Source organism: Lemur catta, chromosome 22 (genome assembly GCF_020740605.2).
Source record: "Lemur catta isolate mLemCat1 chromosome 22, mLemCat1.pri, whole genome shotgun sequence".
Taxonomy (NCBI): Eukaryota; Metazoa; Chordata; class Mammalia; order Primates; family Lemuridae; genus Lemur; species Lemur catta.
This window is the reverse complement of record NC_059149.1, coordinates 27,895,354-27,964,085: the sequence shown is the minus strand read 5'-3', so window position 1 is coordinate 27,964,085 and position 68,732 is coordinate 27,895,354. Positions and strand designations below refer to the sequence as shown.

The 68,732-nt window shown below is 44.7% G+C and overlaps 6 protein-coding genes and 1 long non-coding RNA gene across 20 annotated transcripts; 3 read left to right on the top strand and 4 right to left on the bottom strand.

Annotated features, from left to right (window-relative positions):
• Positions 1-133: 133 nt before the first annotated feature.
• LOC123626561 (beta-defensin 103A) lies at positions 134-1,538 on the bottom strand. The gene is made up of 2 exons (XM_045535635.1): positions 1,158-1,538; positions 134-453 (listed from the first exon to the last, which is right to left on the bottom strand). The coding sequence occupies exons 1-2, from the start codon at positions 1,213-1,215 to the stop codon at positions 308-310; spliced, it is 204 nt and encodes a 67-aa protein (XP_045391591.1). The 5' UTR covers positions 1,216-1,538; the 3' UTR covers positions 134-307.
• A 16,173-nt stretch (positions 1,539-17,711) lies between these two features.
• On the bottom strand, positions 17,712-19,526 carry LOC123626557 (sperm-associated antigen 11-like). Its single transcript, XM_045535632.1, has 2 exons — positions 19,298-19,526; positions 17,712-18,006 (listed from the first exon to the last, which is right to left on the bottom strand). The coding sequence occupies exons 1-2, from the start codon at positions 19,428-19,430 to the stop codon at positions 17,831-17,833; spliced, it is 309 nt and encodes a 102-aa protein (XP_045391588.1). The 5' UTR covers positions 19,431-19,526; the 3' UTR covers positions 17,712-17,830.
• Positions 19,527-22,468: 2,942 nt separating this feature from the next.
• Positions 22,469-24,671, bottom strand: LOC123626555 (sperm-associated antigen 11B-like). The gene is made up of 3 exons (XM_045535630.1): positions 24,562-24,671; positions 23,935-24,069; positions 22,469-22,853 (listed from the first exon to the last, which is right to left on the bottom strand). The coding sequence occupies exons 1-3, from the start codon at positions 24,620-24,622 to the stop codon at positions 22,720-22,722; spliced, it is 330 nt and encodes a 109-aa protein (XP_045391586.1). The 5' UTR covers positions 24,623-24,671; the 3' UTR covers positions 22,469-22,719.
• A 96-nt stretch (positions 24,672-24,767) lies between these two features.
• On the top strand, positions 24,768-33,634 carry LOC123626560. 6 transcript variants are annotated; one of them, XR_006730900.1, is made up of 7 exons: positions 24,768-25,072; positions 25,672-26,059; positions 26,149-26,407; positions 27,405-27,839; positions 28,857-28,967; positions 29,630-30,032; positions 31,390-33,634. It is a non-coding gene; the product is annotated as an uncharacterized LOC123626560 (long non-coding RNA). The 6 variants fall into 6 exon arrangements; XR_006730903.1 differs by lacking the exon at positions 24,768-25,072 and having other exon boundaries at positions 25,223-26,059; positions 31,390-32,531; positions 32,913-33,634; XR_006730899.1 differs by lacking the exon at positions 24,768-25,072 and having other exon boundaries at positions 25,229-26,059; positions 31,390-31,769; positions 31,887-33,634.
• Positions 33,635-34,298: 664 nt separating this feature from the next.
• On the bottom strand, positions 34,299-36,916 carry DEFB106B (defensin beta 106B). Its single transcript, XM_045535631.1, has 2 exons — positions 36,812-36,916; positions 34,299-34,537 (listed from the first exon to the last, which is right to left on the bottom strand). Exons 1-2 carry the CDS (start codon positions 36,858-36,860, stop codon positions 34,383-34,385), a joined length of 204 nt encoding a protein of 67 aa, XP_045391587.1. The 5' UTR covers positions 36,861-36,916; the 3' UTR covers positions 34,299-34,382.
• A 1,017-nt stretch (positions 36,917-37,933) lies between these two features.
• On the top strand, positions 37,934-41,855 carry DEFB105B (defensin beta 105B). Of its 9 annotated transcripts, none has more exons than XM_045535620.1 (5): positions 38,082-38,226; positions 38,428-38,469; positions 39,949-40,009; positions 40,989-41,212; positions 41,582-41,855. In XM_045535620.1, exons 1-5 carry the CDS (start codon positions 38,101-38,103, stop codon positions 41,822-41,824), a joined length of 696 nt encoding a protein of 231 aa, XP_045391576.1. In that variant the 5' UTR covers positions 38,082-38,100; the 3' UTR covers positions 41,825-41,855. The 9 variants fall into 9 exon arrangements, with proteins under 9 accessions (XP_045391577.1, XP_045391582.1, XP_045391584.1 ...); XM_045535623.1 differs by having other exon boundaries at positions 41,346-41,855; XM_045535621.1 differs by lacking the exons at positions 38,082-38,226; positions 39,949-40,009 and adding an exon at positions 37,934-38,075.
• A 4,024-nt stretch (positions 41,856-45,879) lies between these two features.
• Positions 45,880-49,196, top strand: DEFB107B (defensin beta 107B). The gene is made up of 2 exons (XM_045535633.1): positions 45,880-45,973; positions 48,773-49,196. Exons 1-2 carry the CDS (start codon positions 45,916-45,918, stop codon positions 48,916-48,918), a joined length of 204 nt encoding a protein of 67 aa, XP_045391589.1. The 5' UTR covers positions 45,880-45,915; the 3' UTR covers positions 48,919-49,196.
• Positions 49,197-68,732: the final 19,536 nt, after the last annotated feature.

The window sequence follows — 68,732 nt, the reverse complement described above, 5'->3', positions numbered from 1 at the left end:
ATGAGAAGTTCAGTTTCACTGTGGCATAACATGTACAAAAGAGGAATAGAGCCGACGACACTTGGAAAATAAGTTTAGGCCCCTTGTAGATTCCCCGAGAATATTCTACTGTACTTGAATAAAAGGTCAGTCATTAAGGTTTTCTTCGTTGTTTATTTGGTAACAACTCCCACAATAGCCATATTCTTTTTTAAAAAACTCAAGCTTCTATTTTATTTAAAAAACCCATTTACTTCGATTTTACTTTTATAAGCTTTACAAAGGCATTCTCCCCCTTTACAACATTTTCTTCACGTTTCTGGAACTGTCATTTCTTTCTCCGGCAGCATTTTCGGCCGCCGGAAGAGCAGCGGCCTATCTGCTCCTCCCTGGGCAGGCAGCTCAGCACGGCACAGCGGCCCCCGCGGATCCTGCAGTAGTACCTCTGCAGCGTGTTTATGAGGCCTCCGTCCCCTGCAGCGGGAAACAGCACACGGGGGTGGCTTAGGAAGGCTTAGATACAAGTCAAGGCTTCTGGAATGCCTCAAATAACTCCCCTGTTGCCTCTCTTTTATTCTTTTGTTTCTTTCTTCTTTGTCTTTTTTTTTTTTTAATATAAAATCAAGAGGAAAGTAAAGGTAGAACTAAGCCACCAATAGACAATGTTTCCATGGGCCACGCTTAGCTGGCCCAAGCCACAGTGGCATTGGGGACATGGCATGGTCCCCGTGCCCGCCGCAGGAATGGGGAGGGCTGGGGGCTGCGGGGCCTCGGGCCCCTGCCACACTCAGACTCCCCCACTGCGCTTAGGAAAATGGGCGTCTGTGCTTCTGTCCTCAGACAAAATCAATCTTCCCTGTTGGTGTTAAATTTTTTTTATCTCTTTCTTCATGTTTCATTAACAGATACATCAGTCTTCCCATGGAGAAGAGAGCGAGAGGCAGGTTTGGGGAGCTATTTAGTCTCTTAAGAGTGGATCAGAAAAGACCAGGAATTTGGTAGTTTTCAGACCAGCCTTAAGGTTCTTGGTGATTCTTGTTGGGAAAAATCCACGGGGCGGCCCCGTTCCCACGGGAGGGACCCGCGAGGTCTCAGGCTGCCTGGAGAGCGCAGAGTCGGACTCTGGTTGTGTTACTGAGCTCTCCCTGCTCTTGCCCTCCCGGCTCCCAGCCCCCTACCTGGAACGGGCATCAGAAACAGGACGAGCAGCGCGTACAGGAGGTAGTGGATCCTCATGGCCAACAGGCTTCTCTGCGAGCTGAGACTGGATGGGAATGTGCTTGTTCACCTTATAAAGGTCCCAGCCACAGGTGGAAGGAAGCTACGGCTGCAATTCTTGCAATAGTACAGTGATGACAATATGACATATTTCCTGATGTGTCATGCCAGGGCCACTCACCACGCAGAACACACCTACTCGCCTGGAGTCAGTAAGAACCCGATGGACGAAGCAAGGGCTGTGGAAGCGTGGCTGTCCTGCCGTCCTCTGGGCCCCACAGCTTGCTCCTGTCTGGCCCAGATCTGGTCGTGGGTTTGGATAGGGTTCGGGTGGGCAAGACTGGCCTCCTTTTAGGGATGGTCTCGGGGCATGTGGCGAGGGGCCAATTTGCCTGCGCTGTGGTACTGTGAAGCTTTCTGCCTTGTGCTACAACACTGGGAGAATGAGACCCTGCTGGGACCCAAATTGGTCCAACCCTGGACATATTCAGTGTCTGGAAATAGGACTGGCTTTCAGGTAGTCAGGGCAGGAGGACAAATGAACTGTCCTCAAGAGCCCCCGACCCCAGGGCCCTTGGCCTACGATGCAGTGCTACAGTTTGAGTGAAACATGTCTTACTTTTCATTACTGGAAAACTACCGAATTTATGAATCAAGAAGCTGTTTAATTTTACTTCGTTAGAAAAGGAGGATGCGGGGCGGATATATCCAGTGGACTGGCATCTCCCCCAGCTGCTGACACTCCCTACCAGGGCTTCAGATGTACAGTTGAGACCTCAAGTTCCTTTTGGCGCATGGGCATCTGAGGCAGCCCAGGGATCAGGGGAATTTCACTGGATATAGACTCAATGTTCAGAGGGCAAGCTGCTTCAAAAAAAAAAAAAAAACCCAAATTATTAGATTTAAAGGTTAAGGCGTCCAATCAGTGGGTTAATATTTGCTGACAGACTATTTAATTGGGAGCTGAAGTCACCATGACGTTGGCTGGCTGTTGCATCGTGTGGGTGCAATTATAACGGGTCCACCAGGGATGCAAAGTGCTTTAGTTCCAGGAATGCGTGTTCGGGATGCTGGTGTGCCCATCACCTGCAGCGAGCAAACTCCTCCTATAGGTAAGGGCAAGGCCCACGTGCTCAGTGTCGGCGGGGGTGGGGGAGTGAGATACAAAGAGCGACCCATTCTGGCTCTTTCTCTCGAGAAGCTCCAGGTGGGTTCAGGCAGGTGGGCAAACGGTCAAAGAATAAATACAGCGTGGGCTCTGATAAGTGTCGTTGTAACGGTTCGAGCCCAGGGCCGTGGAAATGTAAACGAAAGGTAATTTCTGCTAAGGGTGGGTTTCGATAAGCAGATATAAGAAAACTTAGGAGTTGTAGATGCTTGTTTCAAAATCTAACTTTCCTCTTAAGCCGAAGATTTGAGACAGAGTGCTTGGAGACATTTGTAAATGGAGGAAGGAGGTGAGTGCAGCCGGGGTGGGTGTTAACTTTGGAGTCTTTACTGTGTCTCACACAGAAGAAGAACACAAGGGTGGGGTGGGGTGTTGCAGAGGATTAGGACCAGCTCTCAGCCGGGGTGCAGGGCTGGAGTCATCAGACCGTGAGCTCGCTGGGGATGACTTGCCCTTCCACAGGCAGGGCACACCTCTGCAGGTGAACCCTTGGTCCAACCTGTTCCTTCAAGACTGGGAGGCATTTCTAAAACATTACCATGATTTCATAAGAGACTCCTTGCCAGCTAATTTGGACGCTGGGAATTGGGGATTGGGTGGTGACAGCCAACCTTTTCACATCAGGGCACCCTCCTCACTCACAGAACCCATTTTGAGGGGTATTACTGTGTTTTAAGAAAATTATAAAAGTAATGCATGTTTCTGGCAAAGCTTCAAACCACAGAAGAGAGAAAATGTCCTTCACTTCTCCTTTGCCTCAGGGGACCACTAGTAACTGGGTTGTCCCCTTTTTGGCTCATTATAACCCTTTTTTCATGTCAAACATGTTTGTGGCCTCTGAAGCGATACAGTTACACGTGTTGAGTGAACCAATACGAGCATGTGGAGTCTCAGCACTAACAAGAGCCCTGTCCTGCCACTGTCTGCCCCCGGGGGGCTTGAGTCACAGGGCTCAGAAACGCAGACCCTGCAAACTGTTGTACCGGACACGCTCGGTTTTCTGGTTGCCCTGTTGGTCAACGGGAAATGTTGATTAGGTTGAGAGAGGAGAAACTTAGTTATTTGTCTTTTTTATGTTGGACTTTTTCTAATCATTTTTTAAAATTCTGTTTTTAAAACACGGAACAGAGATTTGATTGATCCAAGCGTTTTGCTGAGGGCAGGAGCTATGTGGAAGACAAACACCAGGTTTGGAGCGCAATGCCTGGCCCTGTCGTTTATTAAGTGGTTTACCGGAGTAAATTATCTAAGCTCGGCAGTAAAGCACAGAGAACAATATACGTGCTGTTTAGCCCACAGAGAAAGCCCTGTGAGTTGGCGATGTGAAATGGACTCGTAAACTGCTAATGACCACACACGTCACCCGGTGTGTCACCCACGTGACCCTCACGGAGGCGTAGGTAATGATATCAAGGTGGCTTAATGACTGTGGCGTGGGCTCCCAGTGCGGAATCCAGGATGTCAACTCTTCCCTTTGTGTTGACATAGTCCTTACAGAAGAGACTCCTTGGGAATAAAAGCCACTTTTCCTTGCCAGCTAATTTGGGAGCTGGGGATTGGGGACTGGGCTGCAGCAGTCCCCACCTCCTTTGCTGCCATGTTAATCTTGCCATGACCACGGTTATATACGTTATAAGGGTAAAGGCAGGCACTGTCCCAATTTTACAGACGAGGAACCCGAGGCTCAGAGAGGTTGCGTGGGACACCTTAGTAACTGGCCAGGGGTTCCTGCGCCTGCCCCCAGATCCTGCCCGTGCCTGCTTCTGCTGTGCTGTGTAGGCAATGGGCACCCCCAGCCCCCCTGCCCCCTGGGTGCCAGCAGACTGGCCAGGGGAGGCGCTGGCAGAAGACGGGAGGGCAGGAGCTGGGGAGAAAGAAGCAAGGTGCTTCCCTTCCTGCACTTCAGCAGCTGCCTCCGCTGCGGCTCAGTTCCAGCCAGAAATCGTCCTCTCCCACGGTCCCAGTCCCCACAGCACGGCTGCAGCTTCTCCTGGGTGGTCGCATGCAAGTGGTGGGAATATCAATATCACCTCCTTCCCGCCTTTGTCCCGCCAGCCCTAGGAATGGCAGTGTCTTTCTGCTGCTGTGAATCTGAGGTGACTCACCATACATTTTGTCTTCTCCCCTCTCCTGTCACCTCCTTAACCAGTTTCCTACGTTCACTTCCCCCCCCATTTGAGATCACTACATTCATTTGTTTCCCCTCTGGGGCTCTGACTATCTGCAGAGTCTGGCTCTAAATCATCACACGCCTAAAGTTCTGTTCATTTTCCCCCCTATGGTGACATGGCTGTGTTGTCATCGGCAAGAGTAATGCTTTGCTGCCCGCTGCCTTCTTGTGTTCTTGACCAATATCTCAGGATCTAGCATAAATCGGGGTCTCGGGCATGTCGTGGAGTTGCCAGTCGCTAGGGCTTGCCTGCGGCTCCCTGTTTGCACGGTCTCATGACTGTGTGTGCTTGCGTGGTGGCCACGCGTGTGAGGCAACTCCTCGCATTCTGACCTTCTCTTTATCCTGTTATTTTTGCTTAATTACCTCTAAAAGAACATAAACAGGGAAACAGAAAAAACAATTCTCCTCGACTGTGGAACCATAGACTACCTTTCCTTCCAGAAAGTTAACAAACTGTCAGCCTTTGGTCTGAAACCCTCCCTGGGAGTGTTACCTGTGGCCATTGTATCAGGTCTCCGCGGAGGTTTAAAATTCAACTCAGCGCCTTGCTTCACTTGCCCTGCTTTCGGCATATTTCTTGACAACATCTGAGCTGTGACTCCAGCTGTAGAAGATACTGTCTTCCCTTTAAACCCAGGTGAGATCAAGCTACTATACAACAGGCGGACGTGGGCCAGGGATGCGTAGGTTTTATTCCACGCTGGGTAACGGAGTTGTCCGTCTCCACCGAATCTTGTGGGCGGGGCTGACACTTTACGTTAACCGCAGGCAGCAAACTTTCTTGGCATTTTTGCATCTTGCAGGCAGGTACACGCATTGTAGGCCCTTTGGCTTCCTGCAAACACCTTTAAATTGTGAGCAGCCTATTTGATATTGTGGTTCAACTGCTGTACAAAGAAAGGGAGAGAGCAAATGTCAACATCAAGGCAAGAAGAGGGTGTGTGAAGAGAGGAGAAGGGGGCGGGAGGGATACAGAGGCTGGGGGCTCAGGACGCGGCAGGTCTGGTGGGGCAGGCGGGGACGAGTGCTCTCTCAGGGGCAAGAGCGCAGACGGGCAGAAGCGCAGGGCCAGTTTGGGGAACAGTGAATAGTCTAGTCTGGCCAAAGCCTGGTGGACAAGTGTGTGGACAAGTTTGCACTTGATTTAGCAGATACATGGGGGCCATGACACGAATGCATGAAAAACTAGGCCTAGCATTTATTTATTTATTTTTGAGAAAGGATCTCGCTCTGGCACCCAGGCTAGAGTGCAGCAGCATCATCACAGCTCACTGTAACCTCAAACTCCTGGGCTCAAGCGACCCTCCAGCCTCAGCCTCCTGAGTAGCTGGCAGAGAAAGTTGTGCGTACCATTAAACCAACGAACCTAGTGGTTACCCTTTCAAAATTCTGTGTGTTTTATGGACCATTTACATAATCTACTTGCACGTAATGCCAGTCAGTGACTCTGGGAGCTTGGCCACTGTGGGACAGGCTAGCAAAGCCCAGGGAGAGTCACCGGGTCCCAGCCATTCTGCCCCACAGCCGTTCTCAGAGCAACTCCACATAGTCCAGAGGGAAGAGGCTTCTGCCAAGGCGTTGCCTGTTTTCTCTGCCCAGGGACTGTGCCAAAATCCAGCCCGACTTCTCAGTGGTCTCATACTGACAGTCCCTGAGACTCTGTGTTGGCCAAATACTAACAGCCCCCCACCCCTAGATTTCTAGTCTTCTTTTCTAAATAGGAAAGATAAATTAATTTGAAGAGACGGTGTTTGAGGTGTCCTTTGGCTAAATCTACAAGGCTGCTTTTCAAGGCTTCCAGGCCCACTGTGTCCTGCTTTGGGGCAGTCACTCCCCAGTGTTGTGCAACTGGCCCCCCTAGTCCAGGGAGACTCAGTGTTGCCCCACCAGCACTTCCGATGATGGGCCACCCCACGGTACCCCACTCACAGGGCCAGAGACACTGCTTAGCTTCGGGAAAAAGCAGCACAGACTGGCAAAGTGATTCCACGTCTGTGTTCCGCACCAACTCTCCAGAGACCACCCAGTTACGCTCTTCGACTTCCGTTCACGGAGCACCGTGCTTACCCCGTGTGGCCTGGGACAGTGCCACAAGAAGAGCAAGAAAAATGGAGAGAAACTGCATGGTGCGATGGAACCTCTGAGGACCCCAGGAGAGTGGACTGAGAAGACATGTTGTCTCCGGCGCTGGGCCCTCAGGCGGCACCTACGGTGTGCAGAGCTGGAAGAAAAGCAAACAGATCACTGACGCAGGAAGGGAATAGGTCGCTGGGTTTGCAGAATGAGCATTCATATTACAGTCAGGCCAGAGCTCGGAGGGTAGACTCTTTCCCTTGTGGATACAATCAAGTGCACGCCTGCCAAAAAAAACAAAAAAAAGTTTCCTGAATTAATACAGCTTTTTTCTAATTTTTTTTTTTTTTTTGGTCTATTACCTGTTTTTCTTTGGGGACTTAGAGGATCTTGAAGGTATCCCTGTCAAGTAAGGAAACACTTGGATAGTTTAGAAAGCATAATTTAAAGATGAAAAAGATATACAGCCGGCTCTAAAAATCAATCCTTGGTTTCACTGACAGACGGCATGTGCACCAGAGCTGCTGCCTTTACTCACAGCCAGAGAAGAGGGAGAGTGCCAAGAGCCAGCCCCTTGCAGTGCATTCGTCCCCCGGGGCCAGCGGTCCCCTCCGTGGCCGAGGCTGGCGACGTTATTGCGAGCACCCACTTCCTGCTGCGGTGGAAGGGGCAGAGCCCTCCGGGGCGGTTGGGGTCTGCAGTGCAGGAAGCTGGGGGCAGGCTGAGGGCTCGCAGAGGAGCACACGCCGACTCTGAACAGAGACAGGTGTTCCCCACCTAGGAGGCGTGCCCTGCCCCGGCCACGTGGCTCCCAGCCCCGCAGGGAAGCCGCGGGCCCCAGGCCCACGAGGAGCAGCGCAGTCACCTGCCTTTCCGGCACTTCCCTCGCCACGTGCTTCACCTTAATGGGAGTGGAAACAGCTGGACCAGCTCTCTCCCAATTGTGCTTCCACGTTCCGTCTCTCCCTCAGGTTTTTGTATTTCCACCTGTTCTTTGCTTTTCCCTTCTTGTTTCAGAGGGAGCTCTCCTTTCCCTGCCCCTTTCCCCGTGCGCGGGAGCGCAGCGCTGCTCACCGCGGGGCGCTGCTGCCCCCTGGTCCTCGCAGGGCTCTCGCGCTCACGAGTGTAACATTGTCATCACAGTGACAGTGATGATGGTGATGGTTATCTTGCCCCTCACCCTCACTGTCATCACAGCTGACATTTGTTGGGCACACACTATGCTCTGGACACTGTGCTGAGCAATTTATATGCATTTATTTCATTCGAACCATGCAATAATCCAATCATGTTGATGCAGTTTTCTGCACTTCACAGACTGAGAGGCGGGATAAGGCACCCAGGCTCCTACCTTCACGTTAAGTTCTTACTCCTGGGTCTCTTCTTGTGCCACGCGACCCTCTGCGCGGTTATCTGTGCCTCTGTGCAGATCGCTTCCATCTTCCTCTCTGGTCTCCACCACTCGCCCCATTTTCCTGACTGATCTGTGTGTCCACTTGAAGACAGGATCATCTCGGTAACACCTTGCACCTCACCCTCACCCCAGCTTGTATGCAAGTCTTCCCCACTTCTGTAAATATCACTTCCACTTCCCACACCGCTTGGCAACAGAGGCTGGAAACCAGCTTCCCTCTCACCCTTCTCTTTTCCTAATTGCTCAGATCCGGTCACTCACTGCGTCCAGCCAGTTATCTCTACACAGCGGTTTGCACGGTCGGCAGCCCACACACCAGCTCCTCCTGGTCCCGAGCCCCCACCCCGTGGAAAGTGGCCCCTCCGAACGCAGCATCTGTGCAGAGTGTGTTCGCTCCATGCTCGGAGCATTTGCCAAATTCCATGACGAATGCCGTGTACCTTCTGTGTGCGTCTCTCACCATCTTTAATAGATGTGTCTTTTCATTTGTGTCTTTTTGTTAACGAGAAAGTAGACACTCAAGCCCTGTGTTGCTTTTTACCCTCTGAATAATAGGAAATATTTTAAAACTAAGATGTTCAGGACAAATATCACAGAGAAGAAATCATTCCAGAAGATCAAGGAAGTAGAGAGAACATCGGCAGGTAAAGCAAAGACAACAGAGGGTTTACAGCAGGAGGTCAATGTGAATGAATTTATGGTTTAACCAAAAATTCACAGCAGATACTATATAGGGGATGGATTAGAGGCTCAGGAGACCAAAGGCCGATAGACTAAGAAGGCAGGGCTGCTGTACTTCCGGCGCCGTAAGAGGCAAAGTCGGACTGGAGCGTGAGAGCCACCAAGAGGGAACTAGGGGAGGACACAGGCCGGGGAGCCACCCATGTTCCGCTCAGAGGCCAGGCAGACGGTGGTCTCACTAATGAGGATAATAAAAGCGGTGATGCCAGTGGGAGCTCAGGGAGACCCGATCCAGGGAGAGGGAGGAACAGGCTTAAGATATGACACTTTTTTAACTGCTCAAACTAGTTCAGGAATTTGAAGGCTTAGCGGCCGTGGGGAGCTGCACGCCTTTCCTGAACTTTCTAGAATCACACTCAAAAAGGTGGGCGCTGACTCTCCTGACTCCAAAGGGCAAAATCAAGAAGGGGATAAGTATGTAGAAAATCATATAAGGCTGCCTAAAGACATTTTCCTACCCACTTGTCAGCGATATTTTCACTCCAAGTAGAATGAAGCCCACAGCGGTGCCTTCCCTTCTGTTCACACTGTGAGGCTCTAATTGGATCCTACAGTTCCACACCTCGTCCCCCGTCCGGGTGAAAACTCACCATGCAGAACTCTTGCCACCAGCCCGTACAGTCTGCTGGCTGCATCTGTGGGCAGGGCTTTCAGGCTACAGGTGGTTCTTACAAAACAATCGTGAGGTCAGCTCATCAATGGGCAGGGAGCTGGGCTGGGGAGGTGATGTATCCAAGGGCAAGAGCTGAGACCCCAGGGAAACTTTTTTTTCTTTTTTTAACAGGCTTCTGCCACTATCATTTAATCAGAACCTGTCACTGAAATGAACCTGTTGGCTGATGCTGCCATAGGCAATGGGGAATTTTACACATAATGGCTGGCATCTATGGAGATATTATTACATACCCAGCACTGTAGTTGTTGTTTTAATGCATTTTTTTCTGACAAAAATAACATGAGATTCGTATTAGAATTTGCATTTTAAGAATAAGGAAAATGAAGCAAAGAGAAGTGAAATAACTTTCAAAAATTCAAATTTGGAGCCCAGGACAATCAGGCTCATGGATTATGCTAAGAAGCTAGTCTGTCATCTCAGGTTATTATAAATACGAACATGTGTTATATCCACCTGTTTGTCAAAGGTTTGGGGAGTGGGTTTCCCAGTGGAAAGCGACGACTGTATGTGGTGGAGAATGAATGGGAAGGGACTTGGAATGGAAGCCACTGGTCACCCACCCGACCCAGGCCACAGAGCTCCTTCTGTTTTGGGAATTTCCAGACAACTGCCTCATGGGTGTTCATACAGTGGTGTTTACAGCGCCAGAGCACAGAGAGAAATTCAATCAAATGATGATTTGAGCATCCCTCTATCCCCTCTTCTGGATCTTTCCAAAGAGTTTGTGATTGCATGCATCAGTGACCAGCAAACCTCTTCTGTCAAGGGCTAGATATTTGCAGGCTTTGCTGACCATATGGTTTCTGTTGCAACTACTCAACTCTGCAAGTGTAGTGCAAAAGCTGCTCTTGAATGGGATGTCAGTATGTATCTATTAGGTCCATTTGGTCTATAGTGTTGTTCAAGTTCACTATTTCCTTATTGATTTTCTTTCTGTGTGATCTACCCAAGGTTGAAAGTGGGGTATTGAATTCTCTCATTGTTATTGAACTGTTATCTATTTCTTCCTCCAGTTCTGCTAATATTTGCTTTACAGATTTACAATTGTTTTATTCTCTTGATGAATTGACTCCTTTTTTCATTATATAATAAGCTTATTTGTCTCTTGTTGCAGTTTTTGACTGAATATCTGTTTTGTCTGCTCTCTCTGGTTACCATCTTCATGGGGTGTCTTTTCCCACACCTTCACGTTCAGCCTGTGTGAATCCTCCTACCTAAAGTGAGTCTCATGTGGGCAGCGTATAGTTGGATCCTGCTTTTTTAAAAATCCATTCGGCTGTTCTACATTTTTTGATTGGAAAATTTAATCCATTTACATTCATGGTAATTTTTGATAGATAAGGACTTACTATTGCCCTGCTGTTGTTTTCTTACTGTTTGTAGCTCTTTTGTTTATAAAGTCAATGTACTATTTTTTCCTCTTTCTAAAGTTCATATCTCAGGGTATATTTAAGAATATCACACCATTGACTAGTTGCTTGCTAATTCAGTCTCAAAACTGTCTGTCTCCTTTAAGTCAGGCTGTGTGCGTTTCACGCCATCCTGTGTGACAGCAAGCCAAAAATGTGTCAGTTTTCCAAAAGGTATTGGAATCTCCTCTCCTATTTTGTGGAGGCAGAAAGGTCTGGGAGTGGAAACCATTCCCCCCAGCCCCCCCTTCTCAGGCTCTGTCCTCTCTCACACAAGCAGGGGCACGTTGGAATTCCCTGGGATTTCTCCATATTTAAGGGACAACATCTTCCAAAGGGAAAAGAATTTTTCACTAAGAGATCTATGTTTATTTCTATACGCGCTCTTCAGCCAAATAAACAAGAGAGCTGTTTCTTTCCCTAAGCTGCATTTTCTTTGTTCTTGTCTGAAGGTCCCGACTTCTGCTCACCTTTCCTCACCTTTTGCAGGAAGACAAAGCCATTTAATTGGCTCTACCTGGAAGAATCCAGCTTCAGCGCCAGGTACAGAGAGAGGGTGACGGTGCGCCTGAATTATCCCAGCAGGCACGAGGCGGAGCAGGAAGAAACCAAATGCAAACTTCGCCGGACAATGAGTTTCTAACTCTTGGGTAAGTGAGAAGCTTCTTAGTAACCAGGGAAATATTTCCTTCCTTGCTTTGGGTTAGGACTGTACAGTCCTCAAAACCCAACACCAGTCCTGGGGAGCGGCACGGATGTTCCACTCACAGGTGCCTGAGCCGATGAAACAGGCTCGTCTGGACTTAACCCTGGCGAGTGTGCGTGGGGGACAGCCTGGGGGTGCCCTCGAGCCCCCCCTGGACAAGGGGCCTCTCGGGGAGCCCAGCCCCTCCAGCCTGGTGTTCTCCGGAGCTCGGGCATCACCAGACACCAGGACTGTCCTGCCAGGGCTCCAGCCCATTCAGCTAAATAGAAAGAGGAGCTGGACTGATACAGCGGCGTCCTCACTGCGGGGTGGGGGGCCCAAGAGTGGAGGGGAGACAGAGGGTGGATGAGGAAGGACAACCCAGAACACACACGAGGCCACTGGGAAAAGACTGGCTTTTTAAACAGCCTCAGCAAAGAGACTTTCCTTCTGGAATCCAGAGACAGCATACATTTGCTGGGATTTAAATTTTTGCCCTTCTCCCATGGTCTCTCCAGAAACTTCAGTAGAATGTGCTGCTGGTCCTGGGCAGGACTGTGTAGGTGTGTGAGGGAGTTTGAGGGAGCTGTGGCCGGGCAAGGGTCACTGTGGCCCCGGGGAGGGGACACCGCCTGTGGCACGGAGGTGACCACAGCAGAGCCCCAGTGCGGGGGAAAGCGTGGGACCCTTGGGAGGCCGCAGAAGCCACAACTCTGCCCCCTGGGTGACAGGTCTCAGCTCTGGGTGTGTGGAAGTTGTGATCAGGCATCTTAGCAAAAACAGCCAAGGATCCACCCGCACAGGGAGGCCAGATGCCTGTAGGAGGCACCTTGGCATTAAAGGTAGGTTTTGAAAGCTGCAAGGATGGGACTGAGCCACAGGAGTGGAGGGACGCGATGCCTGCAGGGTGAGGGCACTCCTCTGGCTCCCAGACGCAAACCCTGCCTGGTGGCCGGTCACCCTCTGTCTCTGCACCCCGAGCTCCTCCCTGCAACCCCACGGTGACACCAGCAAAGTGAAATGTGAAGCTTTTCCAGTTCCTTTGGCTGCGCTCCCCGGTGACGTGGGCCACACCCCGCATCAGACACTCGGTCCTGTGAGTCACCCTGACGCTGCGGTCGGCTGCTCCCACAGGCGGGATTCCAGGGAGCCCAGTGGCTTCCGAGTGCCGGGAAAGGACCCGGCCCCTGCTGTCTCATGGCGGGAATTTGCATTCCTGGTGCCTCGATTGCCCTCCCCGTAATCCCAGTCACGCTGGAGTCTGCGGGGCTTTCCTCCCCTGCGGGGAGGACACGTGAGTCTTGTGGAAGGATCGGATCGGGTAGGGAGATGCCACCTCTGGAGAGGAAGAGGATGGAGAAGCCCAGTGAGGCAGAAATGCTCCCTTTTCCCTGTTGCCAGGGACTGGCTGACACCCTGGCCCCCCCGTGGGGAATCTGAGGGTCCCGTTGCTCGCTGGCTGCTAGCCAGAGCCCCCTTTGCTGCCCACCTCCCGGCCTCACAGCCCACGCTTCCCTCCACGGGTGTCCCCACCCCTGCTCTGGGCGCTGAGCCAACCACCGTGGGGCAGTGAGGACAGAGACCCTTTGGCCCTCCCCACATTTGGGGGATCTGGACTAGGTCACCCTCCCCGATGCAGCCACCGGGCTAGTTCTTAACTTCCCTCCTTCCTGTCTTCCTCCCTCCCCCTTCTTCCTTCTTGCCACAAATATGAAGTAGAGTCAGAGCTAAACGTCCAAGGAAAGTTGGTGCCCAGGGTGCAGGCTTTGGGTGGTGCTAGAGTTCGAGGACAGCAGACAGGCTAGGCAGCCACAGGGTGACAGATGCCAGCTCCAGGTGGGGCCGTCTGCGAAGGAGGTACAGGAAGGCCAGAGCCACCTGCCGGCCTCAGGGTCACTTCCCGGAGAAAGTGCGGCCAACGCTGAGGCTGGGAGGGAGAGGAGGGGAAACGTGGACAACAGGAAGGTACAAAATCTGGGAAACAGATGAGCAGGTGAGTTCAGGAATTTAACGCTCTTTGGCCGGTTGGAGATTAACAAGGTAACAGTTTTGCTGGGGAGTTCAGCAGGGGCTTCCCTGCGAGGGTCTTGGAGGCGCTGTCGGGGTGTCTGGGGCAGTGAGGTGGTCAGACCGGGCTCCAGGACGCTCAGCCCGGCTGCTGGGGAGGGTGGAGCCCCAGGCCCAGCGTCAGGGACACTCCTGCCTCTCAGTGTCACCCGGCCTTGGTTTTGCTCTTAGGCCAAAGCTGGCTGCTGAATCCCTGCCCAGGGGCTGGGGCTTGGGTCTGCACTCCAGGACCCCCACGTCCCACCTGCTTTGGGAGCCAGCACTGACCCCATGGAGCCGAGCCGGCCTCATCAAGTGAGCGGGTCCCTCCTGCTTTTCCGCGCTGTGCGGCGGGGGAGCCCGCGGCTCACACCTGAGCCCACACCTGTCCACCCTGTGGCCCGCGTCGGGGAGACCTTTGACTCAGGAGTCCCGAGATCTGAGAAGGCGGCAATTCAAGGCCTCAATCACGGGCTTAACCCAGAATGTCTGTGCCTCCAGCTCCTTCAAGGTTTTCAGTAAAGAAATATGAACGACAGGTTCAAACTTGTCCTTGGAATGCCACACAGCAGCAGGAGAAGCCTACTCGTGCCAACGTGGAACCAAGGGGTGGAGACGTTTGAGGGTACAGTCATTCCTCAGCTGCTCCCGGGCCCAGCTCTGACACAGCGAACGTCCCAGCTTCCGGGACCGTCTCATCAGACCCCCGTCTGCCTCCTTTCCCGCAGGACTGGCAGGGGTCCCGCACCTTAGTCTTAGGGCAGCTCTTAAATGTCTTCAGGTGGCTTTCCGGGGCTGTAGCAGCAAAAAGCCCATAACTCATTTCCTGCCTTGCCCCAGTCCAGGAATATGTGAGACTTGGCAGAAACTCCAAATTCCTTTCACGTATTTCCAGCGAAAGGAGGAGAAGAACAGGCGGGTTCCAGCCCCTTTCTGCCACTCTGCTAGCTGCCTGGGGCAGGTTTCTCGCTTGGGTACGTTTCCACTTCCCTGCCTCCACAATGTAGACAGCGACACACTCCTCACGGCAGACCACGGGTACAACGTGAAAAGCAATTTGTAATGTGTGGTCTTCTGACCTTGTGAACACCGTGACCCTCACAATCACTGTTTATTAGGAAACAGGGAGCTAGCAGGGACATTGTGAGTGGACACCTCACCTCCGATATTTCACGGAGCAGGGAAAGTGGGCCAGGCTGGGCCGTCTGGGTCCACCGTTGACCTGCCACGTGACCGCAGCCAAGCCTCTTGAGCCTTAAGAAAGACGTAGTAAAAGTCTGACTCCCTGGCAGACGTGAGCAGAGCTTCCTTACGTAGAAGCTGTGTGGCTCTGGGTGAGTGACCTCACGTCTCTGAGCCTGAGGTGTCCACCTGTGTTCTGGGCGTCTTCATGCCATTCCACAGATCAGCTGAGACACATGCGTGGGGAATGCTGAGCACATGTGCTGGAGTGGAGACGGCACTCAGTCGGCACCCGGCAGCTGGTAGAGCTGGTGTTGCTGGCATAGCTTCAGAGCATGCCAGGCCCCTGGGAGTTCAGTGCCTGGATTCATCTGCACCCGGGCGCTGGGCGGGCCTAGTCCCAGCTCTGCCGCCCCTGGCCCTGTGCTGTGCCGATGATCTTAGAGCATCCCAGGGCCCCCCTGGGGTAGCCACAGGGACCACCGAGCCCTCTGTGACCCGTCTGTGGGGCAGGTGACTCCTCTGCGTGCATCCTCAGACCACCCCGCTGGCATGGGCACGTGTTTCCCTGCAGGTGAGATGGGTGACCGAGCCTCCAGTGGAGTCCCCTGCAGAGCAGCCTGTGGGTGACCTGGCTGCACACTCAGCGCCCCCCGGGGAGGAGCCCTGGCAGCAGCGCGTTGTCCTGGCCTCCGGCCACCCTGAGGACTCTCTGCCTGCGGCAGAAGCCGCTTCCCTACAGTGAGGGAGGCAGCGAGGCCCATGAGTGGGGCTCTGAGTGTCCGGGGTCTCCGTGTCCTCGGGTGACAGTACATGATCATGGTAAACCAGGCTCCTTCCAAGAAAAGGACATTATTTGTGTTACAGGGAGGCGGTTCTGAAGGCAATTCCAATGGAGGAATTTTAATATTTTGAGCTACTGCAGCATTATCTTTAAAGCACGTGGGCTGTGGTCCCCCAAGAGGAACACTTCAAAGGCTCTGTCTGGGCTGCTGGCCCGGCCCTGCTCTCACATGAGGGATGCACGGTGACGCTTTAATAAACGTCCTCATCAGTTCAGTCTGAACTGAATTCAATTCGTTTCCACAAACCTATAGTGAATGGTTACTCTGTGCAGGGCAGGAAGGGATGGGACAGCGTGTCAGTGCCGAGGAATCCAGGCCAGAAGTGGTAATTCAGGCTCGGCTCTGGCACCAGCGGCCACTTTCCTTGGCCACTTGGACCGGCTTCCAACCCGCTTCCAACCCGCTTGCAACCGGCTCCTAACCGGCTTCCCACCGGGTGGCCGGAGCCAGCCGCGGGCATTGGCGGTGGCGGCGCGCCCTCTCGTGGTCAGCGTTGGTATCGACGGGCGGCCCGCTCGGTCGAGGGAGTTTCAGGCTTTGAAAAATAAATAGCATTTCAGAGAAATTTCACATTAGAGGAAGATAACGTTTCTCACAATGGAGGCCATGCCAGACCCAGTTTCCACCTTAAAGATGTTAAACAACCCAGCTTAAGGCCCTGTGAAAATGCCCTGCTGGCAGTCCTGGGCTCTGCCACGGGTTCCTTAAGAGATGCTCACGTGACAAGGGCCTGGACAGGCTCCGCCCCCGCCTCACCTGGCGGACTCAGGTGCAGCGCTGCTTCCGCGCACGGGCTCTCTGAGATGATTTCTGAGGAGCGGGAGGCCAGGGGGAGAGGCCGCTGCCAGTGGCTCCTGCTCCGAGGAGAGGGAAGCAGCCTGTGGCCCCCTGTGCTTTGGGCACGGCCACCCCTTCCTGTTATTTTCTGCCCCTGGTGGACAGATCTGTGGCTGGAGTGGTGGCACTCCCGCTGAGAACCTCCGCCCACCCTACTCCAGCCGGGTTTGGAGCAGGCCTCTACCCCTGGGGGCACGAGAGCGGGCTCTACAGCCATGCCTGTGCTGAAGAGAGGTCCCCTCTGTGCTATCCCAGGGGTCTGTCTGATTATATCTAGAAAATAAAAAAACTAGAGTGGGTTTAGAAGAGGCTGGGGAGAGGCCAAAGGCGTCATACCAAATATTCACTGCAACCTCAGCCGGGAATAGAAGACAGCGAACCCAGATGTGCATATCCTGGGTGACTGTTATCAGCTTATTCATGAGCAAACTGGATTCAGGCAGTCAACAGGAATACGAAAACAAAGTATCTCATCAAGCCGTCAGTCTAGAAATAGCTTGGCACAGGATCTCTTGTATGTCGGCACATTTACTTTTATTATTTTTTTACATTCCTTATTTGTAATTAATATTCGTTATGCTTGGAATGACTGGCTCAACAAACTCGAGCAAGATCCCGAGAAAAGTAAGGAGCAAAGGGTGTTGAGCACTAAGGAATCTTCACGTACCAAGGGCCCTCCCTACCTTGCTTCAGTTGCTCAGAAATATGCTCTTTAGAAGTAACATGGAAGAGTGAACCCTCGATTGATTAGGTGTGCCAGGATCCCACGTAGGAATTATGTGCTTAACCTTATGATTTTCATTTCCCTTCCATCCCCCAAACAGACCCGTTCACACCTTATTACACACTCCCTAAGACTGTGTTATTAATCAGCTGAGATAATCTAAGAGCAAATGTTTGATAAGAATACAATCCTATCAAAATGCGACCTGTTGGTGTTATTCCTTGAGGAGGCTATGGAAAAGGGATAAGGATCGTCACAGTCTGGGTCAATAAGCAGCAGAAGGTGAGTGCCGGGTGTGACAAGATGTCACTAGATGAAAAAGAGACTCGCAGATCGGTTGCACTTCTGTCCCTCTGAAACTAAGTTTATAGCTCAGTTTCTGGTCTGTCACCATCTCTGGATAGGTAAGAGATACTCCCTGGAATAGGAAAAGAAAGTGGAATATTACAAAATTCTGGGAAGCCTTAAAAAAGAGAAAACCAGAAAATGGCAAGGAAGGGAAGCTTTTAAGAAAATTCTTTCATCAGACCTTCACCTTTGGTGCTAGATTCATTCAACAAACATTTATTGAGCACCGTCGACAAGCCAGCCGTTTCCTTAAGCCAGCCCTTGGAATACTTCACATCTCGCCTTCCAGGAGCTTACGTTTTAGATCCCACGTCAGTCAGCCTTCTCTGGTGTCTCCTTTTGTCCTTCCTCTTTATTTGGTATGCAACACCTATTCCAAGGATCGGAGCAAATGTCACCCTTTTTCTCACCAGAATGGCAGAAAAAAAGCCTGCAGGTCCCGTGTTGCATAAGGCAGATAGTATTTCTAATTCCAGGTGGAATGTCCCCTACGGATACAACAGAACAGAGTTGATCATTAATTCACAGAGTGCAGAAAATAAAGAACGACCCCAGCCTACAGCCAGACTCCAAATGTTTATTATCTTCTTACAAAGCTAAATATCTCTGGACAAGTCCCAACTTAACCGAGCTTTAGTTTCTTAGCTTTAAAATACAAACAATCATTTCTATGTCACAACATTGCCAGGAGGACCCCTGGCGTGCTGCACAGGAGATCACCTGGCCGTGCGGGCCCTGTGCGTTGAGGGAAAGCAGTGGGAGTTTTGGAAACCAAAGTGGAATGACAGGGACGGGTCTTGGTCTCTAGGAAAATTGGAAATAGCTCTGATTCTCAGCTTATGGCCCGATCTTTAATTTTATGCCCTACAATTAAAAGGAGACAATAAAAGCCCTCTCCCCACCGGGACGCGTGTGCTTGTGAATCAGATATGACCAGAACCACCTGAAGTTCCCATAAGGAAAGCACTTTGCACATGAGATGCTTGAAAGAAAGGTCTTACTTATGCCAGGTCTGCAAATGCCACGTATCGCAACTTCAAAAATAACACAGTGTTGGTCTTGCATGATTATAAAAACAGCCTTGCACAATAGCCCAGCTCCAAAAGGGGCCCACGCTATTATCCTGTGTCATTTCATCCCTGCCACGGCTCAGCAGGGTCGGCTAAATGAACAGGTGGGTCTGCCTTTGCTTTAGTAAAGATCAAGGAGCCACCAGCCTAGAAGTTTGGAGATCTGGATTCTAGCCTTACTTCTTCGAATAACTCAGTTTCTCTCCTTGGATAATTTAACTGGTTATGCCTCAGTTTTCTCATCTGTGAAATGGGTTATCTGTGCAAGGTGGGAAAATATTTAAAGTGTGGAGATCTACTGTGACCATAACTATCCATTGCCTAGCAGTGAATTAGCACTTTCTCTGGGCTGCGGTTTTCCCCTGGTGGAGTGTGGGCTGCTGTGGAAGATCTCTGATTCCCATCCAGCTCTGACACTCGTGTGACTGTAACTTCCTTCTGGGGACCTTTCCCAGACTGCAGATTGCAGCGAATACTTCTGGTTTGCAACAAAGACGCCCCTTTGACTTATGTTACGACTCTCACAACTCTCCTGTAGCTTTTGTGAGCTCTTCATGGGGAAGATCGAAATGGCCCAGGGCTGAGCCCCAGCGAGGCCACCTGCACCCACTTACAACACACAGACACAGCTGCGCCCTGTCCACGCACCGACTCGCACGTGAGCGGGATTCCTGCCCCACCCTCCCAGGGCCGATCAAGAGACGTTTACCTGAGTTGGTTTGGAACACACAGACGAGAACAGCAAAAAGAAAGAGGACCTTCATCCTTGCAGGTCCCCTCGGTCCTCCCTGTCCTGCACAGGGTCTGACGAGCGATGCAATGAAGTGGGGCGGAAAAGGCATAAAATGGGACCTTTATAGGTTTTTGAGAACACTGCTCAGAAATGAGCATATTTATCTGCTCTACTGAGTAAGGCTGTGGGCAGAAGGTACTGACTACTCTTCCCTTTCTGCCTAAAAATAGACAGGCTTCTTGGTGTCTCGAGAAGCAGAGGTGGACCAGTGACTCGATGGCTATATGGAGGTTGAGGAGGAAAGAGAACCGGCATCGAGGGGCGGCCGCGTAGCCGGGAACTGCCCTGGGTGACGGCGATGCAGTTGTGAGACGTGCTCCCTACCTGCGGGGCGTTTTCGGTTGGGCAGCGGCCACCACAGTTGAGCAGATGAACAGGCGACAATCAGGCAAATGGCTCCCAGGAGGTTACCCTGCAGAAACTGGGGCCCCTGTGCACCCAGGGACGTGCACAAGAGTGTTCCATGTAGCGTCATTCACTGCAGGCAACAGAACACAGTGCAGACAGCGTTATCACGACAGTAGTAAAACAAGTAGTGTATTTCCACAAAGCAACAAAAACAGAAAAATGACAACTATAGATGCATACAGCAACATGGATGAACCCCGCAAAATTATGCTGAGTGAAATAAAACCAAATACAACATATTATATTATTCTAAAAATTTGGCAGAACAAATCTATGTGTTCATTGAAAGCCAAGATATTGTCTACTGTGGGGGAAGAGGGCAGATTCTCCTCTCATTTGACAAAGTTTCCCCCCTCGAGGGGGTGGCAGGGAGCCCCCGGGGCCACAGGTGGGACATGCTTCACCAGCGCAGCACGGAGACCCCTGAGAGCGGGCACGTGGGGCTCGTCCCCATAGGGAGGGGCCATCAGAGCAGAGTCCGCAAGTAACTGGCACATTGCAGCACCTTGGGCAGGCAGGTGGGAGGGGATGACTAGAATTCACTAAGGGGTTTCAGAGCTCAGAGGAGGGGGAGGGCTGCAGCTAAAAGACAAGGGATTTGGGAAGCAGATGGAAGAGAGAGAACAGATTCTCTGGAAGGCTTTTCTGGTGTCCTAACGGCTCTAGAGGACTGGCCGGATGCTTCAGCCCAGCACACACAGAAGCATTTAGACCTAACGGAGCCATTTAGTCAGACCCCTCCAGGGGAGCCCCTCTGCCTTGTATCGGGGCTGCACATTGTTCCCTGCAGCCGGGGTGGGTTCCCACCCGTGCTGTCCCCCAGAGGCAATGCTAATGTTACTCATCTTGCTCCAGAGAATTATTTTGGTTTATAGAGAAAAAGGCAGACTCTGTTTTAATTCAGTCTCTGTTCATTAAGACACACTAACTTCTATTTTTGTTCTTATTTCTCAGGGAGATTCCCTGGGTGCAGGAGGGTCATTTCCCGTGACCCGAGAGACAAGATTGAGCCAGGTCAGAGCAGGCCACGCCTGCAGGGTTGTGGTGACCACCACACTTGGGGACAGGAAGAAGAGATTAGGTGTGGCCATCACTGAAGTCACAGGAAGCCAAATGGGGACGGCATTGACTGAGCCTGCCCACCCCATCCCCCCAGCAGACTCCCTGGCTGAGTCAGAGGGATCAAGCCCACGGGAGGTGCAGTGGGCGGGAAGGACAGGGTGTGTGGCAGGTGGGCGTGCAGAGCAGAACTCGGAGCAGCCAGGTGTGTGATTCCCTCCGGGGTGGCCCAGAGCGACTCAGGGCACAGCTGGTGTCCACAGAGCCCCTGGTTGCTTAGGGTCTCGCACTGAACAGCTTCTGTGAAAAGAACAACAACAAAGTGTAACTAAGGGAATTGCTGGCTCAGAACCGACCTGGAGAAGACATTACATTCATTCTCTTGTCTCCAAGCAGAACTGCAAAAATTACCACAGAATGGTAGAAAAAAATCTCAGAGTAGCCTCCAAATTCTCCCTAGGTAATACGCTTTAACACTTTATCATCTTCGTGCAGGGAAGTCCTTTCTTATGTTAAATTTAGGACTTCCCTTGGTGCAACTTAAGTTTACTACAAAATGTCTTTGCCTGTGATCAAAGGATGTCTATATATTTAGCCTTGGGCATATTATTTTTGTGTTTAAAAATGTATATTTAAAATTTAAGAGTAATGCAATAACTTGACAGGGTGATTTTAAAGATAAAAATAATTTAAAATCACTGCTAATCTTAACATTGGAAACTTTATCGGTTTTGGACATATTTTTCATAATTAGTTTTATGTCAAATTTAGGAACATTGGAATGCTGTAATTTTTAGGAGAGAAAACTACCTTGAATATTTTATCATGTCCATTTTAATGGTTTTTCTTTGCTTTTATATTTATTATACTTAAGAAATATATAATATCCCTTTAAGTCCATGTATCATAGTTTGCTAAGATATTGCTCTGTTTTGAACATTTAGATTTTTTTTCCCAAAAAGTTTATGGACATATTATTGTTATATTTCCTGAGGATAATTTCTGGGACGCAGAACTGAGACAACGAGAACAAGTGTTTTTTGTCTTGCGGGTATATGGACAGATTGCTTTACAAAGAGGTGAGATAATTGTCAGGGGTTCTGGTTTCCGTATGTAAGTGCTAGTTTCATCAGAACTTCCTTGTCCCTGGGCATCAGCCTGGAGTGAGTGTGCCTGCGTGCTTTGAGACTTTCACACGGTTTTGCTTCTACCAGTCACATCTGCTACTACTAATTAACCTCTCGTTTGCTGTTATGCTGAACTTCCCCCTATTAACTTAGCAAACCATACTTTCATGTCTCCAGGCCTTCCTAGAAACTGTACCCTCTGTTTGGAAACCTCTGCCTCTCTCTCTCTCTCAACTTAATAAATCCCTACTCAACCTCCAAAACCCTTCTCAAATCTCCCCAGGAACTCTTTGTAAATTATCTTTTGTTTATCTGCTGCACACCTTGCCTAGGGTATATCCACGTGGATATGGTATGTAGCATTTATTGTTTTTATTTGTTTAGATACTTGTCTCCCCACATATATGATTCACGTTTCTAATTGGCTTCATTTCTCATGCCTAGAACAAAAGTAGGTTTTCAAGAAATATTTGTTAAATAAAAGAACAAATTATTTGAATGCTTTCCTGTGACATTTTATTACATACACATCTACCAGCATAAGCTAAGCTAAGTCACTTTGTGTAAGATCGCGTGTAGCATTTTTGTCATTTATTTTGCCACCATAAAATGTTTAGACTGTCTGGCACGAACGGTAACTTCAGCTCCTCCCTGCTCAGATACTTCTCAGAAATCCGGGACTGACAGAGTCGTGGCCTAGGAGAACAGGCAGGTGGTTGAGCTTGGGCTTCTACGTCAGCAACGTCAGCTCCTACGTAAACAGCAGGCATCTTTCTTTTTAGAGCAGTAGCCTACTTGCGTTTCCATATAGTTACAAAATTCTTGACAGTAGCCTTCACTTCTCTTGCAGTTGACAACATAGAAATTTGGTTCAGGTTCTGTATGAAGAAATACCCAACATTAGCCTCTTAAAACGAGCTCAAGAATCAAACAGTAAATTTAAAAAACAACAAAAGCCAACACAATGAAAACTACAAAAAAAAAAAAAAAAAGAATCAAACAGTGGTCACTTTAGCCCTTAGGAATATGGTAGGATGGCAATGGATAGGAAACGGCTTTCTGTAGCTCAGAGTTTTAAGTTTTGGGTTTTTTTTTAACTAATCCTGCGACAGATTATCTAGTTCTAAACTGTAACATCCACACCAGATATATAGCTCAGCTCCTTCTAAGTCTCTTCTAACCAAATGGGAATTACAGTCCTGTCTCATAGAAGTGCTGTTAGACCAAATGGCTCTTGCCCGGTGCTGGGCCTGTTCCTGTCTGTGGGGCAATAATGGCTTTTTCTTTCCCCTTCCCTTGGGCGGAGGACGAGACGAGTGAGTCCTCTGTGACGAGGCCCATTGCGCAGGGATGGGATATTGGATGGGCCGCTGCAGGAAGCCACACTGCTGGGACTTCATCTGCTATGTGCCAGCACCCTCTCGTCCTCCGGGCACTTGCCACCGAGCTTCTGACCCGGTCCCTCCTATTTCAGGGTCAGCAATGAGTTTGGGATTAAGGACGCATCTTGGAAACTGCATCTCCTCCAGCCCTGTGGGTAGGAAGCCGGCCCTGGGCAGGGTTTGGGGCAGACCGGGAGCCTGGCCCCGTTCAGCAAAGCCCGGAAGAGCGTCCGTGGGCTCGTTGTCCTTTGTCCTCCCCTGTGCTCCTCCCTGCCCAGGCAGACTGACAGCACGGCCTGTTCTCTGCCGGCATCTCCGGGGAGCGTTCCTGGACCCTCATTTGGCAGCCGCAGTTGGAAGGTGTTCAGTGACTTGCCGTGGAGCGAGTGAGCCCCAGGGCCCAGGGAGCGGGGGCTGCGGCCTGGCGGGTCCCCCCAGCTGCCGCGTTGGGGCGAGGTCAGGGCTTACAGACACGGCCTCGGGGAAGCTGCCTCTCGGCCCAGCCTCCTTCCCTGGACTCCTTCCCTCCGCATCTCCCCGGGGATGAACTTGTCACACGCTTCAGTGACCGACTTACCCTCGTAAGGCGGGGTACGCGGCGGTAAGACGTAGCGTTTTACTTGGCGGCGTGACGAGGGACCAGGCGACCCTTCCGCGAGTTCTCTGGGCCCCGCAGTGCCCGAGGGGTTAACATAGCGGGCTCCGGACGGCCCTGTCGAAGCACAAACGCCAGCACGGCGAGTTCGGAGCTCTGCGTGACCCGCGAGGACGCGGCCCCTGCGCTCCCAGGGCTGAGCGCACGCGGGCGACGGGACGGGGAGCGGGCGGGGACAGTGCCACTCGCGTGTGTGGAGCGAGCAGGTGCGTGGCGCGTGACACGCGTGTGCGGTCAGCAGGGAGCCTGGGTCCCTCAGCAGAGCCAAGCTGAGCATTTCTTGAACTCCCCTAAAAGCTAGTGTCCTTCTCTGGAAGGGGAAGGGGACAGTTAAAAGGATAAGGAAATGGAGTGGGGCAGGGACCCCTCTCCGTGGGGAGGCCAGTGCCATCAGCATAGTCACAGGGGCATTTACAAACCCAGCTCAGAGGCTCCTGCCCAAGGTGCTGCCCGACGTCCTCTCTCCCTGCCCAGCCTGGACCCCCATCCCCAAAACGCCCACTGCAGAGGGGTCCTGGCACCCAGGCCCAGGCCACCTTTCTCTTTTACCTGGAAACAGCAGGGCCACAAGGAGAAGGCTGGCAAAGGGAGGGAGAGATGGCTGCTTCATGTCGGCTGCGGCACCGCGGCGGGAAGGGCGCGGGGTGGGCAGGCCCAGGGCTCCTTTAGGCTGGGCCGGAGTGTGGGCCTGGGGCGTGGGCGGAGCCGCGTTCCAATGACGGCTCATACTCAGGGGACACATCAGGGCCGTAGCGTCCCACTGCTGCAGGGACAGACGCTCCAGCCGTACTTCTCAGAAGGGTAATAACATGCCTGGATGCCTTAGGTGGGTTTGGCGATTAAGAAAGAACAGGGGGAGAGAAAGAAGAGTAGCAGGGAGATGAAAGGTCTGGAGAAGCAGAACAAATGAGTCATTTTCATAAAATCACCAGTTTCCTCAAGCGCTTCTCAGTAGCCCGGGATTCATTAAACAATGACTTAAGCAAAGCTGCCCATAGCGCTTCTATTCTGTCTGCTGAACATGCTTATTTCAGTGCAAAAAAGTCATCAAACCTCCCAGGTAGGACCTGGTTTCAGAAACTGTCATTTCCTGTCATTCCTGTCTTTTCTTGTGGCCTGCTAAAAGCCACATCTATCCTGAAGGGAGGCGGAAGGCAATGGCCGAACCCATTACAGAATATGCTAATTGTTGGGTCAAACTCTTTTTTTTTTGTCCATGCAACTTATAAAAAATATTTTTTTAAGCTGCTTAGTATGTGGGATCTTGATTCATTTAAAGCAAATAGGTGAACTAAAGTAAAATGAAAGAGACTCCATTGCCAGAAGAGATGATCTGCAATCCACATTCCTGAAGGATTTTATGGGAAAATGCAAAAGTGTGTGTGTGTGTGTGAGAGAGAGAGAGAGAGAGAGATATTTTCAACACCAGAACATCCTTTTTCTTGTCTCCTAAGTGGCATCCTGTTAAATCTTGGAAAATATAAATGTTAGAATGGAAACCATATTGGAGCCCAGTTTGGACTCAGAGGTATTCTGTAGTATCAAATGTGGATTCTCCTACTGCATTTTCAAATGCCCCAGTGAAACTTTCTGTGGATGAGGCTCACAGAAGAGCGAAGCAAAGATTCTTATGTAGATTTTCTTATTCTTGAAATTTAGGTTGTAATATGCTCACAAATCCGCCAGGACTGCTAGGACATTTACATCGGCACAGATCCCCCTCCAGGGAAAAGAACTTGATGTATGGAAAAGACAGACACAGATATTAAAGCCCTCTTTGGAAAAGAAGTGGGGAAGAATTGCATGACATGAGAGAAAACTGCTTTTGGATAGTGATAAAGGGATTGGCTTAGAGAACTGCACAAAAATATTACTCGGTGTTTGTTTGTTTTTTTTTCATGCAAGGAATCACAAAATGAATTGTGTCTTCAGAAGGCAATTTGATCTGTAATGCCTTCAGCCATCCTAAGAGCACTCTTAAGAAAGTATGTAAAAGAACACTGGAAATCTTCTTACATGGGTTCTGAGGAATAAATACCTTTTTTGGGTAATAAAACTCTTAAAACCTACGTTGTTATCATTTTAAATAAATCTGTAGAGGCTGTGAATGCTGACACAATAATCATAAAATTTTAGAACTGAGAAACATCTTAGAGACCCAGCCACTGTCTTAAGAAGAAGAAGCCAAGGATGGGTGAAAAAGCAACGTGTGCGTACGTGTGAGTTCAAGACTGAAGATCTGGCCCCGGCTGCACGCGCTACAGTAATGGACGGACTGCAGGTCAAATAAAGAGACACTCAGAGTTAAAGGGAAAGGAAGAAAATTCCTTTGGAAAAGAGTGGGAACTCTTGGTAGTCACGGACATAAGAAGAAATATAATTTTTCACAGGAATGGTATGTTTTCTCCCTGCTGCTGTTATTCTTTTTTGCTTAATTTCTCATAACTGCAAAGCATTTCAACTCCTTCCCAGTCCTCCTAAGGTGATTATTTTTTCTCTTGGATTCAGCCACAAAAGTAGCTCCACTGCCTCCCAAGGTCTGCCGCTCCTGAGTCCACATCCGTCTTTGACTTTGTCACACTGGGAAGACTCAGGAGTCTCACCCTGTCACCTGGGCTAGAGTGCAGTGGCGTCGTCATAGCTCATTGCAACCTCAAACTCCTGGGCTCAAGCAATCCTCCTGCCTCGGCCTCCCCAGTAGCTGGGAGTACAGGTGCACACCACCATGACCAGCTAATTTTTCTATTTTTTGTAGAGACAGGGTCTCGCTCTTGCTCAGGCTGGTCTCAAACAACAGAGCTCAAACAATCCTCCTGCCTCGGCCTCCCTGAGTGCTAGGATTACAGGCATGAGCCACCTCGCCTGGCCTCTCACCTTCTTTTTCCTAGAGGGGCATCTGTGCCGATGTAAATGAGTCCTAGCAGTCCTTGTGATTTGTTAACATATTACAGCCTAAAATTTAAGTAGAAAAAAATCCACATAGGAATCTCTGCTTTACTCTTCTGTGAGTCTCCTCCAGGGTAACTTTCTTTGGGTCACTGGCAATGTAGTAGAAGAGTTCAAGGCTGATTCTACAGCAACTCCTGAGCCCAGACTTGGCTGCCGTATGGTTTCTTTCCTCACATTCATGTTTTCTGGGATTTAATGGGATATCACTTGGGAGGCAAGAAAGCATTGAAAATCTCACCCCCTGCAAATTTGCATTTTCCAATAAGGGCCTGGGTGGTGGATCTGCTCACCCAGACATTTGCTTGGCTAATCTTCAATTTCTCTGTGTCTCTTGTCTATGTCTACCTAGGTCTCTGTCTCTCTCAAGTTCACATATTAAAAAATGCATAAATTATAAAATTAAAAACGTCCAAATAATCCTTCTTTCTGTTGATTTTCATCAGGCTAATTTCAAAGGGTTACTGATCTTCCATTGGGAACTGCGGCCTTCAGATCTGTAGCCGTCCTTCGGAGAAAGAAGATAAGTAGCAACTGTTATTGAATTTCTGATTGTGTAATGTAGTACATCAACTATCAGTGCTAAAAAGCATTAACTATTAATATTTCCTGCCAATTCTGGAAGCAACAAAATAGAAAAATATACCTTTGTTCTTTTAATATTAAGCTATGATATTAAAATAGTCTAACTTTGTAATTCCCTTTAGTGCTGAGGGTAGCAGTTCATTAATATGACTGTGAATTGTCATCAGGGAAGTGCTGTTTTAGAGTCCAGCCCCTTTAGAAAATGAAAGGATGGAACATCGGGACAGCAAGCAAAACTCATGGCTCTTCTGGGAAAGCCAGGCTACAAGGCCATCCCAATTCTACCTGACAATGAGGTAGTTTTCCTTTCTGCATGTTGTTACCCCTCCAGCTGCTGGGGGCGCTGATTAAAGCCTGGAGGAATCCTTGCTCTGCTCTTTGTTATATAGGGAAGTACAAGATGGCCTCTCTCTCTCGGCAACGTATCAAATTGAAATTTAAAACAGAGACAAAAAATAATTTTAATGTGGGGCTAGAAGTTGAGTCTGTGCTTGTAAGTATTGTTTAGTAAAGTGGCCATATTGCAGAAGGGAAAATCAAGGCACAAACCAGTTAAGTAACCTTCGCAAGGCTACTGGCTGCGGGTAGGGCTGGGACCCCAGGCTCCCCGCATTTGATCGTGCCGTGCCATGTGGGCTCTGATTTGCACCTGACTGTGGGGTTGCCTAAGGTCCTGGACGATGTTAGGAAAGCCCCTGGTCCCTCTCAGCCTTAACCTCCACACCTAAAAGGTGAGGATGATGCGGTTACTCTGCATCATTCAAGAGCTTATCGTGAGGACCAAAGGAAAGTATGTATTGACAGGACTTTGTAAAAGATGAAGAATAATGAAGGGTGCCAACACAGCATAAGAAACAAGACAGCAAGTGCTACGTGGCCCTATAGCACATTCTGTGCTCCGCATTTGGAGTGTTGCATCCTTGGGGGGTGTTTAACAGCTTCCTCCCATCCCTGTGATTGCAGTGCTGACTTCTAGAGGCTGGCCCAGGTTTGCACTCCATTTTTGGCTCAGTGTTTCAGAGTTGGGATAGCGAGGAGACGACACCACCTATGCAACAGGTCTTGGAGACAAACAAATGCAGTGTGTGGACCTCTTAGGGCTCTGATTCTAGCACTTGTGAAATAATCAGCCTCATTTGAACACTGATTGGCTATTACATTATATTAAGGATCTAGCGTTGACTTTTTTCCAGGGATGACAATAGTATCTTGGTAATATTTTTAAAACCAGTCCTTTTCTCTGAGTTATACATTCCAAAGTATTCTCAGATGGGCATCCCCGAAATAAGTTATTATTCTTTGCAATAATCTAGGAGGAAGGAGATTCTCAAGGGATGAAACGAGATTAACTACACGTGGAATTCAGGTGGGAGCTACACGAAGGTTCATGATGCTGTTGTTGGCACACAGGGCACAGTCCGAAGGTGAGGATGCTGCTGGACCACGCCTGGCAGCCCCTACATGGCACTGCAGGTGGCCTTTCTTGCTTATTTTAGAGCTACTAACATTCATTGGCTACATCACTATTTCCCTGTGTGTCTACAAAATGGTGATACTCCTCATTTGTTACCTGGGTTACTTTTGTAGAGAGAAGCTTTTCCTCATAAACCATTTAGTGACCCTGAAACGTGACATGGCCGGGACAGGCAGGTCAAATGTTTCATTACTCCCCTTCCTTTAGCGGTTTCCAGGGTAAGGAGCCTGGATGTCGCCCCCCAGCACTGCCTCGCGCAGGGCTGCTCTCTTCTGCCCTCTGCTGGGCGGGACGCCACACAGACACCCACGTGGTCAACCCCTTAAGTCACGGGGGAGTCCCCAACCTTGTCATCACACCTCATCTCTTTTGTTTTCCTCCTCCCACGTCTATGTTTTGAAATATAGACCTTGTATTCCAAACAAGGTGCACTTAACATGGATTTATTTTCCATTTTAATTAACAAAAGACATATGTAACTGCGGAGCAGAACTTCTGATCAGAAAAGAAAACCAGGATTATTAAGATAAATTGATATCATTCAAGCCAAAACAAATGACGTTTTACTTAGGTTTATTGCCGGTTAGATGTACATAAATTTTTTTTGTTCAGTTTTTAAGGTGTTGGAAATCACGCCTGACCTGTGTTGCCGTCTTCCCTTATCTGCAACCCCCCGAAGGCTGTGGGCTGTGCTCTGCCTCGACCCCTACGTTGCTTTGCGTTGAGTGGAAGCTCCGCAGACCTCGTCTGACGACTGGATTCCTGGTTGCACGGGGTACGCCCTGGTCGCAAGGCCTTGGGAAGAGAGGGCACAGAGGTCGTGCTCTAAGCACAGCTGCGTCTCAGTGTTTCGTGCTCTGCAGTAAGCTGCTGCTCCACTTTTTCAAACAGCAGGCAGAGGTGCTGGGACACCTTCCAATTCTGTATTCCTGGCTGTGACATTTCCTCCGGCAGCGAGCAGTCCCATAGCCGCATATTCTGTCCACTTCAAATTCACTTCTCACTAGACAACAGGGTGAGTCACCACGGTTAACTGTGGCCCAGCACGGAAAGGCGGGACTGGCAGCAGGTTTCTTCATGGGAGAGGCAGAGAACCCTGAGCCGGGCGGCCCAGCTCTTCCCAACACCCCGACTCTCCTCCACTTTCCTACATGGCCCTCTGGTTCCCAACCAGCATGGTTTTCTTTCTTTAAATAAAAATTAGTCCATACACACCTCTTTTTTAAAATCCCTACAATACTGACCATTACTTTTTGATTAAATCCAACCAAGCCCACTACCAGAGCTCCAAAGCTACCTTGACCTCACCCACCTCTCCCTGCTACTTTCTCCCAGATCTGTGGTCCCCCTCCCCCCAGCTCTGGGCCACACAGCAGGTGAGTAGTAGGTGAGTGAGCAAAGCTTCCTCTGTATTTACAGCCACTCCCCATCACTCACATCACCGTAAGATCAGCAGGGGCATTAGATTCTCATAGGAATATGAACCCTACTGTAAACTGTGCATGGAGGGATCTAGGTTGTGCTCCTTGTGAGAATCTAACGCCTGATGATCTGAGGTGGAGCTGAGGTGGTGATGCTAGCACTGGGGAGTGGCTGCAAATACAGATTATTATTAGCAGAGAGGTTTGACTGCACAATAAGTACAATTTGCTTCAATCATCCTGAAACCATCCCCCTACAGAACAATTGTCTTCCATGAAACCAGTCCTTGGTGCCAAAAATTTTGGGGACCTCTGTCCCAGATCATCTTCCTGCTAAGGCCTTTCCTTAGACCACACTGCAGAGGCCAGTCTGACCTGGCCCCCCGCAGCACAGTGCAGGGGACGACTCCCATCTCTGCACGTCACTCCCTGGCCCTGCTGGGGCACCCGACTCAGGCCTTCTATCTTGACAGGTTCTTTGTCTTGTGATCATAGGTTGAGGGAAACCTGTCTTTTGATAAATAATTATCATATTTTGACAAACCTAGAATATGCTGATAGCAAAATTTTATAGAAGCATCCATGAGAAATGACCCAGGAAGACAGGACAAGGAAGGAGTAAGCTAAACACATACCCTCTGAGAAGAATGATTAACCCATGTGAATCACTGCAGAGACCCCGTCGGGAAGAGGGGAAGGATGCACTCAGGGCTTCTGGGCTTCTTCAGAGCCTTGGAAAACTCAGGGAGCAGCTAGGGAGAGAGGATTGGATGGGCTCTATGAATCCTAACAATTGGTTTGGTCCCGGCACCGCTAGATGTGTTGAGCAACTTGGAGAAAATTGCTTCCATTCACTATACTATTGGCTCAGCTTTTAAAAGGAGGGACTTAGGTTAGATGATCTCTCATATCCATTCCTTAGCTAATATTATAAAACTTGGTTTTGATTAGGATGTGGGAGCAAAGTGGTGTTTCCGGGCTTTGTCTAACCTGTGTTCCAGAACGAGGAGAGCTTATTCTAGAACTTCTTGGTACACAGATTAACATCGGAGTCAGAAGATTGCTGACATCTCAGTCTAACTGAAATTTCCTTAGCAGACTCTAAAGACACCTGCTAGTCGTGTTGTTAATAAATTATGGTTTTGCCTACTAAATTCACTGCATTCCTCTTGATCCTAATCCTCTGACCTGATATGAAAAGTTGTAAAATTTAGAAGGATGGGTAGGCCCCCTTTCCGTGCAGAGCAAAGCTGTTCAGAAGGAGGCAGATGGGAGAAGCCACCTCGTTCCACAAAATCGACGAAGAATACCTGCAGCTGCCCTGCAGTGGAGTAAGTATGGCTAGTGGGTCCCCATCGCTAAGGAGTCCGAGAGGAACTGCCACCATGGGCAGCCGGGGATCAGTGACATCTAAGAACCCTGATTTCTGCCTTTGTCTTCCTCCCTAGAGCCGTAAGCCTCACAGCTGGGAGGTGTGTGTGAGGACTGCCACTGCATTTTACTAATGGATCCAATGAAGACAAAGCGGTAAAGGCCGGGATTGAAGAAGGTCGCTGAATCCTTCAAGATTTTTTTTTTTCTAAATCAAGTTTTTCTCCCCACCTCTCATCCTCTGCCACGGTGTATATTTCCAGCTGAGAGCCTCTTTTTACCTGGAGGATCTTGGGAGAGCAGAAGAGAAATGGCTAAGAGCAGCCCAGGGATCCTCATGGCGCGAGGGCTGCTGGACTGAGCAGGGGCAGGTCAGAGGGAATCACCCCTGGGCAGGACAGGGCAGTTGTTTTTATGGGCAGTGCCGCTCCTGATTACTGAAGCTTATCAAGGGCCGGCGTTGCCTGGAGCACCAAGACACAGGGGGAGGGGACAGCGTGGGGGCATTAGAAGTTTGAGTTCAGCAGAGTTCAGGGCAGGGAGCGTGAGTGTCGTGTGGGAAGTCCAACAAGAATTGGATCAGATGATCTCTGAGATACCCTTCAGCCTCGACATTCTCTGATTCTGGTGAAAGGACTTTCCGTTCTGTTTCAGTTAAACTGGTATGAAATTGCTCCAGATGGATATCAGTCAGGAGCTTCTTGTCAAAAATATCGGTGCAGGTAAGTGGGGCTAAAGTCCATCCCCCCCAAGATGCCTCTGGAATAAACACATAGGAATAAATAAACACGTAGTGTCAAAAAGAAGCGTGGTGTGGGATGCGAGGAGGTCATGAATGCACGAGGGTCTCAGCACCTTTCTGGGACAGAAAGGGTGTGGGGTGAGAATGCCAATAAGTGACAATAGGGAATACTTCATGGTTCGCATCGTCAGTCATCAAAGGGGGCGATGTCTGGCCACAGAACAGCAGACTGGGTTGGAGCTCAGAACAAAAAAAAGGGGACAAGAGTGAGAAGAGAGGCTAAAAGGGGAGGACTTATTGAAATGCTGTATTTCTAACAATGGCACCAAATCACATGTGACCTTACTCTTTACCCTTCCAGAGAGCATACGCCTTTGGATGTAATCCCCACCTCCACCCCAGGCAAAACAGACAGAGCGTAGGCTCCCAGGATTTGCCCTTAGGGAAAACACCAGATAATTCATTTTAAGGAAAATTTATGAAGTATTTTAGAGGAGACGAAAATGTCCAGTTTTGAAAGTTGACATTCTAGAATAAGCTCTCCTCGTTCTGGAACACAGGTTAGACAAAGCCCGGAAACACCACTTTGCTCCCACATCCTAAGCAAAAGCAAGCGGTCAGTGTGTCCCGATCAGAGCTCCCACTTAGGTTCTCCTTACACAGGAACAGGATAGACAATCAGAGATCACCACGTGTGCCAGTTCTGGTTCTCCAAGAAGCAGATAGCAACATGAAGTAGAAAGGAAATGAATTTATTGGGGAATGCCTACGAAGGACAGAAGAGACTCCTGCTGACTGGAGAAAGAGCCAATCCAAAAAGGTTATATACTGTATAATTCCACTTATATGACATTTCTAGAAGGACAAAGCTATAGAAATAGAGAACAAGTTAGTTGTCCCAGCGTAAAGAAGGAGGTGGAGGTGGGAGGGAAGTGGGCGTGGCTCTAAAGGGTAGCACGAGGAGTCCTTGTGATGAGGGAAATCCTCTGTATCAATGTCAATATCCTGGCTGTGATTTTCGCTATAGTTTTGCAAGATGTTGCTATTGAGAAAAATTTAGTAAAAGATCTGGGAATCTCTGTGTATTATTTTTTTTTTTGCAACTGCATGGGCATCGACAGTTATCTCAAAACAGAAAGTGTAATTAAGAAGTACTTTGTCAAGGGGTTATTGATTCTAAGAGGATTGAATACCTTGATCTCGAGGAATTAAGATGGAAGTAAGGCGAGGTTTCCATCCCAGGGGGGAACTACACTGGATCTTAAGCATTAGAAGCCTGACAGGAAATTCTTACTTAAACTAGATAATTGTCTTAGTTCATTCATGCTTCTATAACAAAATACCTTACTTACACTGGGTCATTTATAAACAATAAAAATTCTCTGCTCACACAGTTCTTGTGGCTGGAAGGCCCACCCTTCCTTCCTTCCTTCCTTTCTTCTTCCTTCCTTCCTATTTTCCTTCCTTCTTTCCTTCCTTTTTTCCTTCCTTCCTTCCTCCCTTCCTTCCTTTTTTCCTTCTTCCTTCCTTCCTTCTTCTTCTTTTTCTCTCATCTCAATAGGTTGGTTAGGGCCAACTGCCTGTGTGCAAGCTAGAGGTTTGTTGATTTACCTTCCCTATTTAAGAAAAATATCACGACTTTGGAAGAATTTCTTTACTCTAAAATTATACAAAATAAGCCAGGGTGGAGGGACTATAAAGATTAGGTAGTCACGTTCTCCTCCAAATGAAGCATTTGACAAACTGATCAAAGACAGCCATTTATTTTTATCAAAGTATAAAAAGAGGAAGCTAGGTCATTGATGCTTCTCCGGGAAGCTCATCTTCAAAATTAGTCATCTTCATTATCGGTCCCACATGGCTGGTGAGGCACGCAGCAACTCAGGAACTTCGGGCAGAGAGCAACAAGTTCTTCATTTTTATGACAAGAATGTGTGCAATGCCCATTAAGCTTCTTGCATTTCTCACCAAAAAATTCATTCTTGGCTACACAAGGGAAGGAGCCACCTGGATTAATTCTCTTTCCAGACATATCTAGATACCAGTTATGTAATGAGTTGGTGAAGATTTCTTTACAAGCTGTCACAGTGCCATACCCTGCAGTTAGAGGAGATGGCTTGGGAAATATTTCCTATTTGATATTTCTTTTTTTCCACCCAGGGTGAAATGCCTGGAAGAATAGATTTGTCTTCCAGCATTTGAGATTAGGCTGTGTGGGGGCTTTGGGAAACACACACTATCAAAATCTGTAGAGGTATTTATCAACTTGTTCCTACAAACACCTCCAGAGTCCATGAGTTCGGCAACAGACTCTCCAAGATCGCTACTTGCTGTGAGCAGAGCAAGAGCTGAGATTGGGGTGATGGCTCAGACTGGATAAATATATAAAAAGAAAAAAATGTTTATTATTGCAGACAGAAAGTAAATGAGCTGCCTGGAAAGGATTTCTTCTCCATATTCCATCAAAACACCAGCTGTAGACAGCAGGTGCTTTGGAGTGGGCAGGAGGAGTATGCTGGGAATGGTTCCTTAAGATTTTTCTAATGTCATTTTGCACAGTTCTGGCCTCAGGACTTCTTCAGTAGCAATAACATGAGCAGTCTGCTTCAAATTAAGGATAGACAACATATCTCATCAGAATCACCATTTTAGAGTTGCCTAATTTGCGTATATATAATGAAGCTGTCAGATGTACAGAGATTGCACTTAACGTCAAAATATAAAGGTGCCTAATTCATATCTATGTGAAACTTAACAACCAGATGGCTTAGTTCCAGCATATGCTCTAATCGTTATCCAGGGTCAGTATCTCAGTTCATAAGTACAAATGCCCCACTGTTTCAAAGCTTAGTGAATCCTGGCTTCCACTGCACCGGTCTATGTTCTTTCTGCCCTTCTGTCAATAATTCTGTGAGGCTATCTCGGGCCAGAACTGCAGGACCTCACTCTGACAAGAACCCTTGTACTGGATCCAATCCACAGTGATGACCAGGCAGACTCAGGAAGTAAAGAGTGTTGGTGCACACAGGCTTCCAATGGATCATTCCAGATGCCCATGTGGAAACAGTGTGTGTGTGTATGTTTGTGCGCATATGGTGCATTAATATATTGGTTTCATTTAAATATCTTAAATAATTTTATAGTAAATAAATTTGTCTTGTGTTGACTCATAATGAGTGATCTGAAAAGGACACCCCTGGTCAGTTTCCAGTGTGTACATCAACACCAGTGGGGTGGATGTAGCCAGGTTCCCTGTAGGTCCTAGAGCCTCATATCCTCACACAGAATCTATTCACACGGGCTCGCCACAAAACAGCGGGTGTGAAATTTCTGAGCATTATTCCCGGAATAATGTATCACTAGCATCTGGCACAAATTTGGACTTATCATGGGTTCTGAGAAGCCCTTTCTTCAGCTCTCTGGAACTTTGGATGAGTATAGTCTTATGCCTTAATGGAGGCACTGGAGTTTCCCAGGAGCAAGTGAAGAGAGCTCTGACATGGGGAGGGCATCTTAACTGCCTCTCACTGGGGCAGAGCAGAGTTGGCCTCCCCTCCTGGCTTCGCCCTTGCTTGTCTGTATGACTCTGAGAAGCTGTTCAGCCCATCTGAGGTGCAATTTCTGCATCTGCAAAATATATGTAAAATGGACGGTCCAAACCAAAAAAGATGCCCTGAATACCATTCAACGGAAGGTAGGAAAGAATTTTCCTTAAGGGCACTGGCTTAGAGAATTAAAGGCATTTTATGTGTAGTTTTTATCACAGCACGCAGCTTTATGGTATGTAACTAAGGAATGTCAGTCTAAGTTACACTGTTTCATCTGGTGCCCGCCGAGGTGAATGCGTAGGTGTCTCTAAGCTCCATTCCTTTTCTCTCCCATTCTTTCCTTTCTTTGTCTCCCTTCCTTCTCTTAATCTCTACCATAACCATATCTTAAAAGGTCCGTAGACTGCTACCCTTGCTTTTAATTTTTTTCCCCCAGTTTTTTGGGAAGCACCAAAAATCATCCTTCCTGGCCTTCCTTTATTTCTTCAAACCTGTGACAGCCCTTCCCAGATAATAATGGAAAATGCAAGGGATTTATGGAATAGGCATTAGGGTGGAAGTCTCCTCCTGCAGCAAATGGTCCCCTTCAGGGCCACTGCATCAACGGTGCCTTTGCATGCCAGGGTTGGTCACGCCTGGACGCTCACTGAGGTCGACCCTCCCTCTGGGAAACCACCTCTGCTCCCCTTCCCTGTCAAGATACACATGTTACCTGGGGCCACAAAGAGGAGAACAGCAGAGAGAAAGATGAAAGTCCTCATGACTGGAGGGTCTTGAGAGAGCAGCACAGTGTCCGTGAGAAAGGGCCATGAACACCCACATTTATACGTTTCTCCAGAACAAATAACATCTTGATCAGTGAGGCTTGTCAGGGATGAGAAACTTTCCATGCTCTGCTGAGTAGAGCCCACAAACCTCAGTGGGTGTCACTCCATCCATAGCGTACCGTCTTTCTGATTTTGGAAAGTTCCCAAGAAGGAACATCGGGATGACAGTTTGGATTTCTAAACCTGGCCATGCTCCTTAGTATTGGTTACTCTTATGAAATACCCTGGGAAGCATGTACCATTTTGTATCTTTATTTTAAGGATTAGGAAACTGAAGTTCAACAAATCAAGCAACCTATCCAAGGTCATACACTTGCTAAGTCCATCTCTCTGACTTTGTAGTCTTAATGTTTTCTAATTATTCTGTTTTAAATTCTAGGAATGAAGAACAGAAATATAGGCAACTTATTTGGGGGGGGGCAGTGATGTGAATATGACTTTTGATGCCCATGTTCTTAATGAATTGAAAAGATGTGGCAATCACGGCTTTCCTCTCTTAAGTGATGTTGTCACAGGCACAGGGATCCAGAGCTAATTTGTAAAATGACTGCTCCCCCTCCCTTTCTCCCTGTGGTATTTCTGAACAACAAAAATGAAAGCTGGGAAAAGAAGAGTCCACATTGATTGAGCTTTTAAGGGTACCAGGCCCCTGAAGCATGCCACATGTTCAAAACACTTTTGCATCATAATCATGCTAGATAGATCCTTACAACAACCTTGAGAGGCCGCAGAATTTGTGAATTTCTTCTTATTTGCATCCAGAAGATGGAAGCTGGAAGAGATGGAGTCATTAGCTCCTCATCCCTGGATGACTACGGCAGCCCCGTGAATAACCCCTGGTCTCCCGACTCCCAGCCTGGGGTTCTCACGACACCAGTTAAACTCCCCCGAATGTAAGGCTTCATGGGCATCCATCTGTGATATCAGCCCTTGATCCTGAGAAATGGGGCATATAATTGTGCTTCCTTTATTGATTCACTTCACTGACCAAGAGCATATCCCATTACTTTTAAATACAAATGAGCCTCTTGTTTTCTCAAAGAAATCCCAAACGTCTTTCTAAAGAGTCTTCCACAAAGATGGCTCTGAGCAGGAAGACGCTTTATTTTGTTTTTGCATTTTTCTTCACTTTGGCTCAATTGCCGTCAGGTAAATGCAAATTGATGGGATTTTGATGGGGAGGATCATAAAGTTTGAAGAATCTTCTAGTACCACCCTGAAATTGAGAGCAAAGGTCCACCCTCCATGGTGCCTCTCACGGGGATTGGACCTGCCATGGCATTTTCCAAGAGCAAACTGCGTATGATACTTTACCTTTTGTTTGTGTTAATTTGGTCTTGCTGGTGGCCAGGAGTGCTGGCTTGGGAAACAGATTGCCACTCTGTGATCTCTCATCTCTTGACATCCCATGTCACATGTAGGGTTGGGAATACTGTTTTATACAGTTTTTTTTTTCCTGTGTCGATTTTAACTTTCAAAATGTGTGTTGTTTTGAATTTAGGGTGCCAGGCAGGAATGGATTACCCCTACTCGTTTCCAGGAGGTAGGTTAAATCCCTTGCATATAATTTTTCCTTTCTTTTAGGAGCTCTGGCCCTGTTAGCTATTGCTGACTTCTAGAGAGAAAGAGGGGTAGAGACAGTAGTGCAATTAGAACTGTCTCAGTTCATTAACTCTATTTTCTTCTTTTCCTCTTGTCCCCAGTATCATATTTGGATTTTTCCATTTCACAGACAAATATCTTTAGTACTGGACTGCAATTTGCCCATAGACATTTGTACCCACTGGCTCTTCCCATTAGCGCATGACGCTAACTAAACTGAGGTCATAGATTTAATCTTTTACCAGCCAATTGGCACTGTTGTGAGAACATGCCTGCCCATCTCTCACAAGCTCGTCTCCTAAATCCAGTAAAAACAAATGCATGCTGTTGGTTGAAGAAGGCTCCAATAACAGAGAGACTCAGTGAAACCTCATCATGATTACAGATGAGCTATTCATAAGGAATAGCCCACAGATCTTTTTTTGTGAAGTCATCTTTTACAGAAAGAAAGCACATTGTAAACTGAAAGAAAAATTGTAAAAAAAAAAAATTAAAAAGTGTTTAGACAGAATTTCAGAGTAAGAAACACTCAGGTTGCTACTAGTCATTGAGTGCCTGTTATGTACCAGACACTCTATTCAACAACTTTACAGGGATTGCGTCATTTCATCTGCAAAACGCCCCTATGAGGTAGGTACTATTATGACCAAAATATTCTCACATAAATGATTCCATTTGACCACTAAACAGACTAAAAATGTAGTCAGGTGCTTCTAGAATGTCCACTAGACAAGTGAGAAAACAGAGTGAGAGTTTACTGAGGACATAAGAAGGTCTGTGCAGAAAGTGTCCCGCCACGTAACCGTTCCTGTTATATTAACAATGGCCGGACACATTCCGGGCAGACCTCGTACGAGCTCCAAACAAGAATTGAATCTTAGTCTCTTAATGCCATCTTCAAGCATCTTTCCAAAACCTCATGGTATCCCTCCCATTTTCACCCAGCAAACTTCACAGGGGTGTCAGGTATGTATTTTTATAGTTCTGTAATATATATGTCATTTCTTCTGCCCATGGCTTATTTTTGCTCCACGCAAGATTCTAAGCACTTGGGGAGCAGGAATTGTGATTATTTCTTCCTTAAGAACTAACTCTCCCCAACTCCATCCTGCAAAAAGCAGGAGCTCTTTGAAAAATCTGGGCTGGTTCTTGAAAATATTCTTTATAATCATCCATACAAACCCTTCCTTGGCTGGTGGCCTTTGTCATGTCCCCCGTTTTTAGAGTTCCCGGAAAGCCGTGTCAGCAGCTCTTTCTTGGCGCAGGGGAGTTTGCTGTTTGCGAGCCGTGCAGGCTTGGTCGGGGCAAGTGCAGGAAGATGTGCTTGGAGGATGAGAGGATTAAAGGACGCTGCAAGCTGAACTTTTTCTGCTGCCAAAAGAGGATCTTATAATTCAGTCCAACACTCTTCTGGTCTTAGGAGCAGGACTGGATGTTCAAGGAAGGTCAGGAGAAGTTACGTGTCTTCTCCACGTCACACAGTGAGTGCGTTTCAGGGCCCTTCCCATTTCTTTCTCTGTTTTGTTTCTTTGCTTATTTTTAAACATGATCTTAAAAAAAACACACACACAAGACACGAGAGGATACCTAATAGCTGCCTGCTTAATCAGATACCGCTACTCTATATTTGTGGAGTACCCTATAATTTATAAATTCTTATTTCGTACTTTTCTCATATGACCCAAGATTACAAGGTAGCTTTTATTATTCCTATCTCTATTTAAAGGAATGGAGACCTAGGAGGCTGCTATTTCCTCAGGGCCATAGCTGGGAAGCTGTAACTGATATGAACGCCGCAGTCATATTGTGTATCTATCTGCATGTATTAGTTCTCACATAATTAATAGATAAATGGAAGTGGCATCCACATCTATGTTAATGGAGTTATAATTCTATTGAATATAAGAAGCTCTTTTTATTCATGTCATTTCTTGGTATGTAAATCAAAGCATTCACCAATTCTAGTACTTATGCTGTATTTTTAAAACAACTCACATCTACTGAGTTAATGCCTATGGCGCCAACTTTGCATTTCTCTTCTTGCCCATGAAAGAAAATGGTTACAGATGCATTTAAAATGTTCAGCACAGAACATACATAAATGATTGACTGTATAACTTTTGCCTTATGAAATAAAATCTGTAGCTTCACAAAATAAAGGTCAAAATTACCAGTCCTACGGCCAATGACTCAAACGTGGTCACTCAGTTTTAGCACGGCAGACTGAACAATATTTTGCTTAATATTTGGGCATATCCTTTGTCTCTTTGTGCCCAGACCCATCCTTTGTCCTTTCCCTGCTTTGCTCTGTGAAATGGGAGCGATGCAATTACACTTTCCAGGCTTCCTGACTTCTGGCTGGTGTCAGTCAATGCAAGCATCTCCCAGGAGAATGGTAGGTTGGAGAAAGGGTGGACTTGGGGAACTTCTCCCCCACTTTCTCTTCTCTCATCCCCACAGGACAGCCCCTGCGTCTGCATCCTCAGCTCTCACCCGGCAGTCCCACTGCAGGTGCAGCTCCTGCCAGCCTCACTTGCCCTTGGTTTCCCCCACACGATGCGGTAGTAGGGGTTCCAGCTGCGGCTATCTTTAGGGTTGCCTCGTCGCTCCATCTTTGCGTTTCCAGCTTTTCCAACAATTCATGGTCAGCTGCCCATATCCAGTTCTCTCCATGGAACGACCTGGTATGAGGACCCTTTCCATGTCTGGACCCTGACTGATTTAGCTTTTAGGTTCACTCTCTTTTCAGATCTATTTACATATTATCAGTTGTCTTTCGGAATCGTGAAATCTAGAGTGTTTCTTTCATTTGCACAGGAAGTACCTGAGGGAGGTGGGACGTGTGATATCTGGTCTTACGAGCCTACAGCTGAGCAATCAGGTGGATTATGGGGAGATGCGCTTCCTCCCAGGTCTCCACAGTGAGGAAGCGGCTGCTGGCTTACAGAATATCATGCAACTGGGATATTCCCCACTCATCTCAAATACCACATTGCTTGATTAAAAAAAATTAAAATTGTCTGGACCCTTATTGAAGTTTCTTTTATGAAAAGGTTCATGTGCATGCCTCAGAGCCACACAAAGTGGGATTTCAGTGGTTGTGCCCTGATGTGACCTTCCTGAAGACCTTGTGGGGTTCAGCTTACAGCTGCAGAAGACACCGTTCATGCACACTCACCTGGTCACAATCATCCCTCTCTCTTTCTCTTATTCTCTCCTCTCTTCTGCCTTGGCTCCCTTTTAGGTCTTTTCCATCTAATGTCCCACTCTTTCCTGAGACACCCAGTCCTTCCTAAAGAATAATAAAGTCTCGACCCTTACTAATTTCTTGTTATGTGAAAATTCAGTTTTTTCATGTGTCAACTGGAGGTGATGGTTTCCCTGGATCAGTTGATTCCATGGGAACTTAAAGGGATTTCTGGTTTCAGTTTTTACTGGAGCTGCAGAGGGGAAGGTCTCTGAATGGCGGGTGGGTCAGAGGTAAATGGATGAGAGGAAAAGAGGTCTACTGCATGTGGTTTTCTCATAAACTATCTCCACCCTACATAACTCTCCTGTTTAGCATGACTTTAACCCAGTTGATTTTTAAAATTATAGCCATGGTCTCATTATACTAACCACATATTACTCCTTCTTGGCTCTGGGCTTCACTTCAAAGCTTCCTCACAATATCTGAAAGGGAATGGCAATGCGTATACAGCAAGATCGATCGGTCAGTTTTGGCCAAAGCCCCAAAAGATGCAAGAGAAAACATTAACATTAATTCCCGAATTCCCAATGGAGGAACCAGATCACAAATGCAGGATTAGCAACGAAGTTGACCACGAAAAGTATCTTGAGACACTTACCTTCTATGCCTACTTGAAGGTGTAGAAAAAAGCTAAAGAAGCCAGGGATCAAGATTTCTTTGCACACTGTGTTGATGTGCTGTGATTGTGACTTCACTCTGCCTCTCACGGGGAAGCATGAGAAAAACATCACTTTCACACCAAGCCTTATGGGATGGGCTTCAGGAAGGCTACTTGGAAATTTCAGCATGGTGGTACATCATGTCTGATGCATCCAGAAAATATCTACAGGCAGAAAGGCATGACTAGGGCTGCCCGGGATGGCAGGAGAAGAAGCAGGCAGCAGCGGGAGTAGCCACAGTGGTATGTTAAGCATGACAAGGGGTATGATTCCCATAGACCAGATGGATGCTACATGAGGTCACTGGGTTGAAATCATCCTAAAGGAAAAGTACCCTAGGATGTGATATGTTAGGGCAAAGAGACTCAGCATAAAATAGTTTTAAAGGTGTAGACCTGGGAAGAGAGGAGTTGAGGTAAATTCATAAGAAATCAACTAGAAAGAATATTAACCATTCAGGAAATTGAAAAATGCTGTGGCCTGCTCAGGAGCCTTGAGAGAAGACATAAATTTACCACCAAAAGAGATTCACCTTAGAATGCTGCTGTAGTCATTTCTTTCACTGTATAATAAAGAAGCATGGACTTAGCAGCTTAAAACCACACATATGGTCTCACCAATCCCTCAGCTCAGAAGTCTGTGTGTGATGTGTTTACAGTCTCTGCTCAGGATTTCACAGGACTGAAATGACAGTATTGACAGGGGCTATGATCTCATCTGAGGCCAGAGATCCTCTTCCAAACTTGTGTGGCCAGGAGCCAACCCAAACAGCGCCAGCAGCTAAGGGCTGCCTAGCATTCCCTGTTCCATGGCTCCTTATAAAATATAAGATTTAAATAACACTACAAACCAATTAGACCTCACAGACATGCATGAACCACTCCTGCCTCAGCCTCCCAAGCAGCTGGGACTGCAGGCGTGCACCACCACACTCGGCTAACTTTTTCTATTGTTTAGTAGAGATGGGGTTTCATGCTTGCTGAGGCTGGTCTCGAACTCCTGAGCTCAGTGGACCCTCCCACCTCGGCCTCTCAGAGTGCTAGGATTACAGGCATGAGCCACCATGCTCGGTCATAATTTGAAATAAATTAAGAGGCAAAATATTATTTTATTTTTACTCAGATACTTATTTTTTATTATAGTTTTTAGTCTAGCTGAAAGTCTAAGTTTTTATCTGGTATAATTTCTTTTCAGCCTGAAGAATTTCCTCTAACTGTTCTTGTAGGGAATTTCTGCTGGAGAAAAATTCTTTTAGTTTTCTTTGAAAATGTCTTTATATTTCCTTGATTTTTGAAGAATATTTTTTTCTGAATACTGAATTGAGGCTGGCAGTTTTTTGTTTGTTTTGTTGTTATTGTTGTTTTCCTTTAGCACGTTAGGGTGTTGTTCTGTTTTTATCTGACCTTTAATTTTCTGGTGAGAAGTTAGTGGTGTTTCAGTTGTTCTTCTGGACAGAATGCGTTACTTTTCTCTGGATGCTTTCAAGACTTTCTCTTTTTGTTTGGATTTCAAAAGTTTGACTGTGATGCACCTAAGCATGGCATTTATGCTCTCTAGGGTTTGATGAGCTTCTGGTTTTCAAAATTTATGTCTTTCACCAAATTTGGGAGTTTTCAGAAATTTTTTCTTGAATTACTTTTTGCTCTATTCTGTTTCTTGCCTCATTCTGGGATTCCAATTACCTATTTACTATATATTTACTATAGTAGCCTTGATGGCCTGTTTTTTAAATCATTTTGCCACTTTGATCCTCATATTGTATAATTTTTACTGATTTACTGAGTCATTATCCTATCCTATTCACTACTTTATCAAATCTAGTCAGTCAATTTTTTCAGGTGTTATGTTTTTTAGTTTCACAATTTATTTATATTTCCTATTTTCTGATGGGATTTTACATTTTTAAAAAAAAACTTATTTCAAGGGAATTTCCTTTACCACTTGGAGAATGTTAAAATGGGTGTGCTAAAAAAATTAAATGAGTGTATTAAAGTCCTTGTCTGATCATTTCAGCATCTAAGTTGTGACTGATATGTTGAAGGGAATTTGAATACTGTTATGTTTCTCTGAAGCTTGTTGGTTTTTTTTGTTTGTTTGTTTTGTTTTGTTTTAATAGAAAACTAACTCAGTTAAATTCAAATTGCAAACACGGTCATGTCTGTGATGGGCAGGAGCTCAAATCTTCCTGTTCGTTTGTTGCTTTTGTTTTTAACTAGGTTGCTTTGTGTTAGCCCTGTGTGTGTGTGGTACATGGGTTAGCAAGAGTCAGGGACAGAGTTTGTGCAAAGAACCTGGAGCCCACTTTCTCTGTGTGTCCCTTTCAGTATTTTTCAGTGGCTATGGCCACTCCTGTGTCCAAAGTTCAGAAAGATGGTAGAATTTATTTTTAGCTTTAGCTTCTTCATGTCACATTGAAATCACAGAGAACTCACTCCATGTTTGTCCTTTTAAACAAGTTTTACCTCCAAAATATACCTGCTTTTATTTCAACCTTCAGGTAGTTCTTCCCCCCCCCCCATAGTCTTACTTGTTATTAATGGGAGGATTGGTCTATTGGAAGCTCACTGGAAACAAAACCATTAACTTGGTTTGTAGTCTTTCAGATAACTCCCCTACTTAAAATCCTTCAATAACTTTCCTCTGATATTAGGACAAAATTCAAAGTTCTTAGTAACACATACCTGCACAGCTTAAGTACACATGGTAGTTGCCTAACACGCTTATTCAATGAATGCTATTTCCATGAAATACGAAATACGGTTATATTTAATATAATGTCATTGTGCTTAATAGTATGTTACATCTGTATAAACTTTGAACATTTAATAATAATCCATTTAATTGCTTGACTATTCATGAATGTCCTTAACTGGACAACTTCCAATGAATAAATCAAACACCACATATATTTTGAGAACCTATTGTGGCAAAGCACTGCTGTGAGGAATGAAAGGAAAAGAAGGACGAGAGGCAAGTTGTTTTCCTCTATGGAGCCTGCAGTCCAACTAGGGAGATACATTGTTTTATATAGGATAACTTCTGCAAAGCAATTGCACCAGCCACCAATTAATAACTGCTAAATAAATTTTATAAAAGAGTAAGTTGTATGTAAATATTAGCTAAGGAGAAAAAGGTGGCAATTACAGAACTTGTGGACATGGTGGTACGTACGACGGGGCTTGCAGGAAAAAATAGGAGAAGTCTGGGCAGAGACACAGGATAGAGTATTCCAGGCAGGAAGGCAGCGTTCTCTGCTTTACTGTCCCATAAATGTGATTTAGGTAAAATATGATCTGTCAGCCCACACATTGTTCAATGAAGCATGGAAAACAGCACCTTCTTAATGAACATCACAAACCAAAGTTGACTTCTCACCCTTTTGGAGCAGTAGTGTGTGTTTCAGTCAACTTCCCCTGATAAAGAGCTGGATTCTAGCTAATGCGCCTTCTTTGCCACCTCTCCACTGATACCTGGAGCCATGAGAATCTTTTTCTTAATGTTTGCTGCTCTTGTTCTTCTTGTTCAAACTGTCCCAGGTAAGAGGGAAATCTTTACAGAGGTAAGGATAGCAACCTGTACAGGGTCTGTCTTTTGAGAAGAAAGCTCAACTTTTACAACAGCTCATGATTCATCCCGGAGTCCCATAAATGTCCCAGGCCAACCAGTCACTGGAAATCTTTTCCTGAGCCCAGACATAAAACAATGGCACTACACTGACCCAGATTGTCTCCAACCATAAGTGTGTCTATTTCATTTCCTAATAGCTCTACCAAGAGGTTCAGACTTATTTTACTTTTAGATTTCTTTTCTCCTTTTGTAATCTTCAACCCAGCTTCAGCATATGTTAAAGTGATTGCTTCAAAATGAGAAAAAAAAAATCAGAGGCAAATGGCTTATGTTAATTTAGAGAAGTATACCTTTTGTAGCCTAAATTAAATGAAAGTTACATTAATAGTTTCTTTAAACAGTTATTTTTTTCATGTCTGTGTAGTTGGTCCAAATCTCTCATCAATAGATTATTTCAGACTTTCTTTCTGGCTCTAACACACTGATGGAAAATTACATCACTGAAACCACTAACATTGCAATTGGGGTGCTCTTCAGTCTTTAAGTCCCTTGAACTGGTGTCTCTTTGCTCAATATAATCATGACTCTACTTCTAAGAAACTTTTGTGTCCCTACTTTCTCAACTACTTTCCTTTCTTCTGTTACGAAGACTTTCCTTCTTAGAGGCTCTACGTGCATCATAAAGCACCCTGTTCATTTCCTCCTGGCTTCCTGAATTTCTACACATATTTATTACACATTCCAGCCTCAACAGTCCTAGCAAACAAATAGATATCAAATGTGCGCTTGCCACTTATGAGAAATTGCTCTAGCTGCTATATTAAAGGCAGGTAAAAGGAAGAAGTAAAAATATAATTAAAGCATGGTCCCTGGCCTTAATTTTCTTTAAATGTATTAGTCTATTATTTCTGTGTTGTTCAAAAATAGATTGCCCAAAATTGCAAATAAGCATTTAATAAATTTAAAATCTATAAATAAGTGAATGGTCAGGATTGGAGGATGACGAGTAACTGTAATAGGAAACAATTTTCATAAATGACACAAAAGAAGCAGAGTACAAAGAAAACGGGCAGCTCGGTTCTCACTGGGAGATTCCGAAAGGCTTTTGGAGAAGTAGTATTTGCCTTGCACCTTTGAAAATAGACAGGACTTGAACTAAAGAACAGAACTTTGCTCTACATATGTGCCAGTGATAAAAAAAAAAATAATATAAATAGAAAAATAAAAGTTTTTAAAAAACAAAGAGAAAAAATATAATAAAGAACTAAACCCAGGAATAATGCCCCCGTGTTTGATAATAATGCCCCCCTAATTCTACAAGTCTCACTTGTAAAATTGATTCCTTAGTTTCTGCCCTGAGTTTCTTTCTACAGACGTCAGACAATGTTCCAGGCCAGAGGAACTCATTTTAAGCTGTCTTCTCTACTCCCCTTAATCAAGATTTAAAAGATTACATAGGAGCAGCTCACATTTTTCCACTCCTATTTCATTTGTCCAAACTTACTCCTGTGGCCATACAGAAACTAGGTGCTGACATTTTAAGTATCCATGTGTCCAGCTAAACCCAGAGGTTCTACTACTAAAACTCTGAAGGGAAAGAAAATGACTGTTTGGAGACAATTTAACAATTTCTTTCTTCATATAACTGCTTGGATAGTGCCAGGCACATACATGTCAGAGTTAAATGTCATTATCACTGTATTGTAATTTGTTCTTTTCTTATTTTTCTTATTCTCTGCTCCGATTCAGTATTTGAACACATTATATATATATATTCCATGTTAGTTGATTGTCCAGATGCCTGATAAATTTCAGTGATCTGTAACTCACAATATCCTCAGCTCTACTTCAGCTTATTTAAATTTTTTCCCTTACTTTAAGCAGAAATCCTTGCAATTTCTTTCCACTGGTCTCAGCCCTAACTTCGACATTAACAAACCCAACATCTCTTCCACATGGTAATAATTCAGATATGTGGCCAGTGATATGCACCCTTTCCTCCCAAAGTTGTTCTCTCCAAGAATAGGCATTGCTCCTTTTGAGACTAACTGACATCTCTTTCAATTATTTCTCCTCCTATTTCTCCTAAGAATATATTAATATATTGCCAATGTAAAACAAAACTCCTTTTTTGTAATATGTTTACTCTCTTCAACTTAGGCTCTGTTCTGAATGAATGCACATTGCCTACACCCCTCTAAATTTCTTTGCCAGAGCTACACGCATGACCACATTCATGTTCTCTGCAGAGCAGAGTGACAGGACTAGCACCATGTTGCTTTTTTGTTTCCACCTAAGACTGTGAAACTCCAAATCCATATGCCGAGGTACACTGTCTGTCATAGATCTGCCTATAATGTAATAACACAGTGTGTAACTTTTGCTAAATATCATAAACTATTAATTTGGAGATATGAAAAAAATAGCTTGTTAGAAATAGTTGTTTATTGGAATTAGAAAGTATTTTGCCACCCTCCCAGGAAGAAACATTCTGTTTCTATATAACATAGATACAATTTTGGCAGAGGGAACTCTTTTTTGTTTTACCTAATTGGCTATCCAATGAGGACATTGATTATGCTGTGTTGGGGTCTGAGCTCAGACGTGACTATTCAGGTAATGTCTGCTTTTTCTGATCCCTAGGCTCATACCCTGCGACTCAAGGAGATTTGGTCTTGGGGAATTTTGAATTTTTCCTGGGTGATGTAATTTTGTCCTCCAGTAACTAATTAATAGATAACTAAAGACTAATTGCTTTTTTCACCTAGCCAGGGGAGAAATTCAAAGAAAACTGCTTTGTAGGAAACTGACAGGTCACTGTGAAGCTGAATGCCTCACCTTTGAAGACCAGATTGGGGGCTGTAGAGCGGAATTAATACCATTTTGCTGCAAAAGAAGACGTCTTAAAATCTAAGCAGCAGCTACAAGAATGAAAGAGGTGAAGATACTCTGGCTGTGGTATCAGTGGGGAAACCTCTCTGAATCTTCTCTTTGACCTCCAGATTTTGGATTCTCTGCAGTTGCGTCATTCCAGTGTCTGATGCTACAGGGAGATACCCTCCCTAGGTCGTGAACTTCTCCAGGACAGGCACTATGTCTTGTTCACCTTTGCACCCCCAGTTCCTGGAACAGGGCCTATTAATATTTTTGTTGACTGATCAAGTGAGTGAGTGAATAAATAGATAAAACAAATATGATTTTTATTTTTATTTTTTTTTGTAGAGACAGGGCCTTGCTGTATTGCTCAGGCTGATCTTGAACTCCTAGCCTCAAGCGATCCTCCCACCTTGGGCTCCCAAAGTGCTAGGATTACAGGTGTGAACTACCACGCCTAGCAAGAGTCTGAATTTTTAAACAGCTTTTCCAATTAAGTCTCCTGCACAGTAATGTTTGAGAGCTATTGGTCATTGAACAGAAGAGCATCTGAGATTCATATATGAGCACTGGTCTCTGTGCCACACCTCAGTTAGTGGCAGAAATAGAGAATCAGAACGCAAATCCAGAATTCCTGGCTTTGTGTCTAGTGGCATTTTACTGCGTTGTCCTTTACCATTTGAAGAGGAGTGTTGATACGGAATGGCTAAAGGGCTCGCTTGCTTGCTTAACTCAAGAAACAGAGCCCAGACTTTAGTGGGGGAGACAGATATATGCCCAGCAAACTCACGAGCAGCGTGGCAAGTTCTACAACCTTATCTGAGACCCGTGGGAATTTAGAACAGGTGTGGAGGGAGCAAGTAACTATGACGAGTTACTGGAGTCTAGGGAGGTTTCCCAGACAAAATGCAACCTAGCCTACATCACTTAAACTGAAGGATTGTTGTTGATAAACCTCTATTCTGTTGCCCATATATTGGTAGTTCATGTTCCCATTTGACAATTATTTCTACTCAAAACTGCCCACTTCCATTCTTCTGGAGAACTGGATGCCCAGAATAATAAGGACTCTCTGTCCTCTCACGAAAGCCATTCTGCTCGCACAAGTCACCTCTGTCCCTGGTGATCCTGACTCAGGTATACAAAGGTCCTCATTATCCAAGCAAGTATATTCCACTGGCCCTGGTGAGCTGCTGGCCACAACAAAGCCACCTCCTGCCTGTCTCTACGGACACCTTGACCCATAAGGACTATTAGCATTCTCATTCATCACTGCTTTTTTTTTTCATTTCACTCTTTTTGAAACAAGTCTCACCAGTGAGCACAAAAAGGCTGTATAAGTCTTGGTAAGTTTATAGAACCTGAGAGCTTGAGGGAATCCTACCACTGGACAAAATCTCCAATATCTGTACTCTGAGAAGGGGCCCCGTGAGAAACCGGAAGAGCCAATGCTGGAGAGAACTGCAGTCACGTGACCTCCGCACATGTGACCCCGTCACATGTCCCCCAGACTGTGTGGCCAGGTGCTGGGTCAGATAAAGATGGACATATGTGAAGTGCACTCAGGGGCTTTGTAGGTGTCTGGAACTACAGGGTCTGCATGATAGAAAATGGGGCATTTTCCTGATAATTCTTTGTCTCTGAAACTCCTCTGCTTATTCTCCAAGCCGGTGATTCTAAGACACTGGCAAGAGAGAGCCACGGGATAGCTCCGTGGCTCTGGCAAAGTGGGGTGATGCAGGCCTACCTGAAAGGCTCTCCTGGAAAACCAACCCATTGTCCTCAGTTCTGCGGTTCTCCGGGCTCGACTCTGTCCCTGTGAGTCTATTCCAAGTCTTGGCTCTGCCTCTTTTTTTATCCAACCCCTGGTCTTCTCAAATAGACACCACACCAGGGATCTGAGCTGACCCTGAGACCAAGTGGCCCTTTCACATTCAAGGTGGGAGCAGGGACTAGGGGTAACAACTATCCTGCCCAGACCTGCCTTGAAGCTGCTCTGAGCAAGACTCCCTACCTTTGTCCAAGGAAATAACTGGAAACATGAAAGAACAGGCCAGTTTCTAAAACTCCTGCCCAAGTATGTTCAAGGAGGAACAGACAATATCAATGCACTTGAAATCAGATATTTGTTTATGTTTTCCTGAGGAACGAAGGCCCTACAGTATGGTGAAGTGTATAGAGTAGACACAGAGGAAACAGCAGTGCTGGCTTAGTGGTGGTCTTATAAGGGGAGGAAAATGAGGGTGACAGTGGCCACGGTAACGGTGATGATTTTCATCCATCAGGCATTGCAGCCACATAGACAAATAAGACATAGTTTCCACTGTCTAGGAGCCTATTAAGTCTTCAATTAAATGATTCTGTAAAAATCACCCTATATATCATTTGACTCAGTGAAGTTATTAGATGTTTTTGTTACCCTAAAAAACAGAAGAACTAGGACCAACTGTGAAAATTGTGGGGAAGTATTTCCATCAAACAAACAAACACCTTGTAAGAAACAAAACTATTAATAAATACGCGCTGCCACAATGAGATACCACTACACAATATTAGAATCACTAATAAATGTATTGAAAGTCAGTAATAAGTAATTTAAAAAACAATAATAAAATATCAAGTGCTTGAGAGGGTGTGGAACAACTAGAACTCTGTAACATCTTTTGGTGGAAATGTAAAATGATGCAGCCACTTTGAAATAAAGTTTGGCAATTTCTAATAAAGTTAAACATCTACTTAGCATATAACCTAGCAATCCCTCTGGTACATGTTTACCCAAATGGAATAAAAACCATATTCACACAAAAATCTATAGACACGTTTCTAGCAGCTTTATTTTTAATTGTCAAAACCTGGAAGCAACCCAAATGCCCCTCGACAGGGACACGGATGAATACACATGGATCAGCAAGACGGTGGTGAGCTACTCAGCAGTTAATAGAGATGTACCACTGACGTGCACAACGTGTTGGAATTATACTAGATGAAGCTAGCCAGACTTTAAAAAAAATTATATATCATGTGATTCCACTTATATGACATTCTGGGAAAAACAAAACTATACAGACAGGAAACATGAGTGATCGCCAAGAGCTAGGGGGATCAGAGAACTTTTTGTGCTGATGGAACTGTTTTGTACCTGGATTGTGGAGGTGAGTACCTGCCTGTGGTAATTGCATAGATTTGACAATTCAGCACAAGAATGAACACACACACACACATCCACATTTACACATAAACTATACCTTCACAATAAACACGGGGATTTGAAACAAATGATGTGTTGGCATGAATCTCTACCCCAATGGCTGGAAATAAGCTAACTTCATGAAGAGCTTCTCTGTAACACGTCATAAACACTTTGCAAATTAACTTTAAAATGATTTTTTTTAATTTTCAAGGGGTTAATATGTTCTTTAAGAAATGAGTGTTGTAAGCAATATAATCCATAGGGTTTTAGGAATAGTAGTGAGGCTAAGCTATCCGCAGACACCACGGAATCATTCAGTGTCAAAGCTGGAAGAAACCTTGTAGATGATCCAGTCTAATTTTGTCATTTTACACAGAAGACATTTATGATTGCTCTCCCGGCCCCCCACCCACCTGAGTGAAGTCCAATATGACAGCATGAGCTGGTTGTCAGTGCCGAAAATACATGTTAATATCTTAACTTCTACTCCTGTGTTCTTCCCACGGCATCCCACGTGCAGGTTATGTTGTACTGTTTCCCTTGTACAGACTTCCTAGTAAAGTCAGGGGGAAAGGTGCCACCACATCCAACTGATGATTTCGCTTTACAGTGCCGTTGTCATTATACAACAACACTAAAGGTTCTGGTTGGTACTTTGTACATACCCACCATTTATAATATACGGGATGGAGTAATTACTTCAAGGCATTAAAACAAAGGTGGCCAGCATGCATGTTCTGAGATAGAAAGTGTGTCCACAGAGAGCAAACCTGGAAAAGTGGAATGAGCTTCAAGACACAGGGTTGTAAATCTGTCCTCACCCCTTCTTCTAATTAGTAGGTGACCCTCCCTTCTCTGGGTCTTTCTTTCTTCAACTGTAAAACAAAGTTATTATAATCGACTAGATCACCTATGTGATCCTCCTAACTCTGGGTGCCTCTAAAGCAAATAGAAATAACACAGTGTATTCACAACATATAAGGCAAGATATACAGTTCTCTAAGAAAGAACTAAAAAGACATAAAAAGTGAGACATGTGCCCATATTAATCAAATATCTTCAGGTGACAGAGAGGTAAGAAATGAGTGAAGCAGATGAGATTTAAGAAATACCGACACAGTTTTAGGAGTGACGTCAGCAAGATGGTGAGACAGAAGGCCCCGGATTCGTCCTCCTTCGACAGACACTATGAATAAACAGCTACACACAGATCAATTCTTTCTGAGAAAAATCCAGAAACTGGTTGAGAGACTCCTGCACACTGGGCATCTGAGAAAACACCCACATCAAAATGGAAAATTAGATGAATGGCTTCAAAGAATAGTAGAGTTCTAATTCAGTCAGGGCAAAGGTGAGAGAAATGGCTAATTTTGGTTGGAGTTCAGTGAAGGTACCTCTGTGAAACTGACATTTAAACTAAAACCAAAATAAAATTTGTATGGGGTCGGAAGTGTGTTTGTGTGGATTGGTCTAGGAATGAAGGATAGTAATAGTGCCCTGTAGACATAACAGCAGTGTTGTTGGTTTTGTGAGGGCATATGAAATATCAATCGTTGGGTGTCTGGTGGAGCCATTAACTATAGCTGGAGAGTGAAGTAGTGATTTTTACACATGGAGGAGAGAGACGTGGAGGTAATATCCTAAGATACAGTTCATCGTAGGTGCATGTAAATTTGTCAGCAGAGATGATAGCTCAGAAATGGGATCCAGAAAAGTTTGGTCACTTTCAAGTTACAGACAGCAAAGTACAAAACTGAAGCAACTGAGTAAATGTGAGCCTATTAAGTCCCTGTGTGAAAAGAGGAAAATAGGGGATTAGATTGACTCTAGAGACTTTCCAAGAGTCTTGAGGACTCAGATGCAGAAAGCATGGTGGAAGTAGTGATTGTGTGAAATGTCAGAGAAGCCTAAGAAACAATTGGTTTTGCAAATGAGGTCATGGTTTTATTTTCTTTGTTTCCAAGTATTTGGGGAGACAATTGGTGATGTTAAGATTTATTTACAAAAAAATTCGCTGGTGGTATTCACAAGTCAAAAGGTGAAGGGAATATGAGGAAACTGCATCTCCATTGTTAAAGGTTAGGAGAACAACTTGACAACATAATCAGAAGAGATTTTTGTTTCAAGATAAAATATACATAATGACCTGGAATGATGAAAATGTTGATTTTGAAAACACGGAGAGATTCCTATTACAGGAGATTTTATTCATAAATAATAAAGTCCCTGACACAATAGGAGAGAAAGGGATTCAATAGAAGCATTTGGACTTAGCCAGGCACAACATGACTCTTCAGTTTAATAGGAGAGGAGGAACAAATGGGGATGAATGTAGGAATATTTTTAGATATTAAGGTGATAAACTTAGTTATTTTGTTACAGATGTACTTCATCTGTGTTACAGGCTGAATTGTGCCCCTTAAGTTCATAAGTTGCAGTCCTACCCCACTGTACCTCAGAATGTGACTGCATTTGCAGAGAGGGTCTTCAAAAAAGAAATTAGCTTAAATTGACATCATTAGGGTGGGCCCTAATGCCATATTGATTAATTGATTGTTGTCTTTATAAGAGAAAATTAGGGCACAAACTTGTACAGAGGGTAGACCATGTGAAGACACAGGAAGAAGACTACCACCTACAAGCTACGGAGAGAATCTTCAGAAGATCCTAACCGTATTAACCCCTTCATCCTGCACTTCTGGCCTCCAGAATTGGGGGAAAAGTTTCTGTTTAAACTACCCAGTCTGCAGTACTTTGTTTTGGAAGCCTTAGCTAACTAATCCAATCTTCTTTAATCAGAGGTAATCTCATATGCTGAAAATAAGAGTAAAGTAGTTGAGGATGTGTGAGATGCAAAAGGCAGGAGATACTTGAAATATTTATGGGACACAGAAGAATAATTTATATAGCAAAACATTGTAGTGTTGTAGAGTTGACAGGCATCGTTGAAAGCCACAAGGAGTACTGATTTTGTGTTTAGACAGGGATCTATATCTCTGTCACATGCAGTTAAGTGTAGTCATGGAAGAGGCAGGTACATGGAGCGGGATGGTTAATTTTAGGAGTCACCTTGACTGGATTAAGTAATAGCTAGAGAACTGGTAGAGTATTAATTCGGGTGTGTCTGTGAGGGTGTCTTTAGAGAAAACTGGCATGTGAGTAAGCGGATTAATTCAGGAAGATCCACCCTCAATGTGGGTTGGCATAATCTAATTGGCTGGGGGCACATATAGAACAAAAAAAGGAAAGGATTTCCTGTCTCTCTCACTCTGCTAGAGCTGGAACACTTTTACTTCTGCCCTCGGACAGGCTTCTGCTCCAGGCTCTCTGGCCTTGGGACTCCAGGACTTACACCAGCAGTCTCCACCCCACAAAATTCTCAGACCATAAGCCTCAAACTAGAATCACACCACAGGCTTCCCTGGTTCTGAGGCTTTGGGACTTGGGCTGAGACATCCTACTGGCATTCCAGGGCCTCCAGCTTGCAGACAACTTCTCCTGGGACTTTTCAGCTTCCATAATCACGTGAGCCATTTATCTGTCTGTCTGTCTGTCTGTCTAACCTATTGATTCTGTCTTTCTGGAGAATGCTGGCTAATGCAGATTTTTGTACCAACAGTGATTCTAGAGGAGTAGAATTTTAAGGATTAATTTCCTTAATTGGTCTTGGAGTTTCGAATTGGTTCTCTGATTTGATTAGACCTACAAATGCTAGGGACTATAATTTTTTTTTTTTGAGACAGAGTCTCACTCTGTCACCCCAGGTAGAGTGCGGTGGCATCATCATAGCTTATTGCAACTTCCAACTCCTGGGCTCAAGCAATCCTCCTGCCTCAGCCTCCCAAGTAGCTGGGACTACAGGCTGCACGCCACCACGCCTGGCTAATTTTTCTGTTTTTAGTAGAGATGGGGTCTTGCTCTTGCTCAGGCTGGTCTCAAACTCCTGAGCTTAAGCAATCCTCCCTCCTTAGCCTCCCAGAGTGCTGGGATTACAGGCGTGAGCCATGGCACTAGCCAGGACTGTATAGAGAGCACTGAGAATCCATGGTATGGACTGTTTATGGACATATGTAAAATATCTGATACTCCTAATCATCCACTTATAAAAGTCAGGAAACTTGGTAACTCTATATGATGCTTTCAAACATTTGTGGAAAACCAAGGAATATAATGAAGTTGGTAGGTTTTCTCTAATGTCATGGGACAAAGTGATGAAATAAAGGGATGAACTCAGAGATTCAAATTTCTTGCTCCAGCTCCATAGTAGCCTAAGGTAAGTGTGTGCCATGAGCCAGAATTTTCTCCTGTAACCACAGGGCTGCAACTGCTAAAAATCAAACACAAGTCCTTATCACGTGATTGGCTGAATTACAGCAAAAGTTGAGCTCTCAGCCTTGCAGGGAGTCTACTGTTAAGTGAGGGCACTGCTTGGGAAAGAATGAGATCTTGCAAGTTGGGGGCAAGGGGACATGTGGAAAGACCCTGAGGAGACTGAGGACATTGAGCTCCTAAATTCTGATGAATCTCGTTTGTCAGAAGTGTCCTCCCTACCCCCACCCCCACCTCTGTCTGAGGGAATTATCTCTGCACTGCCTGAGGCAATGGCAGTGGCCTCCCCCGAGGCAGTTGCCAGTCAAGACAAAGATCCTCTTCTCAGGACCCACCTAACATCCTTCTTTGCTTCTGACCTATAACTAGACTCAAGTGCCCACAGATCCCTAAAGGTGAGGTACAAAGTATGCCCCATGAGGATGTGTACTGCATTCCAAAAGAACTGTTTGAGTTTTGCAATTTATAAAAGCAGAAATCCAGGGAATATGTGTGGGTATAGATATTAAGGGTGTGGGATAATGGTAGAATGAAGATAAAGTTGAATCAGGCCAAATTTATTGATTTGGGCCCACTGAGCAGAGATTCTGCTTTTAATGGTGCAGCTTAGGGAGTTAAGAAATGTGTAAATAAATGGTTGGTTGGCTGAAACGTGGATCAAACGATGGCCCAATGTGAGAAATTTGTAGATGTCTGATCTCTCTTGGTTTGCCATAAAGGAAGGGATTCACAGGCTAGGGGAGATTGGGACCTACTCACAAATGCTGGGAGGGTTCACAAAGCATTTCACAAATACTTTGAGAAATAGATGTGGTAGGGAAACTTCAGCATCCCTGAAAAGCTCTGTGATTGCTCTTCTCTGAAGGCTGGAGCTTACAGTGGGAACTACAGTCACTCAATTGGAAAATTTAAAGACAATGGGAGTAACTGGACCCGGATGTTGCAGGGGCCAAATGGTGGCACTCAGTCAGCTACTGTGATGGACAGCAGAGGCAAAGCAACAATCAGAACAGTCTGACTTGTGTAGACCTATGGTGTTGGCTAGCTAATCATTGTGTTTGTAGAAGTGAAATAGAAAGGAAGCCTACTAAATTCTTATTTGATCTGAAAAAGCAGAAAACTTTCATGTCAAGTGAACACAGTCTAGCTTGAATCATAAAAGCAGAGAGTCATGGCCCCTCAATCAATTACCAGAGTGGAGCTGGTTTATAGACCCAGAGCTCTTTGAATGAAGGAGGGGTCAGATTGTCCCCACCCCTAGGAAGGACCCCAGTACACTACTGAAAATTTATACTGTTAAATCCTTCTCCCAACTTTTCCAAAAAGACCTACAGATTTTTCCCAGAGTAACTGTATTGTGGGAAAAATAATTAAACTTTCAAAGAATACTGGACACTGGCTCTAAATTGACACTGGATCAAAGAGACCCAAATGTCACTGTGGCCCTCCAGTTAGAGTAGGAGCTTATGGAGGTCATGCAGTCAATGGAGTTTTAGCTCAGGTCTGACAGTGAATCCAGTGGATCCCTGAACCCATCCCATGGTCATTTCCCCAGTTCCAACAATCAGTGATTGAAACAGACATAGCAACTGGCAGAATCCCCGCACTGGTTCCCTACCTTGTAGAGTGAGAGCTATTCTGGTGGAAAAGACCAAATTGAAATCATTAGAGATGCCTCTACTGAGGAAATGAGGAAAACAGTAAGTCAAAAACAATAGCTTCCCCCCCCCCAAAAAAAAACAATAGCCCATCCCTGGAGGGGGCTGTAGAAATTGATGCCACCATCAAGGACTTGAAGGATGCAAGGGTGGTGACTCTCACCACTTTCCCACGCAATACCCCTATTTGGCCTGACCCTGGAGAATGACAGTGGATTATTGTAAGTTTAGCAAGTGGTAGCTCCAATTGCAACTGCTATACCAGATAATGGTTTCATTTTTTGAGCAAACAAACATCTGGTACTTGGTAGGCAGCTACTGATCTGGCAAATGTCCTTTTCTCCATATTTGTCCTTCAGGCCCCCAAAAGAAGCAGTTTGCTTTTAGCTGGCAAGGCCACAATACACCTTCACTGTCCAGCTTCAGGGATGAATTAATTTTCCAGCCCTACATCACAATATAGTTGGCAGAGATCCTGATTGTTTCTCCCTTCTACAAGAAGTGGCCCTATTTCATTGCATTGATGGCATTATGCTGACTGGACCTGCTGAGCATGATGAAACGTCCAGCAGTCCTGCTCCATCCCATCTGAGATGTAAATCAACCCTTCGTACAGCTTATCCAGGCTGCACGTGCTGTCTACCCATCAGTCACTTAGGTTATTAGCCATTGTTATTAATCTCTTACTGTACCTGACTCATAAATTGAACTTTATCATAGATCTGTATTACAGGAAAAACCAGCATAGTATATTATATATAGGGTTGGATGCTATCCATGGTTTGAAGCATCCACTGGGGGTTTTGGAACACATCCCCCATAGAAAAGAAGGGACTACTGGTTATGTGATGGGGCCTGAACAGGTCCTTAAGGTGCAAGTAGGTTACTCAAAGAAGTAGTCCAAATGCCCATGGCCCTTACTCCTGCTACACTGCTTTCTCTCTCTCAGCGGTACCATGGCCTCCTGGCGAGTGCCCTACGGTTGACAGAGGAAGAGAAGACTAGCGCTTGGTTTACAGATGGCTCTGTATGATACGCAGGTGCTGGACAGCTACAGTACTACAGCTCCTTTTTGGGACACCCCAAAGGACAATGATGCAGGGGAGTCTCAATGGGTGAACTTTGGACAGCTGGTTGTACATTTTGCTTGGAAGGAGAAAGAGCCATATCTAAGATTATATACCAGTTCATGGGCTGTGGCCATTAGTTTGACCAGATGGTCAGGGGCTTCGAAGGAATATGATTGGGCTACGATATTTCACTGTGGCTTTGATTTGCATTTCTCTGATAAGTGATATCGGTCATTTTTTACTCTTCCATATACCTCTTGACCGTTTGTATGTCTTCTGTTGAGAAATGTCTATTCAAGTTCTTTGCCCACTTATTGATGGGATTATCATTATTATTATTATTGTTTACTGTTGTATTTGAGTTCCTAGTATATTCTGTATTTCAGTCCTTTGTCAGATGAATAGTTTGCAAATATTTTCCCCTATTCAACAGGTTGTCTTTTCACTCTGGTAACTGTGTTCTATTTGTTGTGCAGAGGTTTTTTTAGTTTAATATAGTCCTATTTGTCAATTTTTGTTTTGTTGCTTGTGCTTTTGAGGTCTTAACCATAAAATCGTTGCCTAGGCCAACATTCTGAATTTTTTGGCCTATGTTTTATTCTAGTATTTTTATAGTTTCAAGTCTTACAATTAAGTCTTTAATCCATCTTGAGCTGACTTTTGTACATGATGGGAGATAGGGGTCATTATTCTGCATATGAATGTCCAGTTTCCCCAGCACTATTATTGAAGAGGATATTCTTTCCCCAGTGTATGTTCTTGAAATCTTTGTTGAAAATCAGTTGGCTGAAAATACATGGATTTATTTCTGGGTTATAGTCTGTTCCCACTGGTCTGTGTCTGTTTTTATATCAATACCACGCTGATTAGGCTAGTAGTATAATTTGAAGTCAAATAGTGTTATGCCTCCAGCTTTGTGCTTTTTGCCCAGGATTTGACTATTTGGGCTCTATTTTGGCAACATATGCATTTTAGGATTTTATTTGTCTATTTGTCAAAAATGGCATTGGCATTTTGATCGGGATTACAGTGAATCTGTGTAATTTTTTGGCCATTAGGCCATTTTTGGCCATTTTAAAGAAAATGGGAAAGGTTTTGTTTCTCCCTTATTTCAGAAGATCTTTATTAGATAAACTATTCTTTGGTGGCAGGTTTATTTTTCCCTTTAGCACTTGGAATATATTTTTCTACTCTCTCCTGGCCTTCAGGGTTTGTGCTGAGAAATCTGCTGATAGCCATAATGGGACTCCCTTCAATGTGATATACATTTTTTTATTTCTTGCTGCTTTCAGAATTATTTTTTTTATTTTTGATGGTTTGATTACTCTTTTGGTTGGCTTTGATTGGAGATCTCTGAGCTTCCTATAGCTAGATCTTGTTACCTTTCCCAGATTTTAGAAATTTTCTGCTATATTCATTTAAATTTGCTTTGGGACCTATTTCTCTATCTTTTCCTGTTGGAACTCCTATTATGCCAACTTAGGTTTCTTGATGGTGTTCCATAATTCCCATAGGGATTTTTTTCCTTTTATTCCTGTGGCTGGGTAATTATTATGAGGGGTTTTTTAGTCATTTTATCAATCTTCCTTTTCTCGTGATCCATTATTTGTGATTTATTAGTTTCTTTTGGTGGTCTCACTTTTCTGATTTTTTCATAATCCTTGAGCCCTTACCTTGGTGCCTGTGTGTTTGAGAAAATGGCCACCTCTTCTAACCTTTCCAGGTGTTCTTTGGTGGTGATAAGCCTTAACTATTTACTTTAGTCCGGGATTCTGGATGAACCAGCTGACAGCATACAGACAGACCTTGCTGTCAGGATTTCTAGCTGGGTGGGCTGCTGCCTATGCTGTGAGGCCAAGTGAGATATACATGTTTCTATCTTTATGGGCAACCACAGCCATAGCCTTATTGCTTTTGCCCTTGGGAGAGGAAGAGTTTCCTCTGTGTGTATCTTTTAGAGTATACTGCATGAGTCTGTCTTTGGAGTGGGGGTCACAATAAGGTTAAAGTCTGGGGATTCACGATAAGTTGGTCTGGAAATTGTGCACAAGACTGGAGTCTAATGTTTTCTTTCTCCATTCTCAGCTTTGCCTGCCTAGTGCTTAGACTATCTGTGTGTGGAAAGCCAGAAGTAGACTACTTGCGTGACATACATTGACAATGCAGCCACTGGTGAGTAGGACATGTTTCTTTCTGCTTAAATTGCACCAGTATTGCCAGAAAATGAGCGGGCTTCCCCTATTATGATACATGTTCTAAGTGCAATAAACAGCTATTAAGGATCAGGGCTTCGGTGACATTTCCCCACAACTCTAGGATGAGTATCCTGGGTCATGAACTTATCTATAACTAGCCTTATTCCTAAATTATGTAAATTTATTCTAGCCTCCACTAAGACTGTATATTTATAGAAGAGATCAGAGAGATTTTCTTTCTGTCATCAAAACCATGGTCTTATTGGGAAATAATTGACAGAGTAACCATATTATTGGCTGCAATGGGCTTAAGATTGTGATAAATGAAGGCCATACAGATGATTAAGGAATGCCCATTTGCACTTGAACTATAGTCCAACAGGGAGGCAGGTGTCTCCTCAAATGAGTTTAATCTAGTATGAAAAGTCCTGGGCGAGATCCGTGCAGGGTTGAGGGGAGCATGAGAACATTTAAGGCTAGAGAAGGCATAAGCATCATTTCTTCAGATTTTTTTTCTATTTCAAACTTAAAGTTTTGATAAAACATTCTTGTACTTTTGAAAACTTCAAAGACAATACCTAAAATCCTCATTGTCAGCCTTGTCCCCATCGCACTACTTCTCTCTATAATTAATCTCATTTTTTTCAAATTTGGTAACTGGAATAACGTATAGGGAGTGTTGTTTTGTTAATTGTGGCTGTGAATTCATGAGAAGGAGTCTAGTAGGTAGAGTAAAATTTAAGCCCTGTGTAACTTTTTGAGGAAAGAGATAGACAAAAACTAATAAAGAGACTTCTTTTGCCCTTGAGCAGATAAATAACATAAAGATAAAAGAGAGACATTGATAACTGCTGCTTGAAAGACCTAGCAAAAATTGAGAATAGAAGGCCTCATGCCTCAGGAATGGTCAGAGTAGGACTGTCCTTCAGAACAGCTGGTGCAGAGGTTCCTGGCTTGTGCTGCTGAACTGTCTTTGATTCTTATTTTGTACACTTGACTCAGGTCAAATTGAGGGAGACTGCAGTCACAGATCTAAGTTCTATAAGAAACTTGTTGAATTCTGAAAAATGTTTAAGATTGTTTCAAGGTTCTCTGTATTTTTAATGAATTATAGACTAATGGTCTGTGTTTAATACTTCTTTTCTAAGTAGGAAACACTTCATACATTAATATACATTAATTAATTGGATCTTTTAATGCAAATCAGGTTGTTAAATCAACTTGGTAAATGAGGAACCTATGGTTCATTTAGTGGAATAATTTAACCATAAACATGGTTGAAAAGTAACAAGTTATGGTTATTGTTTCCTTGTGATGAATCTAGAGTTACTTGAAATTGATGGGGAAGGAGTTTCAATTATGAATTTTCCAGTGAAAATTTTATAATTACCTATCTGGGAGTCATAATTACTAATCTGTTGGAAAATTTCCAAGTTATATTTTACAACAACTCTTATTATAGCCCTTTCTGATAAAGTTTTATGAATTTAGAGTGTGTTTGTCTCTGTAAATGTATTTGAAAAGCACAGTGACAGCTCAGCACTGACAATAAACTGGCTGGAGCCCCAAACACAGTTTGATATTTCTATACACAATGTTACTCCCCCTTCCTCAGTGCTGTCACCTCAACCTTACCACTCTGGACATGGACTGGGAATGCTTTATCTAGACCTGCATGTCTGTGATGTTCTAGGAATCAGTGATCTTAGAAGATATAGTGATAGACTTCACCCAGGAAGAATGGGCCTTGCTTGACACATCTCAGAGAAAGCAGTACAAAGATGTGATGCTGGAAAATATGAGTCATCTAGTCTCCATTGGTGAGTATGTCAACATTTATGTATTTCTGTACAATTGCATGTATTCATTCAGTTCTTCATACATTCAACTAGGATTTAGAACATCTCCCCATTTTGTCTCCAATCTCTGCCATAATTCTTTAATATCCCTTGTAACAACATGAGATAATGTTTATCACTTCAATAGAGTGTAATCCTGACCACAATTTTATGTCTTTCTTGCTACTCAATCTCCAACACTAGATCTGGAAACTTGATGAATATTTTTTTAAGTGCAAGAATTAGTGGATTAAATATTTTCTATATAACTATTGTGTTTACTATTCTGAGTCTTGAAACAAGATTAGCAAAATAATGAGCATATTTTTATATACATAGAACATAGATTTTTATTCTGAAGATGTATGATTGTTATATTCTATTGGAAAATAATATCTACCCCACATTGGAGATATGTATTTTTCTCATTTTGGTAAGACTGAGGATCCTGCATTCTGTTATTCAGCTGAGTCATGGACATCAGCATCTGTAGAGCCTCACTGTTTGGGGGCAAATAATCTGGATTTTTTTAAATCTAAGGACAGACCTTTGATGTTTTCTCTATTCTAGGCATTGTTACCTGGGCTAAACTTTATTGTTCCCATTCCTTCATTGTAGTCTGGCCTAAATTTGATGAAAATGCATGATAATTAGCATATAATTTAAAATCGCTATACCTTTTTTCCATGAACAGGGTATCCACTCCACCAATTAGATGTGATTTTGCGATTGGAGCAAGGAGAAGAGCTGTGGAAAGAAGGGAGAAAATTTCTTCAAGGCCAGAGTCCAGGTAAGCAGAAAGGACTAGGAGGTTACTGATCAGTAATTGCGTAAGCCTTTAAAATACCAACTGAAGATTTTAAGTGAGTGATTATTTTCTAAAATGAATATAAATTAATGGGCAAAATGCCTCAGATGTTGTCATTACTTGCATGTATCAATAATTATTCATATTTGCCTACTATTATCTTTTGTTTAGGGTAAAGGATATTCATCTACTTGTTGTAGTTAAAATTTCACACTGATTCTTCTCCTGATACTGTCCTTTGAAGATTTTCCATTTATTTATCTATCCAACATCTCATCTCCATTTTACTTTTTTCATATTTCAATCCTGAAAATCTTCTCTAATTGTAAGTAGTTTAAAATCTGTTTTTACCATCTACAGTAATTCTTCATTTGACATAGTTGCCCCATCTATGTATAAATTTTTAAAACATACTAGCATGAGACTTGATTATTTATTTTGAACATTTTTCTTCCCCTAATGCCACTTTAAAATATATTTTTTCAATTGTTTTAGGTGGAAAAAGTTCCCTGAAAAAACAAAAACTGATATTCACATACCATATCAGCAGGAAAGGCACATCCACCATCATGCCAGCAGTAAGTATCATGGGTATGAATACTGGTCATGCAAATTAAAGATTTGGGAATGGGATAAGTTAGTAATTGAGCATAATCACCTGACTGGAATTGATTAAGTATTAAGAACTCTGAGCAAAAGTTTTTGGATAGTTTGAGTTTAGTAAATAAATTAAACTTGGCTCAAATTTATAACTTGAAATCTTTACAAAAAGGAAACAGAAACATTGAGGAGGTATTGCTTAAATCTGAATATTTGAAACACTGAAGCCTTCACAATTAATCTGATGAATTCTATGGTTAGAATGCTATAAAAAATAAATCATTTGTATATTCAGAGAAGTAACACACTAAAGTATTTAATTAACATTGGAAAGATTTTAACTGGAATCTGTGACTGAATGATTAGGCTTCATATGTAAAGAAAAGAATGTATGGAGGCATGTGAGAAAATCATTAATGGACTTTTATCTCCTTCCCCAAATCAGAAATCTCACCCTCAAGAGGATCCTTCTGAACTGAATAATTTGGCAGAAGATTTCACTCACAGGTCTTTATTGATTCCTCAACATTTGTTAACTCACACCACAAAGAAATCCTATGTCAGAAAGCAGTGTAGAAAATCCCTCAGTGACCTGTCATTCATTAATCAAGATAAGCAAGTTCTTAATAGACATAAATCATATGAATGCCATCTATGTAGGAAATGCTTTGGTAATAGCTCTAACCTTAGACAACATGAGAGAATTCACACTGGAGAAAAACCATATGAATGCCATGTATGCAGGAAAGCCTTCAGTCAATGTTCTCACCTTAGACAACATGAGAAAATTCACACTGGTGAGAAACCATATGAATGCCATCTATGTGGGAAAGCTTTCAGTCAAAGAGTTGTCCTTAGACACCATGAGAGAATACACACAGGAGAGAAACCATATGAATGCCACACATGTGGGAAAGCCTTCCGTCAATGTTCTCACCTTAGAAGACATGAAAGAAATCACACAGGAGAGAAACCATATGAATGTCAACAATGTAGAAAATCCTTTAGTAGTAGCTCTGGCCTTAGACAACATGAGAAAACTCACAGTGCAGAGAAGCCATATGAATGCCATGTGTGTGGGAAAGCATTCCGTCAATGTTCTCAACTTAGACAACATGAGAAAACTCACACTGGAGAGAAACCATATGAATGCCATGTATGTAGGAAGGCCTTCAGTCAAACTGTTGTCCTTAAACGGCATGAAAGAACTCACACTGGAGAGAAACCATACGAATGTTATCTATGTGGAAAAGCTTTCATTCAAACTTCTATTCTTAAGAGACATGAGAGAACCCACACCGGAGAAAAACCATATGAATGTCATCTATGCGGGAAAGCTTTCAGTCAAACTTACCCTCTTAGAAAACATGAGAGAACTCATACAGTAAAGTAGCCATAAAAATGTCATCTCTGTGGCTGGGTTCATGTGGGCAACATAATGAGACTGGAACCTAAAATAAAGTCATAAAAATAAATTAGCCAGGTACAATGGTGTGTACCTATAGTCGGAGCTATTTCGGAGACAGAGACATGAACAATCAATGAACAATAATGAGAAATACTTTATTCATAGAGCAGCAGTTGTGGCACATGAGATGATTCACACTGGACAACATCCTGTCAGCGTTGAGCATGATGTAAAGTTTTTCATTTTCATTTGTTTAGCCAACCTTAACATTCTCATGCTGAGGAGATATCAATCATAAAATAACTATGCAGATACCTACTACATTTTATATTAGATAACTGGCATTAGGATAAACAAGCAAACAAATAAATCATATTAAGTATCTCCACCCTGCTGTGTGTGTGTGTATGTGTTTATGTATGGATGGATGGATGTATATATCCACAGAATACAAGGACATTTTTGGAGCTGAGAGATATGTTTAGTACCTTGGTTGTGTGGTGATGATATCTGGGGTTTACATGTCCAGACTCATCAAGATATGTATATTAAATGTATGCAGTTTTTGTATACCATTTATATCACAATAAAGGTTAAGAAAGAAAACTGACTCTAATATTTTTGTAATGAATTCTTTAACATACAATTCAGCAAGTCAGAATTTTCAGAAAATACCTATCTATGAAAAATATGACATTTAAGAGAGTGAAGATATTGGGAATACTGTATGTTGAATTTTAAAAAATTATATTACACTTTTCAATAGAGTAATACAATATCTAAATGATAAAACCTGTTGCTGAAAAATCTAATATATTGGTGATGATCTAGTTTTGTATGCAGTTCTAAACATATAAATTTGGGTCTGCAGTCCTTGACATGTGGGTAGAGATTCGGCCCTACTTTCTAAGTCTCCCTGTTCTCCAAAAGACCTCAGCTGTGTCCACACAGCTCAGCTACACTCATTCCAACTTCCCCTAAACACCAGCTGGCTCCATCTATCCCAGAGGGTGACACAACAGGGACCTTCAGCCCTACTTGTCAGATTTCTCAAAGTGCCATGACATGGATGTATCAGGGAATTGGGAACAATATCAAAGCCATATAGTATTAACCATTGAGTGGCCCAAACCTTGTTTTTGTCCCTGGGCAGCTAACTCTGGCCAGACAGACAGGTATCTTTGCCTTCCCAGCCCATGGAAGACTCCCTGGATTTTTTCACTAACCCTTCTGAGTTAAGTGGAGGCAGGAATTAATTCCGTAACATATATTTTATCAAGGTCAGTCCTGACTTATGACACAGATAGGAACACAACTGTTCTCCCTCAACAGCAGCTCAGATGATAAAACAAGATAAAATACCCTAGCTTATCAACCACCATGTAGGATCTTCTTGTTATTAATTTCCCGAAGCAAAATTTAAGTTTTCACAAAGGGAATCTCCCCTGCTTTCACCTCAGGGCTAAGATATGTATTAATGTTATCTTTCTGCAAACCTCAATACTGAACCTAAACCTCAAGGGTAAATGCTGCCAGAAGATCAACTGGGCTGACATATGCTTTTTGACAAATTGGAAAATTCTCAAACCATAGGACTAACTGAGGCCAAGTAAATGAGCACATTGCTGAGTAAAGCTGATACATCAGAATTTTTAAAAATTTCCCAAGTGATTTTACTCTGCAGCCAGGGAGGGACAATGTAGAAGAGAAAACCACTGTGTCTGTAATTAATGTGGGAATACCTTTGTTTATTGTTAAATAACATGAGAAAACTCCACTTGGGAGAAGACTTGGTCTGTAGATAAAGTGAAAAATATTCTACCAAGCATGATGGTTGTTGTGTACTAGAAAACTCTATGAGGAAATAGTTGGTAAAACAGGAAATATGAGAAGAAAGGCTTTACAAGGGTAGTGAATCCTCTTGTGAAACATCAAATACATCCTACTGGAGAAGTTATTTAATGAAAAATTATGAGACATCCTTTAGTCATAGGGCAACACTCCTTGCACATGTGAGGTTTCACACCAGACGAAAACACTCTTAGTGCCACAAAAGGAGAAAAGTCCTCAGGGACCATGTATTTCCTAGTTAACATTATCTCACAATGATGAGACATCAATCCTAGAATCAACATGAGTAAATCACCTGCTGGATTTCAGGTCAGAAAACTGGGTCAAGGACAGGGAGTGGACTCTAAAAATACACCTTTAACATAAATTACCAAATAATTCAGAATTCTGAAAAAATGTTTACTCATAAAAAATGTGGCATTTAAATGTATTGATCTGGGAATACGGAGTGCAGAATGATGTAAGAAATTAAAATGCTTTTCAATAGATCTGTACTTGCAAATGTATTTATTGTAAGCAATAAAACCTGTTGCTGAAAAACCTAAAAGTCTGATGGAGCTTCAAGTATTAATTATGCAGTTCTAACACATAGATTTGGGATGATCATATCAATTCATATGAATTCATCTTGCTATAAAACAAGAAAATGATCAAAATGTCGGCTACAACAGTAAAACCCTGGAACAAGAGGTGCCAGATTAAATGTTAACGTTAAATGACAGCATGGGGGTGGCAATTGTCAAAAATCAAACTACAGTAAACTGGCATACCAATTCCTTCAAAATAGTATTCTCTGTTACTTTCCCTCTCTGCTGATGTGTGAATCTTTCTGTATGTTTCTGTGTCTTTCTCTCTGTGTCTCTGTCTCTCAAACACACACATGCACACAAACACACACAGACATACA

What these genes read in the sequence shown, in the direction of transcription:
- LOC123626561 (XM_045535635.1), bottom strand. Translation starts at nt 1,215, where the DNA reads ATGAGGATCCACTACCTCCTGTACGCGCTGCTCGTCCTGTTTCTGATG. An exon ending in GTTTCTGATGCCCGTTCCAG is followed by an intron (nt 454 to 1,157) that starts GTAGGGGGCTGG and finishes TTCCCGCTGCAG; the next exon opens with GGGACGGAGGCCTCATAAAC.
- LOC123626557 (XM_045535632.1), bottom strand. Translation starts at nt 19,430, where the DNA reads ATGCCTTTTCCGCCCCACTTCATTGCATCGCTCGTCAGACCCTGTGCA. An exon ending in TGTGTTCCAAACCAACTCAG is followed by an intron (nt 18,007 to 19,297) that starts GTAAACGTCTCT and finishes TTGTATCCGTAG; the next exon opens with GGGACATTCCACCTGGAATT.
- LOC123626555 (XM_045535630.1), bottom strand. Translation starts at nt 24,622, where the DNA reads ATGAAGCAGCCATCTCTCCCTCCCTTTGCCAGCCTTCTCCTTGTGGCC. An exon ending in TGTGGCCCTGCTGTTTCCAG is followed by an intron (nt 24,070 to 24,561) that starts GTAAAAGAGAAA and finishes GTGCTTCGACAG; the next exon opens with GGCCGTCCGGAGCCCGCTAT. An exon ending in GCGTACCCCGCCTTACGAGG is followed by an intron (nt 22,854 to 23,934) that starts GTAAGTCGGTCA and finishes TTCTTCATACAG; the next exon opens with AACCTGAACCAAATTTCTAT.
- DEFB106B (XM_045535631.1), bottom strand. Translation starts at nt 36,860, where the DNA reads ATGAGGACTTTCATCTTTCTCTCTGCTGTTCTCCTCTTTGTGGCCCCA. An exon ending in TCTCCTCTTTGTGGCCCCAG is followed by an intron (nt 34,538 to 36,811) that starts GTAACATGTGTA and finishes TCCCTTGTGTAG; the next exon opens with CCAAGAATGAATTTTTTGGT.
- DEFB105B (XM_045535620.1), top strand. Translation starts at nt 38,101, where the DNA reads ATGGGGAGGATCATAAAGTTTGAAGAATCTTCTAGTACCACCCTGAAA. An exon ending in ATTTTCCAAGAGCAAACTGC is followed by an intron (nt 38,227 to 38,427) that starts GTATGATACTTT and finishes TTTTGAATTTAG; the next exon opens with GGTGCCAGGCAGGAATGGAT. An exon ending in TCTCTCCATGGAACGACCTG is followed by an intron (nt 41,213 to 41,581) that starts GTATGAGGACCC and finishes TTTTATGAAAAG; the next exon opens with GTTCATGTGCATGCCTCAGA.
- DEFB107B (XM_045535633.1), top strand. Translation starts at nt 45,916, where the DNA reads ATGAGAATCTTTTTCTTAATGTTTGCTGCTCTTGTTCTTCTTGTTCAA. An exon ending in TCTTGTTCAAACTGTCCCAG is followed by an intron (nt 45,974 to 48,772) that starts GTAAGAGGGAAA and finishes TTTTTCACCTAG; the next exon opens with CCAGGGGAGAAATTCAAAGA.